This window comes from Ischnura elegans, chromosome X, assembly GCF_921293095.1.
Source record: "Ischnura elegans chromosome X, ioIscEleg1.1, whole genome shotgun sequence".
Taxonomy (NCBI): domain Eukaryota; kingdom Metazoa; phylum Arthropoda; class Insecta; order Odonata; family Coenagrionidae; genus Ischnura; species Ischnura elegans.
In genome coordinates, this window is record NC_060259.1 from 31,764,160 (window position 1) to 31,836,248 (window position 72,089).

Below are 72,089 nucleotides of genomic sequence, written 5' to 3' on the forward strand. Positions count from 1 at the left end.
TATTTAATACACTGTGCGGTGTAACGGCGTAAAACATTGTTGCTGACAGCATATCAGTCGGCTTTCTTCACGTACATTGTCCTCTTGCTGTTGATCATAGGGGTTTATGGCTGTCGATGGTCGATGTTCTTTCAATTGGAACGTGGTAAGGTTAATAATATTAGAATATAAAATTTACCATTAACATTCGTCTCAACTGGGATATCTAAAACCAAGTAGTTTGTATATTATAAATACATTAATGGTGGGTTACAAATCGCAATCAATGCCTTTCGTTTTCTTTGATATAGGAAACAACCCTATTTGCTTTCGATGAAAATCAATGCGTGCAAAACTACCATCGTCAAGAAATAATATTCGGAGAAAACCTAAAAGAAATTAAAAGATCAAATGATCAACATCACGGAAGGCTATTTGCCAATAATAAAGAGACAAGGCAAAGACTGTGTCTCATCACAGCATTCAAAACTTCTCGTCTAACGGATAAGTTTCAGCGTGAAAAACATTTTTGATCGCAACTCGAAGGGAAGTGAAAATTTTCTTCGCGATTATTCTCGTTCTTTTCGCCCAGCCTATTGCTCCAGTTCGGGTAACTTCGTTTTCTTGGCGAAAGATTGCGACGTAAGCAATGACGAATTATCCATAAGTCAATGGGCATAAGATTATTTCAGCAATCAACGCACCGAAACTATTGAGTAGCGCGAGGCATGTAGGTGAATTTAAATCATATTTCTGAAATATACTATTTCATGTTTTGTTTATCGCGAGACCGGTGGCGTAACTATGAGGGGGGGATGATGGGATGTATCCCCCCCCAAATCCTCAGAGATATGAAAAAATTATTTGAAAATCTTGTCTCGATTTGATATATAATAATTGCATCTGCTAAAAGTTAAATTTTAAGTGACAAAATGATGTGAAATGCATTTTCAGGCATATTTAATTTTAAAAATTTTTCCTGAAATTCCCGTTTCCTGGGGGGTAGCCCCCAATAACCCCCTTCGTTTCCCCCCAAAGCCCCCCCACCCCCCCCCCCCCCAAACCCCCTCATACCCCCCTCCAATGCATGTTCCTAGTTACGCCACTGCGCAGGACACTCTCACATTGTGAGTATTAATGAGCAATGTTGCTAATTCATTTGTCGTTTTCCGAAGTTGAACATGAAGCCATTCTCTTTTTCATCTTTTCCGTAGATTTACACGATGAGTTCAAAAGTGACACCGGTGAATCTTATGGGTTAATATTTTCAATTTTTACCTATTAGCACAAAATAAGAGATTTATCTGTTTCTTATAGTAATCTCACGGAAGAAAATGATAATCAGCTTATCGTGCGCTAAGGAACTTATGTCATGCAAGGGTAAGATTTTAGGGAAGAATAGGTAGGGAATGTAGTAAAATATTCTCATATTTACATAATTTGCTTCTGTTGGATGAACACCAAAGGCGGCAGAACAGCCTAACATATTTTCTATGCTGCCTAGAGCTCTGCTAGACATGAATTTAAAGCCTACCATTGAAATTCGGTGAGTCTTTATAAGAGCTGAACAACTGATAATAGATTTTCCTGTAAATCGAAAATACTTTGACAACTTCAAGTGACTTTGTGGTGAAGATGAAAAGCATAGTATGCGAACCTTTTTCTTGTGGTTGAGGAAAAAGTAACTTTGGGAGGTATCGACCTTATGACTTGCAGTTAGCCAATCCACTAAACCACTGCGTCAAGTAGCGAATGCTACGCTCTAATATGGCAAAACTGCCGTCAGTCTCTTTCTTATTGTTTCCGATGTAATGTTCACGAGCATAAGAACCGAAACAACAAGTTTTCTCAAGCAATCCGACTCATTAATATGCCCAGATTAACAGCACTCCCACGATACCACAATACGCTTATCAAACAAAACCTTCGCGGTTCATTCAAATACAGACTCACTTTTATTCCCATTTATTTAATTACATAGATAGACAAGACGAGTCAAACAGCACATGGGTTGTATGCTAAACATCTTATTAACAATTTAACTCATTGTGATAAAAAATACAACAAAATAATTATGTAAAGCGGTGGTAAAATCACAAGTTTATCTTTCTTCAATTGTTTCGCTAAGCCGATAGAGCGATTTTAGTGTCGTCGCTAGCGAAATTCGCTTTTGGCGAATGTGTACATTCACTATATGCTCGCCAGACAGAACAAGATTAATTTTTTCGTCGCCAGAGGCACGAATCGAAGCATTCCTGGAGAAATTACAAGCGAATGAAAATGAGAATACGAATGCATACAGAGTTTACCAATCTTTTCGACAAATCGCGTGGGCTACAGTCAGAAAGAACTAGAATCAGGCCCCAGGTGTCAGACAGCCCTAGCATGGGGATAGACAGGGATAGCATCAACCTTTCATCAAACGACATCTTAGTTTCGAATATTCAAATTATTCATCGGAACTCATGCCGTTTTGGTGAATAGGCGTGTGAGTATGATCAACCGCAGCATTCTGCGAGCGAAACCACTAGAGTCAAGGGGGCGACAGAACTGCGATATATCGTATAGAAAACATCTTTTGTTTTGATTTTTCCGGAGTCCGGTGGTCCAACGGCCTACCCAACATAGAGGCGCTGGTGTAGCCTGTTTTTCTGAGCAGTAACGAACTGGAGGCTGCCATATTGAATCTCGCTGTAAACAAACGTGATATTGAGGCTTATTGATAGTCATTAGTGTTAACTGCAGACTTTTTTTATTGCTTAAAGTGTCCCTTACGATTTTGGAATGTGCTCGATGAAGGATACGAGTCTCAATGATCTTGGTTATTGCTAAATTGCATGGGTATGAAATGTATTTGGTGATGAAAATGTGAGTAATTTGTTTCCTTCATTATTCCGTTTTGATTTCAACCTGTGATTAGCAAACCTTTTCTCATGTTTTCAACATTTCATGGTGTATTGTATTCCTTATATTTCTATATGTTTTTCATTGTATTTGCAGTTTTTCTAGTGTTCAAACTACTCACGAATCGCTACTGATATGCTTTGGTTTTGTTTAAAGCTAATCATTTTGTTGGTTATGTATTTAATTTGCTATTTCAACTTTGTCCTTTCAACTGTTTAATTGTCATCAATTGAGCATAATTCATTAAGTGTTCTACAATGTTTACATTTCTTAAAACTTTCTCTTTCGTTTTTAAGTGAGAACTTAATTTCTACTACATTGGTATTAAATATTCATCACTTTTCTCGATGTCTACTTTTGGAATACTTTCTTTTGCATAAGTGATGGATATTAACATCTAAGAACCTTTCATTTTAAGACTCCTCTGACAAGATATGTTACCTTAATGGGTACTCATCATGAACTACTTCCTACGAAATAATGTCCTTCTCCTTTCATAATTAAATAATTATCTTCCATGAAATGATATCCAAACTTGCATGCTTATTTCTAGTGAAGTGTTGTGATGGTCTATGGTTTCAGGATTAGCATTATTTTCCCTGTCCCTGAGCTGTTGCAAGATACATCTACCTCAAGGAAAATTGGGTCACCCTCTTTGTCTATAAGTGTGGAGTGTTTACTGAAGTTATGGAATCTGACTCCTATTACGCAAAGGCTACTCATCTATCATGTTGTCATTGATATTTGTTGCTTGTGCATCTCATGTGCCTCAGATTTCATCTCTAGTATGTCATATTGAAATTGTTATTGTTGTATTTATTTTACCAGTTATTGTATCAATAAATACCAATGTCCACTGAAGTAAGTTTCCGAGATCATTATTCTTACCAACCACCAGATCGCCAGATGACTTTGTACATTAATCTTGTATTATGGTTACTGCTTTAGTAACTGGGGAAGTTCTTCAGGAATATTTTCCTACATTCATTGCTTTTAAGTTTCTCGCAATTGCAGTAGCATTATTAAGCCTAAATAGCACGCCCTATCGTGACGCGTAAAAGAACACGCGCCGAGATGTGCATTCAAACTTCGCGGCAGCGTTGGACCACTGGCATAGATGGCACTGATGTATCAAAACCTATACGCATTATCCTTATGGGAATGTCGCCCCCTTGCTAGAGTGAGATTCCATGTTTCGCATCGGAATTTGGCTTATGAGCACGACCGCATCTGGTAGACGAGATTCGGTCAGTGACGCACATCCAAGCCGGCACTCTACACTCACAAGTCTACGTCAAACAGTAGATATGCGCGCAAGGTTATTCATCACGAAAATTCTTCGGGAACTTTCCAGAAAGGCGAGGTTTTTATGTAAGTCGCTCGGCGAGGTTTAACCTGCGGTGGGCATGGGTGCAATTTCAGGTAATAATGGAATTCAGCAGATGTTTACCGATAAATTTGGCGTCCAGTGAAAGTGTAATGGTACGGCCCGCCACCTCGAAGTTGCGGGTCGCACGCTTTGAATTGCCTGGGATCTTGCCCTTGGTGTCGGGAAGCGAATAATCACACACAAGTACTTATTTTAAGTTTTTAACCCCAAGTTTATTTCCCTTTAAAATTCCAGTTACCCAATCAATTCAATGAATATACATAAACTAATGATGAATTTGTGCGTCTAGAATACGGCCCGCGCTTCGACTCCAACTGACGGCTACATTGTGACTGACCACTGGCGAGTCTACTGGTAACTGAGTAATCGAGTCCAGTAAGTGAGTGTAATTTACTGAGTGCCAATAGCATCTCCACCGTGCCATTATCCCTTTCGCGCCAAATGCGTCACCTGTGCGGCGAGGATTCTCTTCCCTAAACAACGAATGGCACACCAGTGCGTCCTGAATGTTCTTACCCTAACCAACGAATGCCGCGCCTATGCGGCACAGGTTGAAAAAAGTGACCGTCGCGGACACAATAGACCCACGGACGCGGTCGCCCCTCACGATCCGCCTTAGCGCGAGCCCAGTCCCATCTTATTCCGACCCTTTCTTATCCTCTCCTCGCGTCAACTACTGTTATTTGAAGTGTGTTTTCCAAAAAAATATTTGTTGCTTACTTTTGAAATTCAATGCTAGAAATGAATTCATCTTTTTTTGCTGACCACATGGAAATTTCAAACAAAATTCTAACGTTAATCTCAACGGAGTTATAGAGCAACTAGTAAATACATTAAATCCGTCAAAATCAACGTTAAAACTTCGTTTAAAATTTCTGCACGCTCAGAAAAAAACACAAAATTAATTTTGAATGTAAAAAACTCGGTGCGAGCGACAAATATTTTCATATATTTTGCATTAACATTTTAGCCAGTTGACCGCGAACTCGTGCTAGGAAGGGGCTTTTAATCCTTCTAGGGTCTGGGACAGAGGCCGAGGAAAGGGTTCGGCGCCCTCTGAGTTGGGTCCAAAAATGGTTAGGGAGGGAACCACTGCCTTCAGTTGACGCGAAAACGCTTCGTACAAGGGAGTAAAGAAAACTTTCAAGAGACTCGTATTGAGGAAGTATTTCCCTCTACCAAGGTCCGGCGCGAAAGGGATAGGGAAGTGGACCCAGGATGTTTTCTTCAAAGGGGAAGGGGAAAATGAAGGTTTAGCGTTAGAAAGTGACAAGGTACAAATCCCGGGGCATAGTTTGTCATTGCTGGCTATTCTGAGGCGTCACACAACAACATGTTTATGCATAATTTGGAAATGGAAATCTTCCATTTCCGGATCACTACAAAAGTTTTTAGATGATTATGGGTTAAAGTTGCCAAAAAATCACATGCGCCATTGATGCAATCTGATCAGCTGGTGTGAAAACGCATTAGAAATGAATCTTCCTTCAAAAACCCTAAAATATGATCTCAGGAGATTTTTTCTGACTTGTTGTCTACGGCTTTCGGGAGCAGTTGCGTGTTGCGCTTTGCCATGCGAGCATTCGCGTCCATTACAGGTCGCATCATCTGGCGAAGAATAAAAATCGGAAAAGGTTGCCAATTAATGTAATCAACCCCGATGTAAAAGCCGAACAGAGTTGATTTAGGCGGTGTGTGAAAGAAATAAATAAATAGTGTTGGACAGTGACACATAACCTGGGCAATTACGTGTCCGTCGTAAAACGGCCTTAAGCGATACGCATCCCAGGGGTTCTTTAAAAATGGAAGCGTAAAAAACACGAAAGAAATGCGTCCGCCACTGACCTAACTGGAGGTATAATTGAATTCCCGTCCCTTAAAATATACTTACCTATTAATTTGGCGTCCTGTGATATTTTGTTAGTGATTATGGTTCCATGGGCATACCTAACGAGGGGCAGGGGGGGCAGCTGCCCCTCCCACTAGAAGCAAAAATTGCAAAAGTCTTAAAGCAAAACCAGCACTTAATTAAAACGAAAATATTCAACAAATTTTCTTCAAACCCACGTTAAATGATATGTATATAACTAAACGGTAGTAGACAGTGGCGCCGACTCCATGGGGCCTGAGGGGGCCCGAGCCCCCTCAAAGAGTCGTTAAGGGGGGCGGAGCCCCCTCGATAATTCAAGAAAATAATTAAGTTATATTATATTATAATATATATTATAATTATATATTAAGTTATAAAGCGCTGTTATAATTTTCTTAAAATATTGGTTTCATTCACCTTTTCCATGCTAAAATGTCATAACTTGGCTTGCCCCCCCAGACCATGGCTTGCCCCCCCAGACAATGGCTTGCCCCTTCCCCAGACCATGGCTTGCTCCCCCCCCCCCCACTAGTTATTATCCTGAGTACACCCTTGTGTGGATCAAATTTTGCAAAAAAATAAGCCAATGGTTGGTAAAGGTTGGAAATGTGTCCTTTTTTCTGCATGGTTCCAGGAACGATAGGGAAGAGAGGAGTTTCCCTTCCCGGACTTGGTGGTGCGTCTCTGACTGCATCTCGTCACGTCCAATGAGGCAGTCGGAGACCTTTGGTAATATTCGTGAAATACGGAAGGGAACATTGTGGTTCTGCTCTCTCTTAATCTCTCATACACTCTCTCTTAGGCAGCCACAGAGAGTCCGTTTTCGCGAACGCTAGCAGGTCTCTAGTTCCACAACCAGCGCACAGGTCGAGAGTAACCCTTCTTAATACTTCAATATCAAGAAATCTGTGCCTCGAAAGTAAATTCCTTGCCTCATTTTTTTCACTCGGGTAAAACATATACACGTGAGAATCGGATAAGTGTTGACGAGGATTAAAATTGCATAATCAACTACCATAGAATTTTCTGCGCGCAATTCTCAAGAAATTCCTGCATTACGAAAAACCACAAAACGCAATTGATCGTTTTTCGTGATGCAATACTTCTTAAAACTAATGCTATCATCTCGAAATTTTCTAGGTATATCGAATAGAACCATGCCTACGTCTGTCTGTTCTTCGAATTTGGAATTTTACCTCAATATTTTCTCAGATTTCTATACTTGGGATAAGGAGAATGTTGGTTGAGGTGGGCATGCCGTGATATTTCAAGGTGATTGCGAAATTTTTGTATGTCATCGAAAAAAAGAGAGCAGTTTGGGAGAGCGATGACTCCACTTAACCGTCCGTCGAATGGGACGTCAAAGCCTTGGTCTTCTTGGCGCCTTCACTTGAGAGCAGGCCAACACCAGTTTGCACTTCACCCAAATATCCCTGCCCATACCTCTTCGAACAAATGACCTTATCTGTCTGTCTCTAAATTCGTGTACATTTCTACATTAGCATGTGGAAAGGAGTTCAGTCTAGAGGATTTTTCAGTCTGCCCGATCACTGCTTGAGTGCTTTGTACTGCTTCAAGTACAGCATCCGTCCGTCGAACACCTTGACTCATGGAACTAATGGCGCTGAGTTCTCATCTGACGGCACAAAACTTCCATATCTTTGGCAAAAATTTTCTTTATTAACAAGTAAATCCATATATTTTGTCTTGACTGAAACAACATCGGTGTACCTCACATGAATGGCACCCTGATTATCACATTAAATTGAAATCGGCATCTTTAAGAAAATCCCTTCCAACTCATTGAAAACGTGTTCAACCAGAGCATGTCTTTTGAGCAATCAACCATTGAAACAAACAACACCTCCACTGTTGAGATTTCCACAATGCCTTGTTGGTTTAGGTGTTTAAAAAGTTATCTATTTGTATCCGGATAAAAATAGCGTGTTTTGGTATGTGGGAAAACAAAAAAATGGGTTAGTGTTACTTTGGTGGGGCCGAGAAATAGCCGGGTATACTGAACCGAAGGGCGACCCTTTCTCGAACCCTTTCTCGGGCTCTCATTGTCAGAGATTATCCGGGTCTTCGGAGAAGGGCGTCACAGCGTGAGGTAACCGCTGCCGATATGACCTGTCGTAGTACATTTTTTACTTAACTAATTTCAATACTTAGAGGTAAATAAAAACCCTATCGTACTCATTGCCGTTGAGCGATTAAATGCGTCTTTCGGTCGAGGTTCTACGATGAGAAATAATGATTTTACGAAAAGTGATCAAATTTACGCTGATTGCCTTCACTGAATTGGCAACGCCAGAATTTTGTGAGGGAAGAGGGAAACGCGAAATCTCCTTTTTCTCCCCCCACTCCACTTTTTAGCTTGTCCATATGTATGAGTGTATCCGGAATAGAGGTGTTAACCTTAAACGAAATTACCCAGTAGATGCTCACGGTGAGTTTTGGCTTATAATTCACATTGGTGAAAAAATTTCTGCGATAGGTGAATTACATTTTCTTTTGTGCTGCGTTGAAATTTGTACGCTTATGAAAATGCCAGTCTCGGCGGGAAGTCAGGCTCGAATGGCTCTGACGTCACACACAGCTACTTCGCTGACTGCATGCTTTCGGTGAACGTCGTTATCCGAGCCGTGCTTGAATTTTTGGATGTCGTGGTGAGAAATGCCTTCGAATTGTGGTTTTGTATGGGCTAATTCTAATACTGTGCATAATATGATCCTCTGATGCTCATTTTTCATCATTATTAACCCCTCAACGCCGTCATGCGTACCCAGTACGCGCCCTTTAAATTTCGTATGCCGCCGTCATGCGTACCCAGTACGCTTCCTGACCTACTGTTTATAATATTTTTTCTCCGCCAGATATTGTATGTTAAATTAAAACTAATTACTCTATCTTTTGAAGAAATGTTTTTCCTTTCCAATAAAATATTCATAGCGGTTTTATGCCTTCAAGATTTTTTGAAAAATGCTTCGATAAAATTCCGTTTTAAACCAGCGCCTTGACGACTTCGGTCCAAAAACTCAACGCCTTCTTTCAGCTGTTCTATCATGAAAACTTCCGCCTATTCTGCTTGAGAGACGTCTAGAAGGGTCAGCTACTTTAGGTTGAGATATGGTATCTTCTAAGCTCAATGCCATCTCTCGTCTTCTCCTTGTTTGTCGTCACCTCGAGCCCCAAGTGTGTTTGGTCCGCTTCGTTAGTCCTAAGCGTCCTAAGCGAAGGGGCCATGTGCTTCGCTCAGCATTTATTTTTTTATTTTTTTTTCTGGTCAGTAATCAACGAAGATAAGATTCCATCTAAACAGTCAGCGTTACCAGGGCCCCTTCGAGATATTTTCTCGTCTCTTGAGGGAGCTTCTAAACCACGAGCTTCAGTCCACCCAGTCCACCAGGGTCATTCATGCTGTGTGGTGTTCGTTCAGGCAGTGTGATATAAACGGCTGAAATTCTCATCGGGTATACTTCCTGTGTGTGGTATTTTTTTATAATTGGGGATCCTACGAAATGGGAATAGTATTGAAAGGCAAAAAAGAGACTCGGAAGTCTGTTTGTGTGTTAGGCTATAGTAAAATCATTGGTGGGGTGAATTTCAAGGACCTGTTATTGCATTCGTACGTAATGGAAAGAAAACGCCATTACAAGTGATGTATGAAGTTATTTAGGAGACTATTGAATGAGGCAGTCCTAAATTAATATGTTGTTCACAGGAAAAACACGTATAAAAATTTGACTTATCATTTCGCGTGCCATTGGGCGAGATAATATTTTTGAAATATCCAACGTCATACGAACTGTTTGGACTTGGCCGTCACTCATTACACAATTTAGTACCAAGACTCACAAAAATTGATTTCCTAAAGACAATTCCTGCAGCTGGGAAGAAATCAAAGTCTCAAAGGAGGTGTGCAGTTTGTGCGTAACATGGGAAATGAAGAGTTTGCGTGTACTGTTGTGAAAAATGTGCAGTGGGATTATGTTTGGATTGCTTCAAATCATGTCAGAGCAGATTTTCATTCAGAGGTAAATCATTTGAATATTAGCATATTGACGTTTGAAACATTGGCATGTGATTACCTATATGAAATGATACGGTAATAATGGAACAAAGTCAGAGAAGTAGGCGGAGTGGTAAATTTTCAAGTAGGCGAAACGGGTAATCCTATCGAAAGTATCCCATCTGTTATGAAATTTTCAACCCCAAATAACTAAATTACATCATGTAATTGTATTTTTTAAATGCATGGAATGTTAGAGATCTCGTAGCTGATTCGAAACCAAATAAAAATCTTTCAAAATTGAAAATTTATTCGTTAGTTCACAAAAAGAGATACATAAAACAATAAATATTTTTTCAAATCGCTCGAAAAATTATTATATAGTAGCCCATTATATTACGCAAGTTTACAACAATTTTCAACGATACTGATCGTATATTATGAAAGATATAAATTATTGAATGATAGTATACCAAAAAGGCGAAGATTTTTAAATCTCATCCGGCCGCTGAGATGGGATTTAATTAAATGCCTGCCGCGCTTGAGGGGTTAAATAGAGGTCAAGGCAAGAAAAAATCTAAATACAGTGAGTCCTCGTTTAACGTTGTTGATTCGTTCCTGAAAAAGTCGACGTTAAGCGAAACAACGTTAAGCGATGCAGTATTTCCCATAAGAAACAATGTAAAAAATTTAAATTGGTTCCTAGCCATGTTCCTAACAATCCATTTCTTCGTGAAGAATCCAGAATTTCCCGGGCGAGAATCCAAGGAGGCCAATTATCGGAGCCGTAACTTTAAGCAGACTTCTTGACCAATCGGGAGACACCTGAATCAGGCCAAAATGAAAAAAATCTGAATCTGACACTCGGAAGCACGAGGACGAAGGGCGAGTCAATTTTCGTGATGATATGAATTCTTTAACCCGGCGGAAATCGCGAGAAACATTCATTACCGATTATTCACTTCAGCATGATAACGATTCATTCGAAACGAATTTTCATAACGAAAAGGTTGGGAAGAAGGCATTATTAAATGAAATATAAAAACTAAAAAGAAAGTATTTTTAATGGCGAAACATCGATATTTTCAGTAACAGAAGAAATTTTAACTGTAAAAACTCGACCTGCAAACCTAAAACTCGACCGATCTCTCCAGCAGTTGCACCTTCTTCAATTCTTTTAATAATACCAAGTTTTTATTCTAATATCGCCGTTTTTTCTTCACGTCTGAAGAACCACCAGGATAGCCACTCTTCTTCGTGGACATTTTTTTCGGTTGGCATCAGAAAAATATACGGATAATGGGTAAATGAGGCGATAATTATTCGCTCAGATGCATAGTTAACATACGCTACCCACGCCAACCTTTTCTGTCGAACGAAAATTACCAATCGCATTAATATGGTAATATTTACGCATCAGATGCGCTTGCGTTCTATTCGCCATTCATTTTTTTTTCGCCGCGCATAATTTGAACAACGTTATCGCGAAGAAATAACGACGTTAAATGATCAAGGGTTCCAATTTTTGGACAACGTTATCGCGAAACAACGTTAAACGGGACGACGTTAAACGAGGACACACTGTACGCAGAAAATAAATCTAATAATGACATTTTTTGCGCTCCGGAAATTCAAGTAGTCAAGCGGGCAAGTAAGAGTTAATGCATATTAATTATGATAACACTGTAAAATATGTTAATCGTACTTATGAGTATATTTTGCATCAAATACTTAACTTTGTTACGATTTACCATAGAGTAAGTATATCATATTTACTATACTATATATATTATACTTACTCTATGGATTTACTCTGCCTTGGCTTCCATTTTTATTCGAATTATCCCCTGGTAAACGCTGAAATGGTTCTCGAGGGGTACATTTTATATTATATTAACAATCCCTGTCACAAAATGCCAGTTTTTTTTAAGTTTTAAAGGTTTTTCATAATTTCTAGCCTATAAAAACTATGGTGACTGAAGGGAGCTAATATCGTAAAATAATAACTTTTGTTCGTCTCAGCTTCGTCTGCATCATAACATAGAATTGCGAATTCTTGTCAATATTTATTCTTGTGAATATTACTGTAAGGCCCCTTGCACACGCACAGATTTTGGTTGGCCGGTAATATACCGACCGATATTTTACCGGTGAAGCGCTGCTTGCACACACGCCGGATTTTTACAGGTAAAAAGATAAGTTGCTTGGTTGTTGAGCCGGCGCCGGTGATCCGTAGTGGCAATGGCCAGTAGCTAACCGACTCTTTGCCGGTGCCGGTGCGCGGTCGGTCAGTGTGCAAGCTTCCATGCCCTTCCATTGTTCACCATTGGAATGTGGACGGCCGTCCAAAATCGGTATGTGTTACGGGTTTAAGGGTTGAAAACTATTTCAGTGCTGCTATAGAGAAGAATACGGCGATTCAGCAGTTAGTTGCATACAACTCATAAGGGAATAATATATACACTATGAAAGGAAAAGTTTGTCGTGAGCACAAAATAAGAAGGAACCACTGGAAATTTTTTTTCATTTATTCTTCCGCCATACCCCGAGGAAACAAAATTTACAAATTCATTTTGTTCAAAAGGTACTAAATATTTGATGGCATAACATTTTTTATACTCACTCCACGTCAAAGCTTGTTTTATTGGATCAGAGGGCTTTTGAATTTGAATTTCAAAACATTCAATTTTACACTTTATATTGCTGTAATTGGCTTGAAAAGACAAAGGTAGATCAAATTTGCTATGCATCGGAAAAATATTAAATTTTTAAAGCAATTTGAAATAAGAGATAAAGTTGTGTGGATAGTAAAAGAATCTCCTGTCTTATTGATTTGGAATTGGTCTCCTGATCTCTCCAAGCTGTAATTTGATTTTATTGTGATGATGGTGATGAAAGTGTCTCTGGTGGCAATTTTAAATATTCAAGAGAGCAAATCAATGACGTACATTTGATCATTAGGTAATCCAAAGTATCTCTTGTGGTAACTTCATTATTAAGTCAATTATATTATTGTTTTCACCAACTCCAAAACTGCCAGCTGAGAATGTGCTCGAGAATATTTCATCAATAAACATTATATTTGGCGACTGTACGGCAATCTCTGGTGCACTAAATCTAAGACTAAGTTGCCATAAATTAACTTCGGTGATCATTGAATAGTAGCATTAACATTATTCTTAAACTTTTGTAAATTATTTCCCTTCAAATGACTTCAATAAAAATATTTTTCGATCGAAATCCGTTCGCACATTTAGGAAGACCGCAAGTAAAACAGTATATCACGTTACCTGACGTTATAATTCTTGTTTTTAACAATCGCATTTAGTATGCATTTAACACTAACATTAAAATTATATTCACAGCAATAATACGATGTCTTTCCGCTGATTTTTGGTCATCTCGCCTTGCTGGAGTAAACCATTTCCTTCGCCAACAAGAATTAAGAGGCACAGCATTAAAAAGTTTTCCCGAATTTATTATTGTAGTCGATTAACAAAGCGGTAGAAAGCAATATATATGCGCCTTCTTCCTAATTTCCTCCATTTTCACCCTCGCTGTTTCTTCTCTGACGCAGGATCACAGATTTGGGAACGGTGTGGTGTGCATGTGGGAGTCCAATGCATGCTGCATGCTGGTGATTGATCACCCCCTGCCAAACACCCTGGAGGTGGCTCGCAGGGTATTATGTAGATGTAGATGTTTGTTGACTGGGTTTACGTGTTCCGCGAGAAGTTCGCTGTATGTGACGTCAGCATGCCTGGTCGTGCGCTTTCGGAGCGTTTGAGCTGGCCCTCGTATTCCACACTTATCGCTTAGCCTTTTTAGGATTAAATGTTTGAATAGGAAAGCGCTGAAACTGCCGCCGGTATCCCCTCGGTGTGTACTTTCATTTAAGACAGCAAAAAAAATTGGTGAACAACCCTATTCTGGTGACGAGGTTTCGCAAAGGTGTTTGGCAGGGTGTGAGTTTTCACTGACCTTCTCTACTTAATTTATTCTTCTACATCTACATAACTCCATGTGAGCCACGGGTGTCTGACAGGGGGTGACCAATCAACAGGATCACCACTAGCGCATGGAAAAATAAAAGAATGTAATCTACATCTACATAATACTCTACGAGCCACCTCAAGGGTATTTGGCACGGGGTGATCAATCGCCAACATGCAGCATGTAAGAAAACCGCAACATGTACACTACACGGTCATAAAATATTACATATAATAACAAAATATACGTGCACATTCATTCATAGTAAAAGAAGATTGATATAATTGACGCTATTATCGAGGCTCTTCTATGGCCTAGGGAGACAACAGAATGAAGCCAATATCTACTACTACATATTACTCTGCAGGCGTCCTACAGAGGTGTTTGGCAGGGGGTGATCAATCACCAGCATCCAGTATGCAAGAGAGGTATGACTGCCTTAGTCGGAAAATAAACTGCTCTTGGATTAAAATATTAGATTTAATCTAGTTTCCAGTCTACGGTCAGACAGAGATTCCTTTCGAGTTGTTCTAAGAGGTCAGTTACACTAAGAAGACTATCGTAATGAATTTTCATGTACCTGGCAGCTCTTCTCTCTACGCGTTCTAACTTCTATGTTTTAAGCCTATTTCATTTCATTTCATCACAACATTGGTAGTGATTGATCACTCCCTGCCAAACGGCCTAGTGGTGGCACGCAGTGTATCAAATAGATGAAGATGTATTCCGAAAGGGGTCTAACGAGGGAAAAATAGCTAATTTCTCTCACTTAGTCGTCACACTTTCCTAGTATACTTTTAAAAAACTTAATTTATACTTATCTTGACCTGTTATATCCCGAATATGTTTACTCCACTATAGATCACTATTGAGTCTAACTCCTTGATCTTTTGGAGTCTACAGTATAAAATTTGTTACCTTGAATGAAATACCTCCGCTACGGGTAGGTTATTTTCAAAAATTCACAACTGCGCATATTTTTTCAAATTGAACTCTCACTGCCACGCATCTCAACATGCTCGGACTGCAGTCAGTTTGTTCAATAATTCACCCCTATCTTCACTGCTACGGATTTCCATGGCTTTTACTCGACAGATTGATTTTACACTTTGCAATTATATGAAAAACTAAATTAAAATTCATACGAAGTAAACGTTTTAAAACTGTTGCCATCTACTCTCCGCGAAAAAATAAAATTGGCGGAAACTTCCTGTTTTTTCCAGACAGACCTTAATATTTACTCCACTCCTCCTAAATTATGGATGTCAAATGGGTCATTTCTCTTACCTATGATAGGTATTTATTGCAAACAGTTATTTATGGCATTTTTGAGGTGGGTTTTTACTTATTACGTCACGAAAAACCCGTCCGAATAAAAATAGATTTTACGGAAAACATTTCATACTGCTCTCGACGTAGTTTCGTGAGATGGACAACGAAAATTATTATTATATATGCTCAAACGGCCTCGTAATCCATATAGGTAAGTTTGTTTTCGTCTCCCTTGTGTTTTCAGGAAAAAATTAAACAATTCTAAGAATCAATACCATTTCCAAGAGATTTAAAAAAATGCCAGTCACTAATTTCTGACTCCTTGTTAAAACTGTCAAAATTTATTAGTCATATCATGTCCCGATCGAATATCTTCTTCACTTTTTAAGTTTCCTCTTGTTAGCTGCACTGATTCCCTATTCCACAGCAGAACCTTCAACCACTTTTAGTAACATCAATCATTATTTAGCAGATTACATTAGCATTCGAAAGGGTCCAATAAGCCTGAAAAAAATAATTTAAAAAATCTTATATTGTCAATACCCTATTTTCCTTTGCTGAGGAGGAAACTCTATGCCTATGATATTTTATGTCATATTTCAACATTTATACAATGATGAAAACGATGGTAAAATCGCATCATATTTTCCAATTCACTGTACATTATTTTAATGCACGTAATGAACTGTTTTACACATTTTGTACCGCATACTCGTAAACCGAACGATTTTGATCTGATTATGTACTGTTATTTCCTGTAATAACTTTGTACATTGGGTATTATGCAGATAATGATGTAGATATTGACTTGCGAAAGCGACGTAAAAAGGCTTTCGGGATTGTTTCACAAGCTCTAGGAAAGAAAGGAGTGCATTCTCAGTGCAAAAAATTTATAACTGCAAGTAGATTTTTAAGTATTCAACTCAGAAATAACAATTTATTAGTGAGTCTCGTTTCCTTCATAAAATGTATGGCGTTAAAAAAGTTAGTATTGATAAATTTTCCCGAGTTTTTACGGAAAAACTTTGACCGACTGTATTTTATGATAGAAAAATTAAAAATAGAGGTTTCCAAAAGTTATTTTCATCATAAACACACTGTTTTTTTTTAGTTATTCTGATATCTTTAAAAGTAGCTTCGAAATTAAACTTTATGCGAACCGCGTTTTTCATTAGAATTGGTCCAGCCTCCCTTTTAAAAATGTATGCCAAAAAAAGGTATGGTTTGTAAATTTTTTTCAAATGGCGTTTTGTAATTATCTACTTGTAGGGTACCAATGATAAAAAAATCAGGACAATTAAAAATGTTGAGCAACATGGCCTGGGTGATTTGAAATGAATTGACCCATGCTGCATGCTGATGATTGATCACCCCCTGCCAAATACCCTAGAGGTTGCTCGCAGGATGTTTTGTATATGTAGATGTATATTTTGTTATTATACATAATATTTTATGACCGTGTGGTGTACATTTTGCGGTTCTTTTACATGCTGCATGTTGGCGATTGATCACCCCGTGCCAAGCAACCTTGAGGTAGCTCGTAGGGTATTATGTAGATGTAGATTACATGCTTTTATTTTTCCATGCGCTAGTGGTGATCCTGGTGATTGGTCACCCCCTGTCAGACATCTACATCTACATAATACCCTGCGAGCCACCTCAAGGGTGTTTGGCAGGGGGTGATCAATCACCAGCATGCAGCATGCAATTGGACTCCCACATGCACACCACACGGTCGAAAAAAAAGGTCACGCACACTAACAAATTATACTACCATATGCTGTTAGAAATAACAATAATATTAATAAACATGCATTAAGTTTTACATAGGTTAGTAGGCTACACTACAAGTCAACTAATATATTTATGAGTTCTAAAGCTGCCGTTATAATCTCTTATTGATCGTGGAAAATCAGACATTCTGAATCTGTCTGTTCTACAGTCTATCTCTCATATTTTATTTATATCATCTGATCTTCCGTAGTATGTTGGCGTCCGTAAGATATGGCTTACTTCTGGCTATGGCTTAGAAAAGACACTGCTCTTGAATTTATCTAATAGGTTTAGTCTATTTTTCAATCTACGGTCTGACAGAAATTCCCATCCGAGTTTATCTAAGAGGTCAGTTACATAACAAGACTATCGTAACGACCTTTCACGTACCTGGCAGCTCTTCTTTGCACGCGTTCTAACGCTATTAAGCATTTTCATGAGGGCCCTGGCTATTTCTTGGCCCCACCAAAGTACCACTAACCAAAAAATGTATTTTATTTGCAGAATTATTTTCTTTTATTTAAATGACAAAAAATCATCTATTATCTCCGGACTTGGACTATAACGAGGAAAAATGAGTAAACTTTCATTTAATGTAAGCCATTTCCTTCCTCTCGCTTTTAATTCCTCTTTTCCATTTCAAACTGATTTTTCTTCATTTTCGGAATAGTTGCTATCAACACGACCGCCAGCATTGTTATCGGCGAAAAAGCTTCCACAGCAGGGGTTTCGCCATGTCGGCTGGTCGGCCATCGCCGAGGTCCCCCAGAGTACTCTGGATTGTCGACAATACACTTCATAACCCTATGGGAGGGTACATCTACATCTACATAATACCCGCAAGCCGCCTAAAAGGCGTGTGGCAGGGGGTGTTAGGACACCAGCCGTTTACAAATAAAAAGGAAGTGCTCTAAGGAAATTACGACTACCATTTTTGAAATTCTTAATGGTTCAGGGGAAAAACGAATTCCCATATCTATCTGTTCGGCAAAACATCTCTCTTAATTTATCGTTTCTGTCGGACTTGGAAATATAGTGCGGCTCTAATATTATGTTCTTCGTGTCGCTCTTAAAGATATCCATTCTCAATTGTTCAAGCAATCTAAGCCTAGCGCGAAGCCTCCGAGTCTCCAGCGGCTCCCAGCCTAATTCGCTCAACATCTGGGTAACGCTGTCTGTACGCCCCAATGCGGTTTTTGACGAACCGCGCAGCCTTCCTTTGTACTTTGTTCAGTTCGTGGAAGTCCTTCTACACCGGATTCCATACGCTCGCTGCATATTCAAGGTGCGGTCGGACGAGTGTGAAATAGCACTTTTCTTTTACTTTCTCATCCGAAAATCTTCCCACAATGCGCTTGACGAATCCTAATTTCTTCAGGGCTATGCCGCAAATGTTTCTTATACGTGTTCCCCATGATAGGTTCGAGGTTATCATAACTCCTAGGTACTTCACTTCGTCAGTTGCCTTAATGTTAATACCATACACAGCATAAACGTAGTTTAAATCGGACGCACTCTGTAAAAAATGTACCGACATGCATTTGCTCAAATTAAGTCCGAATCCCCACTCTTGGCTCCACAAATAAACGTTGTTTAAATCCGATGATAGAATTTCATAGTCAGAGTGATCACTAATTTCGCGATAGATGGCAGCGTCGCGACGCGTCTTCAGTAAACAAACGTATTTTATTGCTAATTCGGGAGCAGAGATCATCAATGTATTTAATGAACAAAAGTGGGCCGATTACGCTTCCTTGTGTAACACCTGATGTCACTTTAACTACATCAGAGCTGATTCCGTCATGAACTTCTTTTTGTTTACGATCATCCAGTTTACCACTGTTTCGTTTCCGCATGACTGTAATTTGTATAGAAGTTTATTGTGAGGTACTACGTCGAAAGCTTTCTTTAAATCTAGAAATAATGCGTCAACTTGTCTTTTCGATTCCCCGGATTTGGGAACGTTGTGAAGAAGGAGCGCGAGCTGTGTTTCGCATGATCTACCTTTGCGGAATCCGTGCTGACAGCCATGGAAGAAGTTACGATTGTCCAAGAAAGTCATGATATTGCTAACGACGATATGCTCAAGTATCTTGCTCATAGTAGTAGTGTACAGAACTGCCGTCCTGAGGACTCCGTTGTGGTTGACCCCGATCTTAGGGGGTCCCTACAACGCTCGCGTATATCAGGAAGCGGCCGACATACCCTGGGGCGCTTCTCTCTCTCTCTCCCGTCCCACGCTTGGGCCAAAGACGACGAGTTCGTGTGATTCTCCCTCGTGAGATGAGACCACGGTGGCAACCACAAGCGCGACCGTGTGTATATCAGTATATTTTGGAAACTACTACGAATCATTTGACATGCCATTTTTTCCCTCGTCCACTCTTCCCGAAGTCTCCAGTTCCCTAGCGAAACCCGATATCCCCGCAGGTGTTTCTGAGTAGTTGATTCCCGAATTAATTCATCGAGAAAAATATCAGATTACAATGCTTGGGTATAGTTACGCGTCTCACTTGTCTGATTTTTTGACTAACAATAAGTGGTATCTATTACCGGACGACGGGAAGTAGGAAAGGAAGGGGGAAGCTGCGCGCGCACAGAGCAACTATTCTCTATTTTTCCTCTGATGGATGCGAAACCATAAGTAGATCAGTGAATGCTTGCTTGCTTAGTGGGAGAGTTTCCTCTTTAAAGTGATAATATGAAACGTGTTCACAAAATCAGTGCGCAGAAAGAAATTAAAAGAAGAAAAAACTCTTTTATGTTAATAATATCTCAAAAAACTAAAGTGCTGGGTTGAACAAGAACAGTGGTTCCTGTACCGATATACTACGCAATGAGAGTTTGAATGCAAATTCAGTTATGTTGGAATATTCGTATTTTCGCTTTAATAGTTTAGAAAATACCGTCTTTTGACGCTATTGAGTTTACTCGCCGTGAAGTGTTTTCATCTCTCCATAACACGTTTATTTTTTAGTTCGTTTTGTACATATATTTTAATTTTTTGTGCGCTTAGTTTCTATTTTCAATGTATTGCGCCAAACGCAAACAAAGAAAAGAAAGGATCTACGATTGCAAAACCTGCAGTGAATAGGCTGATAGCAGAGGCGGATCTAACATCCCAAAGGGGGGAAACCGGGGGTCTGGGGTATTCCTCCCTACCGGAGGGGGTTCGGGGATATAGGATATTTGGGATTTTCAAGACACCAAAACGGCGGTAATAGGCTTATTCTTAGATAAAGAAACAAACTTATGTGCACAAGAAGTATACCGTTTTGTTAGCAAAAGTTTATGTTGGTCATCTACGTCTACGTACTGCCATGCAAGCTGCCTCGATAGGCGTGTGGCGGGGGTCAGGACACTCGTCGTATTCATATAAAAAGGAAATGTTGCAACGTAATTACGCCTAGAATTTATTATAGTCCTTTTTCGTGCGGTGGAAATAACGAATTCCCGCACCTATCCGTTCGCCTAAATATCAATCTTATTTTATCGTTTTTGTCGTACCTGAATATGTGGTGGGGTTCTAATATGATGATCTCCGTGTCGCTCTTACAGATATCCATTCTCAATTACTCATGCAATCTAAGCCTATCGCGCAGCCTTCGAATCTCTAGCGGCATCTGCGTATCGCTTTCTCTACACCCTTAGCAGTTTTTGACGAATCGTGAATCTTGATAGGTTGGAGGGAATGAGGCCTTTTAGAGGAAGAACTCATCGGAAACCTTTGCTGTCTAACTTAAATCTACCTCTGAAATTAAATGATCCATAAAAAGGTAGGCTGAAATATTCTTCAGGATTCTCTATGGGCGCGTTGCTTCTGTTTTTTGACGTATACATGTTTTCTGTACTGATATTTCAAATCCCAGCTCATCTGCCACTTGAAGGGAGTTTTCGGTTAGACTGTTGAATTGAAGTTCGGCTTCGTGTCAAGTATCAGCAGTATTTAAAGAACTTCAATATGTTAGAGTTAAACTTAATTGCTTATTATGTATTTGTTGACTGAAGTTGGTAGTATTAATAAGTTTGTAATTATTTATATATTATGAGTATTTTTATTAGTCCCTGGACACGTAAGAACTTTAAGGAAAGTACAAAAATAATTTAATTATTGATTGTGTCCATTAATATTTGACAGTTACTGATAAAAATACTTTTTAACGACAGCTAAAGATCTAATATAAAGATCAAATTCAAAATAAATAAAAATATTAAAAATTTGTCCTAATATTTTACCTCTTATTTTCTTCTCAACCCAACAGTTTTAATTGTCCAGCTTATTTATATGGACGAAACAAATTGTTAAAAATTATCCTTAAAAAAAATGTTTGAGATATATTAACAAACACTATGTCTGTTAATTCAGGCTTAATTTTTTCCACAAAATTAGTACCTAAATTTTTGCACAAGTTTTTATCAACATTTCAAAAAAGATAACTAACGAGTATGGATATAAAAGCTACATACTTGTGACAATATCTATAGATGCAATGTAAAAATTAATTAGATAATTCATAACAATCAAAAATCTTTATATGACCCAAAAATGTGCTTCGTAATATTTTAAATTTTTACTTTTGCATTTTGAAAGGGTTATTCTAAAGGATTATTTCAGAGGTTTATTAATTTCAGGGAATTTTCAAGGAACAATTCACTAAATATAGCTAATAGAACCATGCTTAAAACATAATTAAATTTAATAAGCTGTGAAGCGCTCACTTTTCATAGTATTTTTTTACAAACTTTTATTTTTTAAATTTTATATCGTTTTTAAGAGTCAGAATAGTGTCAAAATCCATTTTCAGGCTTGCTAATTCCTAAAATTTTCCGGAGGGGGGGGGGCGCAAATCCTCCACTGAGGGGAGCACCATCATGAGCTCCAGCCGAGGGTCCCCAATCACCCCAGACTGACCCTGGTCTTCAGTGAATATTTCTTATAAACAAACGACAAATTTAGAGACTTTTGGCACCTTGAACCACTTAGACTCACAATACACAAAATCACGTAACCTAATCTGTTTCTTTTTGTGCTCTTCATTACGAATGGAACTTGATTTTTACCTCTCATCTGGAGCTCAAGCACACAATTTTGCATCATAAATCCCGGCATATTTGAATTTTTCAACTCAAAATGTTGCTGATGTCATGTGGTAGGCCTGGTAATAGCATGTTTCCATTAAAACTCAAAAAGTATAAGTTTTTTTATCTATTACATCCCACAAATCCCTCCTGGAGGTGGTGTCATGGTGCCAGAACACACCAGAATGGTGTTCTGGCTATGGTTAACAAAAGACACAATAGTCAAATAACCATTTATTACTTTTGTTGCTTCAAAATTTTTAATTTATGCACTCAATGCCAAAGCAAAAAATAGCAATAAAATGTAAATAATGATTTGTGATAAAAAACACATAGTGATATTACACTTCTAAAGAAAGTTAAGAAAAGTGCATTCCGGCACTGCTAATTTTGCCGAGATGTCACTGCCTCCTGGGTATGCCAATGGAAGAGATCATCATGTCTTGCCTTGCTTTTCTCCCCAGTAATCGTTAGTAGATGCACATAATGCATCTACTAACTGGTTTTCTGCATCAATTTGCAGATATTTAATGAGAGGCATTGTAATCAGAAGAGATCAAGGTAATTCGAGACATTTAGCACATATGCTAAAAGTACAGTGATTTTGAAAATCCTATATTTTAAACACTGTAGTAATTCCAGACCATTTTTCTGAGTGATTATTCATTCACTCAATCTGTGCTCTGTACCCTTAATTACAATTACCTTCCTGAAGATAATTACCCCTCTTATTTTCTTGAAGGGTTCGAAAGTAAATCAACTAAGGGAGAAGATAATTGGCATGCGTTGTCCCAAGCATGTATTCAGATGTCAGGGGGAGGGGGTTATCTAGGAGTTTCGGAAGGTGTGTCACTAGAAACAGGGGATTGGAATATCCCCTGCTCGAACTAGAATGTCCAGGAGAGCTAAGAAAAATACTCATTTTTAAATGAGATTTTGAAGGTTTTCTAAGCCATGAATAATTCTTGGTAACTGCACATATTTTATCACATTTTTTTAAAACTTTTCTTTATGAATCACAACCCACGACATCCACCCTGGAAACATCTATGGAGGCAGGCACATGGCCATGAGGGAGAGATAATTTGTATGTGTTGCATGAGGTGCACTTCACCCCTCCCACCACCTGAAATTTTCCTCTTGTTTTCACCCACTACCCACCATGCATCTATTGATGGGACCACCAGGGGGCGTTTCTTTTCTAGCACTCCATTTTCCAATATAATTACTAAGACCTGCATGCAACAAGTGACTTTTTATGCCTTCACTCGCATGAGTGCAAAGTTAAATACACCAAGGATGAAGTTTGCGGTGAAAAAATCCTGAAGTTCACTTTAACAATAAGAGAATGGCTTGGTGGTGTAACTGGCTTACATGCCTGGCCAGCAATTGAGAGATCAGGACTCGAATTCCTGCAAATTCAAATATATTTTCATGGGGAACTGCATCCAAGGTGTATTTGATATAATTACTTCTCACTAGTGGCACAGCAAGGTTTGGGGGATAAACCCCCACCCCAAAACTCTGAGAAATTTTTAAGTTCAATCCATTTTACTTATTTGGATTGATATTACTAATAGAACAGTGTAAGGATTAATAAAATATCCCTCAGAAAGCCGTAAAACTCACCATTTTGATCCATTTATCTTAAAATTCCGCAATTTATTAATCTCGCACCTACCTCTCATCCTGGTGGGTATTCCGTACCCCCACACACCCCAGTATTAGTTTCACCTAAACCCCCCCCACCACCCCAGCCTTAATTCCTAGCTGCTCCTCTGCTGCTCACTGGTTGGCTTCCTTTGTAAGTGCACCTGCACCTCTCTAATTCCAAGAATGTGGTAATTATTTTCAGTGATGCCACCAGATCTTCTTTACGGGATAAACAAGAGTGAACATGCATGGCAGCTCATTCTTAACTTAACCTTAGATTGGTGATGTCCTTTCTCTCAGAATGCTAATTCAATCTTTCTTATAAGGCAGATGAAGTATCGCGTACTGCAATCAATACTACATACTTCCAGCTTACTATTATCATCTTTTTCTATGCTGTATGAGCGTAAATTTTATGTAGCATAAATATTTCACTCACTCAGTAGTCTTCAATAGTCTCCCTATTTATTTCAATGGTGACAACAGAGTAGTTGTATTAGAATAGAATGGAATAGTCATGTAATAGGGTAGTTTCCTTCATCAAAGAAAACGAAAGGCATTGATTGCGATTCGTTACCCACCATTAGTGTATTCATAATATAAAAATTATTTGGTTTTAGAAATACTGGTTTAGACGAATGGCAAGGGTCAATTTTATCCTCATTTGAAAAAAGCCAGATTGGCACCCATGCGATGCCACTCCACGTGACGTCACAGAGACCTAGTTTCTACACGAGAGGATAGGAGTTTTACATCGTCTGAGGTTACCAATGCATGCATGAGGCACAGAGCTCAGGGAAACATGTCTTAATAATCACCTATTACAACTGGCTAAGGTCGGAAAGTTTTCTTCGTTTGATAAGGTATTAATAATCCTTATTTAAGCCAACCACTACCAGCCAGCATGGTACTCTGCTACCTGCTAGCATCCTGCGTCGTATCATCGCTCAGAGCCTTGCCCCAAGGTCACCTCACTTGCGGCAGCGGGAACCAGAACGATGTAACAAGGAGTTTTCCCGGCATTCATACTTACCCGTCGCGTTTTCGCGGGCTTGAAAATTTTCACTTTTCATTTAATTGTGAAAAATAGATATCCTTATTTAAAAATCTAAAAGCGAGAAATAGGTACTCCAGGAGTAATAATCTTTCGATTTAGGCATTAAAAAAATAATAGGAAACCGCCCTTTTGAAGTATTTTTCTGGTCTTTTCAAATTGGTAAACAAGGTTTTCTTACACCCCAATGGTTCTTTTTGCTTCAGCAAATAAGTAAAATTTAATTATCCGCACAAGGGCATACCCAGGATCAAAACTAGGGGGGTGGCAAGCTGTGGTCGTTCAAACTGCAACACAGAAATGGTTAATGAAACTAAAATTTCAAGAAAATTATAACAGCGCTGCATTAGTTTTTAAAATTATTTCTTTGAAAAAAAAATATTTTTATTATCTTTTTGAAGAATTTAGGTGTTTTATAGTGATATCACTTTTCATGAATTTAAAGAAAATTTATTTGAAACTAAAATTGCTTAAAGTTATTCATTAATTATTTATTAAAGTTATTGAACTAAAATTACTTTTGCTTCTAGGGGGGCAGTTGCTCCCTACTGCCCCCCGCTGGGTACGCCCAAGTATCTGCATGCAGATAATGATGCTAAGCAAATTTAGTTTGAATCCTTGCAGGTTAATCCTAAACAAAATGGATTTCCTATGCATTAATATTTTATGGGAGTGGCACCCATTATAGGGGGCCATTGGTTCTTCAATGAAAAAATGCACCAAACTGAAAAAAAATATTATCTTTTAATTTGCCAAAAAATAGTCCAACCTTTGCAAACATTTCTATCTCGTTGAGTTATAGGTTGTCAGACAGATGTCAATATTTTTTTATTTCCTCTGACCTGTTTTCTGACATGCTTTTTCGGAAAATTTTGATCTCTTTTTCTGGGTCTTCACTTCATTTTTGGTGAACCATGATAATCAAAATTGGTGTGCCTATAAAATTTCTTGACTCATTCCGGGTTATTTGGAAATTCTGATTATTTTTTTCCATAGGCATGCTTTACAGAACATGAAGCGATTGTTTCCAAACGTCAGAGTCAAAGAGGAAAAGGAAAATTTTCCTCGGTACCACACCTATATATTTTTGAGAATGTGCACAAAAATTTTTCATTTGGGCTCTCAGATATTCATTATTTTTTTCCAAATGATTTCTTTTAAGCTGGTGAAATAAAAACTTTCATTGTAGACTCACCTGAAAGATCTTTTCAGTTTTCCAGAAATTATAGTGGCAGCCACCCCCTCAAGCCCCACCTTAATCTGCCCTTGTAGGAATCAAAGAACCAACCCAGTCCAACCTAGAATACTACAGAGATTTACCTAGTGATAGAGGGAGCCTATTAAGATCCTTATTTTCTGTGTTTACCCGTGTCACAAATTAAAATTCCAACAGTTTCGTCCCCGCTACAGGAGACTTCATCAGGGCGATGACACTTTTTCTTCGTGCGCGTGAATATATATTCTCAGGAATCGTGCGAAACATCCACAGAGAAAAAATCATTCGCCTTGACCGGGATTTTTTCTCTGTGGATCTTTCGCACGATTGTGCATTGCGGGTGACTCCCATAAAAGTTATCACCGCGGCTAGTCCCGGTATATTTTGAACTAGTCTAGAGCGAACACCTCTTTGTGTTCTATGTCCGGGCCTGCTCTCCGGCTGTGGTGCTGTGCGCACGATTTGGACTGCTTGTGGCATCATATGCTCTGCAGTCCAGCAACATCTTGTCCGGTAGTGTCCGAAAATATCCACAGGGAAGAATGACGCCTCGGTAGCTTAACTGGCTAAAGCACTCGACCAGAAATCGGGGGATCCGGGTTCGAATCCCGGTCAAGGCGAATGATTTTTTCTCAGTGGATCTTTCGCACGATTGTGCATTGTGGGTGACTCCCGTAAAAGTTATCACCGTGGCTAGTCCCGGTATACTTTGAACTATTCTCAGGAAGGTTGGGGTGGGGGAAGGGTGGGGGGTAGGTTTGGGGCTTTCGAGAATGATTTGGTGATTATTGGAAGCCAGGATGTTGATGTGTTGTCCTTGGTCTCTGTTGAAATTATCCTGGTGTTTTCTTATCTGAAGGACCTCCCTTATTATTCTGGTTTTGAAGAGATAGCCTAAATTATGTGGTTGAATTTCCAGTCTAGAGATAATTTTCATTGTTGATTAATGTAAATTTGACTACAATAAATATAACAGAATTAAAATATACCACCTTCTTGTCCGTTTTCATGCAAAACTATTGCATATTAACCAAATAGTATTGTATGGATCCAATTCTATGGAACACATTTTCATTCTATTTCTGCCACAAGCTATGCTTGAAATTCCACTCATTGGCCAAAGTATATTAATTGACACTAAATGTGGATGTAGATAAATGGATTTTCTTGGAAGGGTGAAGACTTGGTGATTCATGTATTCCTCCAGACTTAGCCTGGGAAAGGGTGTGCAGCGAAATGTAACGTTAGAAGGCACATGGGGTATTATTGACATTTTCTTCTCTTTACTTGGAATGATACAGTTATGTTGTGTTCTTTATTAAATAGGTCCACCAAATTAGATGGATAATAAATATTTACTTTTACACTATTACTATAAAATTGAAAATGGGAGAAAAGTATTCAACTGAAGTTTTTTATGTATGCTATTTGACATTCGGTGGCATATTTGATGTTAGCTTTACAACTTTGGGTTTCAAGTGGTGAAATGTCTTATTAAACATGCTGAATGTAATTTTCTATGGGCTAAAAGAGGAAAAAATAAATTGCTCTCATGAAAGAAAAAAGTTCAGGGGAAGTCCAATGGCTCGGAAGAGGAAGGTGGAAGGGCGTGTGGGGTGTAGGTGAGACCCCAGGACACTTACACTCGTTCCGATCCCAAAGCTGAATGAAGTTTTTATGGGATACTGGCAGTATTTTGTATAAGACTTGAAGGTATAAGAGCTAACAACACTGTAGATAACACAATGTATGCAGGGGCAGATCCAGGATTTCTTTCTCGGGGGGGCACAAGCAAGGCGGTATCCAGGATTTTGTTCTGGGGGGCACGAGGATGCCTCATAACACCAAACGAACGCAATGATAGCGGGACCCTATTAATAATCTTGCATATTTTTTAAGGGTCTGGGGGGGGGGGGGGCACGTGCTCCGGTGCCCCTCCCCCCTAGATCTGCCTATGGATGTATGTACAAAGGGCCAAAGAAGAACCATGGGGTGTCATTATCACCCCGCATGCCCTTTCCCAGGTTAACTTATAAATCTAACCTGTTGAGCATGTGGGGAATTATAATGGTGAACTAAAGGCATACACAATTGGAAATGAAAAACAGCCCATGCATATTCAAGATCAAAACTTTTATTTTAAATCCACATATGTTTTCGAGGCATTCATAAAAATGGATTTTAAATGTCACATCTCTTTATCAGGAATGAACATGTAAAACTTCTAGTTCATCAAATGTCCCATTGAATTGAGGAACATGAAATTTACTAGGGGTTTTGTTAAAAATTGCAAGTATATCTGTTACAGAAGCTGAAAATTATATCATGATGTGATGATCCAAATTCACAAATCTTTTAGTTTCATTGTCAAATAAAATCTAGTAACACCATTCTACATTACTACAGTAAAAGCACATCTTATGAGGAAGTAACTAGATGTAAAGATTTTACTTCCAAATAGTTGATATTTGATTGAGGCACTGTTTTACTGTGAACTAATACAGAAGGAACAAGTGGAACTGATAAACAGTATTTTTTCTAGTATCTAATATTTGATAGCTATAATGGGTAGCATCAATACATAAATTGCTGAAAAGTTGATTTAAAAGCCTCAGATACAAAGCAAACAGAAGTAATAATGGAGCTAAAACATAACATATTTCAGTAATCTGCATAATCTCAGTTATGATTTTGTAACGTATCCCACCTTAGTAAACATATTTTATTAGTCATCTTTTCATCTTTCTTTTCACCCAGCCATTCTGTTGAAATGAGGGACCAACAGTGACGCCAATTCCTTTGGGGACTTTGCTTAAGTCCCCAGAGGTCCCCCTTCTAGGCCCCTTCATTCTAATGATTGTAAGTATTGTACAAATGAATGCCAAGAAGGAAGGAGGTGAATGATATCATCCCAATAATCAGTATGATGCTACCAGTGCATTCATTCTGAAAAATAATAATACAATATGGTTACTTAATATACCTGTGCATAGTTCATAGTCATTTTTATTTTTTACTGTTGGTGTGGGAGGAGTAATGTTGGTGTGTTTTTTGGAGAACGTCAATTAGCCAAATGATCAAGATGGCTCAATTTGCTGATAACCAAGCATTGCATATTAATGCCATAAATGGTCTGGAGGAATAATCAGATTGACTATTTGAGTGGGGGCATGAATGGACCAACCTCTCTTGGGGGGGGTGGTGTTTGACATTGATTGGATTGATTCAGGGCAGATGCAGCAAATTTGCCATTGGGTGAGTTTGAGAAATTTTTCATTCTCATGACAAGATGAGCCCTTACTTAGGGCCCTTGAAATGATAATTTTCAAACACCCATGCATGGAAAGTGTTGCCAATCTTTCAGAATGAACATCTCTTATTGATGGCAAATAAAATAATTTGCTTATTGATCAGTTTACTTACGCAGTAGATTGTGATTGACTTGAAAAGTTTTGTAGGACTAGTTATTTTTCCATTTCCTGACCCAATGCTTTACTTCTTGAGATATTTGCGAGGAAAAATTAACTGGGTCTCGATCTATATGCACAGCTTCAATAAAGTCATTTAAACTTCTATTAACCTTTTCCTTACTGTACACGTATATATACGTGTGGACGTTTCCTGACCCGGGAGACGACGGGCGTATATATACGTGTGAGATTTTCCCGGCCAGGAGATCGAAAGCCGTATATATACGTTTTCTAGCTCCCCCCCCCTTTTAGGACGGTCGTGAGTTTACGACGTCTTTGTCTCGGGACCCAACGCTTTGGGGTTTAGGATTAACCCTCGGAATCCGGTAGCAGGTACCCAGACCCTTCGTCTTTTATAACCCCTCTCAGCGGCACCGACAGCGGTCATTCAATTGTTTATACAGTCAATTTTCGAAATAAATATTTGTTCATTTCTCAAGAAATATACACTAACAAGAAGAATTGAATTATTTGTCTTTTGAGCAGCGTATACAATTTTTAAACGAAATTCTGCAACAAATATTAACTTACATCTCGAATTATGTATAAACATCAACATGGAAATTGTTGCTGCGTTAAATGCGTTAATAATGGCCTTAGAACTTCGTTTAAAATTTGACAATGCTCAGATAAAAATGAGGAATTCAATTCAAAGTCTGTATTTTACGTGCAAGCAACAATTATCCATTTGCTAAATACATATAAGCAATACATAAGTTGACCGCGAACCAATGCCGCAGGTATGGTCGTAAACCCAGAAAGGAGGGTGCACAACTACTCTCGGATTCCGAGATAATGCGGAGTCCCACCGTGGAGGGGTCGAAAAAGGTTCAGCGAGACCCTTCTTAACGAATGCCCTCCAAAAAGCTCCGTACTACGAGAAAGAAGAGTTTCTTGGGGCTCAGTGCAGCAGTCATACTAAGACGAAAACTCCTCCGTCTCAAAAGGGTTAAGACCCAGTTTAGTATGTATCACAATCTCATGCTTAGTGTTCACCACACCACCACTACTCCTTGCTCTTATGCATAGGCTTTGCTTGATTCATCCTTCTTTAGACTTTTTAAGCATTTCATTCCCTCAGTGTAATGATCTTCCCGAGAGAGTAACTGAGCCAGATCTTTAATGATGTAGCTAATGCAAAATTAATGAATGATCAACTAATCAAAAGTGAGTGGCAACTTTCACATTTTTTTCATTTTAAATTCTTGTGAATTCAGGTGAATGATTCAGGTGATTTTTACTAATGCATAACTAGCCAAGCACTAGAAGGATATTACTCAGAGAAGAGGAATTTTAGAACTTGAAATTTATGGTCATATTGACCTCTCAATGGGAAAATATGAAAGAATGTAAGAAGATACAGGCTTTGTCAGAATGCACAGTTGAAAAGACAGCAAGGTAATTGGCTATAAAATATATCAGTGAATGGTAAAGTTGGGAGAAAAGGCGGTATTGGATCTGGAAGTCACAAAATTGCCCTTCACTTCGCACACAGCACATGCAAAGGTATACTAACATGGTAGAGTGAATGGGGACATTATAAGAAGGTGAAATGGGTGATATATGGTGCTGAGCGCACATGCAGGGTTCGGTAATGAGAAAACGATGCAAAGTAAGCATAAGGCACAAGCAAAAGTAGCACTACAGGCTTTGAAAGAATCTACATATACCTACTGTAAATATATGATGAGCTCACTCCACAAAACTCTAAGTTTCAAATTGCAATTGCTACTTACATTATTCATAATAATTTGAATGTTTAATTTCTACCTCTTTCTTGTACAACAATATGTGAAATAATACCAAACCTTGGTAAAATTTAGGTATATACTTTAGGGGAAATAGAGAAGAGTTTTTATTAAAAAAACAAAAAGGATAATATGTACCTATGGCAAAGAGGTAATCAAGGATCTACTGTGGTTCATTAAATCCATGAGCCTTATTTGTAAAACTTCTTCCTGCCCATGGGTGACCACACTAAAACACTTAAATTGACTCGTTCAATTGTATTAGGCTCAATTATATGGAAGTTTATACTTGAAAATGAAAAGGAGACTTCGATTATTGAAAATGAAAAGGAGAAGTACTTGATAATGACCTCCATGGTTCGAAATGCATCGTATGGACGAAATAAATCAGTGGAAATCAGCGAAGTCTCCTTTTCATTTTTGGGACTTAAATTGACAGTAGAAAATAAATATAAAAGCTACGGAGGAGAATTTACTCTAATTTACGATGGGACATAGCCAATCTTTCTCAAGTGAGGAGAGGCAGAGTGCTCCATCTTTTTATTTTATCTTTTTATTGACCAACCTTCAGGTTGTGTCACTGATTGTGAGCAAAAGGAAAATTGCATGGAAATGTTCATAAAATAATAAATAACCTTCTGAGTGGTGGTTGGGACTCCCTTATTCTTGTTAGGATGTGCACTGTTTGGGACATCCTTGGAATGTTTTTCCTTGTAAATTCCCATGTTGTTTGTAACTGGAGTCACAACTCCCACCTCTTGGGTGGGGGTGGTGGGTGCATCTTCATCTTTCCAGTCATCAACAGTTTTACCAAGATCATCTGCAGGTTCCTTATTCTCGCTAGCATGGTTGTCCTTGAAAATTAAACAGCAATACATAGGGTCACTAGTGCTGGATTTGCTGTGAACATTTGGATGCATAGAAAGCTGTTGACATAATAATTAGGTATTAGTGACAGTTCAGTCATTATTATTGAAAGAAATTTTTATTTTTTGACCTGAGTGACTACCTATCTTCTACTGATTAACATTGTCATTTACCATGAAATATGACAAGAAATGTATTCTAGGGCTAAAACAAATATATTTTATAATGAAACCCAAAACATAGGTCAAATTTAACCTGATGAGGAAATAGGCGTGTATATTTGTTAAAAAACCTACAGGATACTTATGGAATACCTACAGGTTATCAGGAGGAATATATAAATAAGAGGATGTCTGTTTGTTTGTCCACCATGCATTTCCATAAAGCAGCACGGATTGCAAGCTAAGTTGGTTGGTGAATATCCCAAAGCTTGTGGTCCTACTTTTGGTTGTGTCCAACGTGTCCTATGCATCATTCTATCAATACTGTTTGCATAGGCATACCCAGTGGGGTGCAGGCGGGAGCAGCTGCCCTCCCCCCCCCCCCAGAAGCAAATTAAATTTAGTTCAAAGAAAGTTTTGAAAATTTTTCTTTAAATCCAAGAAAAGTGATATCAGTATAAAACGTAATTGAAATAAAAATATTTTTCTGCTAAAATAATTACAAAATCTAACAAAGCTCTGTTATAATTTTTTTGAAATTTTGGTTTCCATAACCTTTTCTGTGTTACAACCTGAACGACCTCGGCTTCCCCCCTCTAGTTTTGATCCTGGGTAAGCCCTTGACTGTTTGTTACACTGCGTAATGCAAGTCCTGCGATCAAACATCCTGCCAGGTAGGCACTCCTATTGGCACGCCCAAAGAGTAAACAAAACTCAAAGGGTGCTGCAATTACCCATTAATCCTCTTAGTGTAAACTTTTTTTTTGGGGTTTGCATTCACGTGACGCTTTTGGTCAACGCACATATGGACACATAACGATCAATGTTTTTGAGCGGGGATAAGCTGATCCGGTGCACAGCATATGGAAATCATTTTTCCATTGTCTGCCGTTCAACATCTTCCTTCAATTTCGTTTCAACCTCTGGGTAATATCCATCCCTTGGGATGCCAGGTGGCCTGCTAGTAATTTATAAAACTTCTTCTTGCCCTAAGGTGGGCTCACAAAAACACTTTATTAGACAGTAAAAAATAAAAATAAAAGATGGAGCTTGCAGAAGAAAGTTCGCTCTAATTTTTGATGGGATGCAGCCCATCTTTCTCAAGAGAGAAGAGGTGCAGTGCTCCATCTTTTTATTTTTGGTTTTTTATGTATAATTGTTTTTGCATGCCCATCATATGGTAAAAAAATTTATTCTTAATGCTCATGTGAGTTAATGGTGAATTTGTGATTATTTATGGTAGATAATGAAAAAAGTTTTCATTTCTATGCAATATTTCAAAATCCTAGGCCAAAAATGAGTCTGACTAGTTGTGATAGTCAAGGCATGCGCTTTCTGGGCAGACAATTACAAATTTAGTCAGAAAAATAAGATTGAAATTAGTGGTCTGAGGTATCTTAGGGAAAAACAGTCCTCAAAAATAACCCTAGAATAGCAAGAACTAGGAATGCAACGCTAAACTATTAGTCCACTCATTGCTTAATTTTTAATGTTATGGGCATGCATTGTTCAGGCCGTTATACACAGGGCACGGAATTGCGCAGGTTAGAACTACATTAATTTCTAAAATGGCGTGGAATTGCGCGAATGCATGAACGAAATTAGAACAGGGGCAATTTTTCCATCCCACATCTACGTATTCTTACATGTGTTCTAGCAATTCACCGCTTTACACGATGCAATTTTGACTGTGCCTTCGTACACACATCAGATTGTGCAACTACATGCTCCGTGTAAATCGGCCTTTAAGCTGTACCTTGTAGAGTGTTTTCTTCACAGTTCCCAGAAGTTCCATTTCAATGTCTTCCGGATTTTCCCCTTGATTTTCCATTCTGGGAGTGTATACACCCTGCAAATCTCTCAGATTGACAGCCAGTATCTGTTTCAACCATTTGTTTTGTGTGGGAGCGATTTTACTGCGGCTATCTGTTGGCCCCTTAGGCTTGCTGGTAGATGCCTTTAAATTTCAAGAACAAAATGAACATCATAATGCTCAAGGACATTTAGAATGAAGAGCTGTTACAATTGGCAGGGAATACATTAACATCCTTTAAATTTTTCATCCTTTAAATCCCCACACTCTTAGCACCCATCTACACACACAAGTTTTTCGGGTCTCTTTAAAAATAATCCCTTTAATTTAGATGTAAAAAAGTCATATCCATAAGTTAAATCCACAAGGATAGTGCTAATAGAGGGCACTATTAGCAGGGATTTATCATGTAAATTGTTTTCCATGCAATTGATGAAGTAAAGTTGTTTCTCATTACCTGAGCAAAATTTACAAAATTTTAGAAAATATTAACTTTAAAGAAATTTATACAGACTCTTAGAAAAAAAAATTTATTAACTTTCTGGGTAGAAAATGGTCACTTCTGAGATATCGAAGGGTTAAAAGTTCTTAATTAATTTAAACACAGTCCAATCATAGCCTCAATGGATATAACTAAATGACATTAACCTTTCGTTGTGACATAATGGCATTAACCAACCTGTATTTTGCAATGCATTCAAGTGTTCCGGTCATAAATTCTGGCCCAAAATAACAAATTTTTATGAAAGATGTTATATTCTTTATTGAATTTCTCCCATTACTTAACTTTATCTGTTATTCATTTAAAATTTTTCATTTGAAAAGTTTGCCTGGGAAACTGGTTTCTGGCTATTTTTAAATCTTAGTTATGATAACAGTAAAAATGATGAAATGATCTACATTCAATGTATTCCTATTCTAAGTACAATGGTAAAAATTCCAATTATTTAACTTAAAAATTTTAGAGCATTGGAAGCCTTAATGTACTGGCAAAAAATTGAATCAAAAAGATTTTGTATTTTAAATATTCAGTCGTAAATTCAAAAGCTTGAGTACAGGATGCAACAGAAAAGTTCAGCTTTACCCCTCCATCATTATTCGCAGCCCAATGAGTGAGGATTTTATACACACGTGGGCCTCTTACTGAAATGAAACTAACTTAAACATAATTATAAAGAAATATAGTGAACATTACAGATTTTAATCTTTTCTAATTAATTTTTCTGTTGCCATAGAATTTGAACAATTTTGTCATTGAAGGTAATCTATTCTATATTTTGAGTGACTTGTACCTGGTCAGAGGTTTGACAGACACTCAAGGTAATTTCCATGGCAATTCAAGTGTATCTCATTCCGGTTAATGTGTCTGGCTTGTGTACATACCTGACCTTCACATTCAGACTTGCTGTGTAAATTATTTCTGAAACGCCCCATGAAACTACCGGAGGCAGGTGTGTTCCCTTTTGGTGAAGGGTCTACGGATAAGATGTTGCTACCAGAGGCATTGTCCTCCTCTATCATATCATCAGTCTCAGTGGTTGGGTCTCGATTAAGAAAAATGACCTTGGATGGTGGCTTCCTGTCATTTTGCTTCTTATCTGCCAAATTCTTATTTTCTTGTGATGTTGCTTCCTCCATCTTCTTCTGCTTCTTCAAATCCTTAGCCTCTTCATTAGACATGATAACTATTGTTGGTATATTTTGGTCGTCCAACTGGGAATTGCAGGTTTATGTTATCCCAAAAGGAGCCCCAGAGACCAGTAAGGGCACTTGGTGACACACAAAGGTCAAACCACCAACTCTATGACTTGCGAATGTTACCTGAAATAAATCAAATGATAAACAATTTCAATTATGTAGAGGAACATGCTTTTCAGGCAAAAAATGTTTGTGAGCATAGTAAGTAATGAGCTAGCATGCATGTTATGAAAGAGATGCTTGGAGCCATGCCTTATCAGCCTATCTGACAGACCAATTGCTGTATTTAGTATTTGGATGAAGACCAATTTGGATTCAGAAAAAGCAAAGGCACATGGGAAGCAATATTAACCCTTAGGCTGGTCATTGAGAAGAGAATGGAAGAAAACAAGCCAACGATCGTTGCGTTCGTGGACTTAGAGAAGGCATTTGACAACGTTGATTGGAGCAAAATGCTTGAAGTCCTAAAAAAAATTGGGGTTGTTTACAATGGCAGAAGAATCATCTACAGTTTATACAAAAATCAAGTAGCGGTGATAAAATCAGGGTCTAGCTGTGAAGATGCAAGAATTAGGAAAGGAGTGAGACAGTGGCGTAGCCAAGGGGAGGTCCGGGGGGTGCAGATGCCCCCCCCCTGAAATATAGAAGCAACCATTCACCTTCATAAAAGAAAACAAAATATTGAAAAATCATAATTTTAAAAAAATATTCTTTGACAAATGAATTTTTTCGATTTTGAAAAGTGTTAAAATTAGTTTAAAACCCATTACTTAGTACCCTGTTTTTAAAAAATTTCCCCCCTGGTTTTGCGCCCCCCCGAACGGAATTCCTGGCTACACCACTGGAGTGAGACAAGACTGTGCTTTGTCATCCATAATTTTTAAGGTTTACATTGAGAAAGCCATTAATGAAATCAAAGGAAAGGCCTTGGGAGTGAATATCCATGAAGGAAAAATTAGCATGCTGAGAATTTCCGATGACATAGCTGTCTTAGCAGAGACAGAGAAGAATTTGAGAAATAGTCCGGTTCATATGGGTTGGGTCAGCTGAAAATAAGCACAAAAATCAGGTTAGAACTTTGACAAGAATGTTGGAATACAACTAAAGGTCTAAAGTTAAAATATTGGAATTGGAAGACAATTTTTCAATAGAAGTTAATTGTTATCGTAGCTGCTGTACAAAGGGAATCTCAAACAAAAAAGTTCATCTATTGGATGAGATGTTGAGTTGTTGTTCTTTTTCCTCCTTTAGGTATTTGCAAGCTAATGATTGCCAAGTTTCTCTCCAGCCTTCCTTCTTCACTCCTTCCATGAAGCCATGTATCACCTCATCTCTTGGTCAACTCCATGAGACACAAATGTTACCAAATTTTAAGTTCACTTTTCTCATTCCGTGAAAAGAAGAATGAGTGGAGAGAAACTAAATTTTTTGGGTTAGCATGCACTGAAAGGCATCAAGTGGGCCAAAGCTATGTATATGTCCTGTTCGACAGGTAGAGTGCTGCATTTGAAGTTCTCTCATCACAATGACCTGGGTTAGGGATTAATCCTCCACAACCCCAAGGCTTTTGAATAAGGTCCCAAGGATTGCAATAATGATAACCAACCCATCAGACCTATCCTCTGCCTTAAATTTACCAACTGAGCATAGCTCCAGAGAAGTGTTTTTGGATAAAATGGTTTTTTAATTCGCCTAAATGCAGCTGATCATTTCACAGATAAGACGGAAGTAATGCTCACCCAAAGTGATTACACTAAATTTAGTACCCCTTAAGGAGCCTGATTTACTGGCTAATGAACCTTAAAGGCTAAAGGAGTTTTAAATTTAGACGGAAAGTAAAGATTTAGGAATTGACACAGGTAGCCCCCCAAGGTTGAGATTAGATGTCTGCATCTGGGCATAAAAGTTCGGGTGCACTAATCCTGAATAATTTTGAGAATATGTATATAAGAAAGGGAAAACCAAATACTAATTACTGTATTTCAAAAATATATATGAAGTACTCTGGCCATCACAACCACCTCTTACTTATGAGTGAACCACCATGAGCTGCGTGACTGGTGGGCATCCACCAAGCCATCCACAGAATTTGTTCATATTCACTGTTATTTTTTAAAATAAATAATTACACTGATCAATTGCATCTTTAGGTTCAGCAATGAATGGAGCCCTTGGCTTCAAATCAAAGGGTTCTGGGTTTGAATTCTGATGACACCTATGGATGACTTGCATAAAAATTGTGAAAATGTTGCAGAGCTGTGAAGGAAGTGACCTCCTTACAAGCAATGAAAGGAATGTGCATTATGGAGGTCTTTATTTTTGAAGTTTTTGAATTTCTTTTGGGATGACCCCCAGGTTTTTTCCCTTTGGTAAAAAAATGGTGAAAATTATTTTTGCAATCAGTTAAGGGGAAAAATTCATGATCAATACTTCAAGTTTTGAAATTTTGGTATTTTTTTGGAGTTTTCCAGACATAACTGAAGATGATGTCACTCTCAGACTATTCTATCACTTTTCCATTTTTTTTACCACGACTCATTAAATATTTTTAGTGTATCACCTCGAATATCTTTAATTTCTGCTCTTTGGTTCCAGGGATATTGCACCAAGAGTGAGCTTTTGCCACCCCAGGCAGACATTTTGGGAGGCACATGGGGTGCATATGATCAATACCTATTTGTTGATCATTCTCGCTCATTGTAAAACCAAAAAAATTCTTTAGATAAACTTTAAACTTAGTCTTTATAATCTTGAATGATATATTTATAACTATTTATCGCCAGAATGGGCTAGTAGATGGGCTTATTGATTTATTCTCCATAGGTGCTTCTATCAAAATTCAGGCTTCTATGTTCACAAAATCTTTAACTTAGGGGCCTGGGTGGCAGTGATTAATAGTATCCAATTTTGAGAAATTTTGGATCCGAGCCCCTGATGTAAGTTGGCACCTTTCCCGCACAGGGCATATTTCATCCTGAATAAAGTAATTTTTGGCTCACCTTGGCTCAAATTCATCATGGGGGGAAGGAAAAGATTTGTCAGGCTTATCTATTTTTCCGGAATACCGTGTTATCGAGAGTTGAGTTTTCAGGTCATATGACTCTTATAATATGCTTAAAAAAACTTCAAAACTCATTATTTATAAAATTTCCTGTGGCATGACCCCCCAGTATGGTCCCCCCAATATTTTTTATAAGTCGGCAACCCTACGAAGGGCGGATACTATTTTGCCTATGGACAGACTGCTTGGCAGTCACATGGTTGGCCGAATTAGTTCACAGGCATTTGGTCAATGAGGCACGGATTAAGGGCTCAAAGGGAGCCCTTCAGGGATACAACACACCAGGGCCCGGAACCAAGTCAGAGACTTATGCACCCGATCACCCGGGGAGGGGCTGGAGAGTAAGGAAAAAGGAATAGAGGCGCCACCACGATAGGAGCCCGTCGACGCCTCTGGGGTAGGATAGGTTCGGAAGGGATGGGACAGGGAAAAACACCTCAACGCTATAGAAGTGAAGAGGGCCCAACTAAATAACAAAACCAGGCAAAGCCATTAATGTGCCAGCGATTTTAGAGGATTATCTGATGAGGAAGAAAAATCCATCCATCAAATTGCTAGATAACAAAGGTCAATGAGGTAGTCGGAAATCTTCGGAAATATTTGTGATATACAGTAGGGAACATTTGGGATATGTTCTATCTTTAGATAGATAAAAAGGTGAGCTCTACGGCCTCAAAGTCAACTGGGGAAAGAAACACTCCAATGGCCGTAACAAGGGGGTTAGGAATCCTTGTTACGGCCATTGGAGTGTTTCTTTATGTTCTATCTCTCGCACCGTCTCACAGAAGTGGCCACAGTGAGTTCGTTTTCGTGCCGGTTGCAAGTTTCTAGTAGTAGACATCAGGTCAGTATACTTGAGTAGTTAAATCTGAGTGGCGGGCACCTCTAGTGCAATACTCCACCCATCGCATGTGATGCTAAGCTGTTAACCCCTTTTTGCCCTTAATTCATTTGGTGTGAATGATAGTTAGCTAGAGTGGCACGGTCTACCATGTTTTCCAACAGTAGTGGATCCAGGATAGTGACAAGGCGGATAGGTGTGGAGACCTGGGGGGTAACCTCCCAGTAGAAGTGGGGATAAAAAAAATCACCATTTTATCTAGTGTAAATTGGATACCCAAGGGTGGGGCTATTACCCCCTAGTCCCTTTGTGGATCTGCCATTGTCTTCCCTAATATGGAGAGTTATACTATACAGGGGCACAGTTGGGGGGGCTGAGGTGCAACTAATACCAGGGTGTGTGGGGGTATGGAATACTCACCAGGATAAGCGGTAGGTGCGAGATTAAAAAATTGCGGAATTTTTAGGTTAATGGTTCGAAATGGTGAGTTTTACGGCTTCATGAGGAATATTTTACTAAACCTTACGCTATTCTATTAGTAATATCAATCCAATTAAGTAAAATGGATTAAACTTTAAAATTTCTCAGGGCTATGGGGGGGGGTTTATCCCCTGAAACCCCCCCCCCCCTAGCTGTGCCACTGGTACTATAAACAGCGAGATCCCGAAATTGAGGTACCAAAAAATGGGTACCATCGCTCAGTGGTCTCAAATAAAAAAAATAGTCGAAATTAATAATGCTATTATTATTATGTATAAATTTGATCTATGGATTATTTCCATAGTTATTGATCCACCGATTTGGAATTTAAAGTTATTTTTCATGAATTTGGAATAATTTTAATTATTTTAATGCTATATCAGCATTTGACTAAAGAATCAACTTAAAATTCCAAATGGAATTAAAGGCTACTTTCACAAAATAATATGCACACCACATGCAAGAGATGCAACTCATTTAGATAATTCAAACATATATCTAATGAATACTATTAGATATGTATTTATTTTACTTTTATACTGCATCCTTGCTTGCATAGCCTTGAATACAGTCATTATTAAGTTTTAGAAGCACTAAAATGTTGTATGTATAGCAATATTTTAATAACTCCTACATCTTTCTTACTTAAGTTAATGCTAAATTTATTTTTCCAATCATAGTAAGCTCCATAAGCTAAGAAAATGGGCATGTTATCATTTTTTCAGTAACAGCTCAAGTTGCATTACATGCTACCACTCAAGCCACCACAATAAGCATGTAATGATTCCTAAGTAATGCCTCATTTGCATCAGGAATTGATAATTAAATCATGAATTACCCTGACCCCGTATGAATTCCTACTTGCTTTTACAGTATCAATACTCAAATAAACTATTATTTCCTGTAAAGAGCCTCTGTATAGGGACAAATATAACTGAGTTTTGAGCATTATCTCAACTGCCAATTGCATAAAACTTAGCTCCAGCTCAAAATACCCTATGCTATGAAATCAATGAAAAATATCCAGCAAATACACTTATTTTATTTTTATAGATTGACAAATAACAGTGACTATTCTCTCAAACTAAAGGTTTCAAAAGGGTGCGAAGACTGCCAAAGCACTTGCATGAAAACATAAGAATACATGCATTATTGGTTAATGTGATGGTGATGAGGTTATTGCTACAGGGCATAGATAAAATAACACAAAAATGATGACAGTTTCTCAGTTTGAACAAAAATCATGACAGGAAAGTTATAAAAGGTGTCACAACTTGGACAATCAGTGAATGATGGCCCTTAAAATAAAAAAAATAAAAAAGCTTTAAAACTTATAACTCACACGAATTGCTTTGTCATTGTTCTCGTAATGGGATTTTGGAAGGGACAGAATCACTAATAACCAGTAGGGTGGTTTCCTATTATTTTTTATTGCCTAAATTGAAAGATTATTACTCCTGGAGAACGTATTTCACGCTTTTAGATTCTTAAATGACGATATCTATTTTTCGCGATTAAATGAAAAAAGAAAATTTTCAAGCGCACGAAAATGCGACGGCTAAGTATGAATGATGGGAAAAGCCCGTGTGAGGTCAGTCTGCTTGCCACCGCCGCATTGTGAGGTGACCTTGGGGCGAGGCTTTGAGCGCTGATACGACACAGAATACTATCAGGTAGCAGAGTACCCTGCTAGCAGGTAGTGCTTGGCTTAAATAAGGATTATTAATACCTTATCAAACGAAGGAAACTTTCGGACCATAGGCAGTTTTAATAGGCGATTATTCAGAGATGTCTCCCTGAGCTCTGTGCCTCATGCATGCATTGGTAACCTCAGACGATGTAAAACTTCCTATCTAATCGTATAGAAACTAGGTCCCTGTGACGTCACATGGAATGGAATCGCAAGGGCGCCAATCTGGCCTTTTTCAAATGCGGTTAAAATTGACCATTGCCATTCGTCTGAATTGGAATTTCTAAAACCAAATAATTTGTTTTTTATGAATACACTAATGGTGGGTATCAAATCGCAATCAGTGCCTTTCGTTTTCTTTGATGAAGGAAACTACCCTATTATAATCACTGCCATTGCTCTGTAATATTCAAAACATGTATTATGATTCACAGTTGCAAAACTTTAGCATTTCATGTATTTAATTTTTTGGGATGGTCGGCCTTGTTACCTGATGACTATGACATGTACACATCCCTCGTTGAATTTCAAATCATTTCCTCATGGTATGCCACTCACAGCACGAAATGCTGTCAAAAACTCATTTATACACAAAATAATTAATTTTCTGGGACATAAGACATACTGAATTCACTACTATTTTGTGAACTTTTTGACTTTCTGAATTGTTCAATGGCTTTATGGGTAAAATATGTTCAGTAGCAAACAGAGCACGTAGCCTCTAACCATTCCAGGTTTAAATAGAGATGACACTTCTGGACTACTCCTTCTATCCAGTATGCGCAGACTGGATCTAGAGTGAGTAATAATGACAAGCTGGGGACAGTATGATTCATTTGTAAATCTAATTTTATAAAAAGTACACTTGGAGCGATAATAAGGAAAAAAACTAGAATTTTCACTAGGTTAGCCATCATTAATCACTCTAGATCCAGGCTGCAAGCATGTAAGGGTAAAAAGTCGAGGAAGATCCGCGGAACTGAGGAGTGTCGCGCAAATCAAGAAACACTTGCTTGCTTGTGGAAGGGAGGCAGGGTTTCCTATTATTTTTTTATTGCTAAAATCGAAAGATCATTACTCCTGGAGTACAAATTTCATGCTTTTAGATTTTTAAATGACAATATCTATTTTTCGCGATTAAATGAAAAGTGAAAATTTTCAAGCCCTACTATTTTGTGAACTTTTTGACTTGCTGACTACGTGGCCGTGAACTACAAGTGGTCGTGGGCAAGCTACACCTCTGCCACTATGTTTCTTATTCCTTAATTTATCATTGTTCTACAACATAATTATTTAAAATATTCTGTATTTTGTCATATGTTGTAAATAGTTACTGGGGGGACGATGGTTTGAGATTCAGGAGGAGTGGTAAATGAACATGACCACACGTGTTGAATAACATGGCGAAACTGCGATTTATTAAAAGAACCAACTTCCGGTGAAGAACAAAAAACAAATGAATACAGTAATACGATAGTTGGGAGATTACCAGCCATATTCAAACAAAAACAATCACAACACTCTCCCTTAATCTACCAACTTTACATTGCATTTTTACAATTAACCATACCCAGAGGAATAATGCACTTGCGGTGTGCAGTCACATTAAGTGCCTTAGTAAACACATCGGCAATCATTTTTTCAGATTCCATGTAATTGAGGACAACCTTCTTATGCTTAACAAGTTCCCTGATGTGATGAAACTTCACTTCTATATGCTGAGTGCGAGCATGCAATCCATTGTCAGAGGCTAATTTTAGTGCACTCTGGTTATCATTCCATAAAAGAATTGGCCCCTTCCTACCACATAACTCAGAGAGTAACCCCTTCAAGTAAGTGGCCTTCCTACCTGCAGAGTCAATGGCAATATACTCTGCCTCGGTTGAAGACAAGGCAGTTACACTTTGTTTTTTTTACTCTCCCAGCAGATTGGTCCACCAGCAGACACAAAAACATACCCAGTCACTGATTTTCTGTTGACGTCATTAGCAAATGACGCATCAACAAAACCACAAATATCCGGATTATTCTCAGTCCTTCGGAATTCTATTCCTGCATCAATTGTTCCTTTTAAATACCTTAACACTCTTTTCACACACTGCCAGTGTTCATTTCCATAGCAGTTGTTGAACTGGCTGAGGTAATTGGTAGCATAGGATATATCAGGCCTGGTACACACTGATAAATACAGTAAACTTCCAATCACTTGTTGGTAAGGTACACTATCACACGTTATCGATTCACCCTTGGTCAGTCGAGTGCCAGGAACCATAGGGGTTGACACAGATTTACATTCTGCCATCCCCACCTTACTCAGCAAGTTCAAAATTACCTGTTTTTGGTTCAACTTTACTTTACCATTACCCATTTCTACCCTCATTCCCAGGCAATCCACGACTGATCCTAAGTCTTTTACCTTAAAACAAGAGTGGAGCTTTTGTTTCAGTTTCTCAGCTTGAACTTCATCATTAAAGAATACAAAAAAGTCATCAACATAAACACATATTATAACTATGGATGCACCATCTCTCCAAAAATAAACACAAGGCTCATGTTGAGATTTCTTAAAACCAACACTTAATACGACTTCATCCATTCTCTCATACCAGGAACGCGAAGCCTGTTTCAGGCCATAAATGGCCTTCTTTAACTTATACACTTTACTTGCATCTGAAACAAAACCTTCCGGTTGGTACATGAAAATGTCTTCACTTAGTGAACCATTCAAAAAGGCTGTGGAAACATCCAAGTGATGTACATGCAAACCATGAGCAACAGCAATTGAAAAACACAATCGTAAGGTATCATGTCTCACCACAGGAGCAAAAGTGTCAAGATAATCAATACCATAACGCTGAGAGAAACCCTTAGCTACCAGGCGAGCCTTATACTTGTCCACTTCTCCCTCCCCATTCCGCTTCAATTTAAAAACCCATTTGCATTGCACTATATTTCCACCCTTAGGTCTGTCTACAAGATCCCACACATCGTTTTCCTGAAAAGAACTGATCTCTCTTTCCATAGCTTCTTTCCAATGAATTTTATCAGTACCATTTAAAGCCTCGGTAACTGATGTAGGTTCTACCTTTTCATCACATGCTAAATATAACTCAAAACCAGGAAATTCCTTCCTTTGCCTTTCCCTCATAGGATACCTCCTTTCACCTTCATCGACATTATTTCCAGGATTTATTTGCACCTCATTTGCATCCGCAAAAGACAGATTTTCAATATCATTCTCTGCTCCATGAATGCGATTGACATCGGCATTTGTTTCACTCTGACAATGAACATCATCACTGACATTACACACTGAAGTAAATGGCAAATCATCATCTAAGTTTACAGGCACAGGCATACTGAAAGAACCCTTCTTCCCTTTACCAATAGCCTTAATTGCAGTGAAACTATTTTCAATGAATTTAACATCACGAGCAACAAGAATTTCTCTCGGGTTTTCAGGATTAAGCAAACGATACCCCTTGGAAGCTGAAGAGTAACCCACAAAGACCATTTTCTTACTCCTAGGATTTAGTTTATCCCCCCTTATTTCCTCAGGGATTAGAGCATATGCATCAGAACCAAACACCTTGAGCTGATCATAGCTGACTTTCTTACCTGACCACAGGACCTCAGGGACATTGTCAGGGACACTCCTGTGGGGGCTTCTGTTTAATAAGTACACAGCAGTGTTAGCTGCTTCTGCCCACATCTGCTTAGGACTTCCTGCGTGAAAGAGCATGCATCGCACTTTCTCCAGAATGGTGCGATTCAGTCTCTCTGCTACACCATTTTGCTGTGGAGTATACCTTACAGTTCTCTGATGTGTGATTCCTCTACTTTTAAAGAAATTCTGTAACTCATCACTCAAGAACTCAGTTCCATTATCAGACCTGAAAATTTTCAACCTTTTACCAGTTACATTTTCAGCCATATTGACAAAATCAATCACTCTCTGCTTGGTTTCAGACTTGCTCTTTAAGAAATAAACAGTCGTTCTGCGGGAGAAATCATCTATCAAAGTAAGAATGTACCTTGACCCACTCCATGACTTTACATTAGAACCAAAATCACACAGATCAGAGTGAACAAGACCTAGTACCTCATCTGCCCTAGTACCTCCTTCCTTGGGAAAAGGATTTCTGTGCTGTTTTCCAAGAACACAAGCATTACAATCATCAGCAGGTTCATACTTGAAATCAATGCAATCACTTAATTTGTCCCGCAACAATATCATATTTTGCATACCCAAATGACCCATTCTTTGATGCCACAATTCATAATCATTAATATTGCACACAAATGCCTGCTTTGATTTAACATCCAAACGGTATAACCCATTACTCGTTCTACTTGCAGTAGCTAGTTCTGTACCATTACAGACAAAGTCATCATCATACATTTTACAACCCTTTTTATCATAAACAACAGTGATCCCTTTGTCGGCAACTTGACTTACAGAAATCAAATTTTCTTTCAATCCAGGAACATGCACAACATGTTTAAGTTCACAAATGTGATCACTTACATTTAGGTTCACAGATCCAACACCTCTGCTTTTAAGCTTACCGTTATTTCCGACAGTAATCTCAATATGACCGTCAACGTCACGACAATAATCATGCATACGGTCTTCATGGGGTGACATATGCACGGATGCTCCGGAATCTACAAACCAATCTGAGTCACACGATGCAGCCGACAGGGCACACAGAAGACTTCTCAGCGGTTTCCTATTTTCTCCTTTCTTCTCTCCCTTAACCTCGGCTCTGTTCTCGTTCGGATCCCTCTTCTTCTGCGACTGCGGGCATTGTGTTTTAAGATGCCCCTTTTCACCACAGTTCCAGCACTTCCACGCCTTCACAACTGATGAACTCCCAGCCATGGTCGAAGAGTTGTACTTCTTGCCCTTGGAATACAGGGCAGTGGTTTCGGGAACACTCGCATTTTGACCGGCACTCACGCTCTTCCGGTAGCTTTCGTCTAACAAAATCGTCTTCACACGATCCAAATTTAAGACATTCTCCCCACTCGTGATGGCCATGACAAGATTGTCATACGAATTTGGCAGCCCCTGAAGCAACATTGCTGCAACAAAGTTTTCCGCCATCGGCTCACCGATACCCTCGAGCTTGTGTGCCAACATTATCACCTCGCTGATATAAGTGTCCATGGTTTCGAACTTTTCTAGCCTCATTTGGCACATAGAACGAAGCAGGGATACATACCGCCACTTGCCTTTATCCTCATATGCCTTGGATAAAGCATTCCAGGCATCCTTTGCCGTTTTAGCTGGCCTTACATGGGGATATACCACAGGCTGCACCATAAGGCAAATGTCTGCTAAAGCTTTCTCGTCCCTACGTTCTTTACCTTCGCCATTATCACTTCCCTGGACACAACTCCACAATCCATTACGACGTAAATAGTTCGTCATCGCGAACGACCAGTCATAATAGTTTTCCCGCCCAACGAGTTTTTCGAAACCATACGCCTGCGAAGTGACCTGAGATTCTTGCATCTTTGCTACCACACGGTTTACCACAAAAATAAAGAAATCTGAATTCAGCAGCGCAGTGGAAAGTGCGCTGGGCCCATAACCTGTTGTAAATAGTTACTGGGGGGACGATGGTTTGAGATTCAGGAGGAGTGGTAAATGAACATGACCACACGTGTTGAATAACATGGCGAAACTGCGATTTATTAAAAGAACCAACTTCCGGTGAAGAACAAAAAACAAATGAATACAGTAATACGATAGTTGGGAGATTACCAGCCATATTCAAACAAAAACAATCACAACATCATATAACTGTGTTTCACTCTATTTTTTCGTCATCTAGTGGCGGGCACCTTTGAGGCAGCATTTCGGCATGAAGGCATCGCGATTCAACAAAACGGTTGAAATTGTTGTCCTTAAGGGCTATAAAATTTCATGTTTACCCTAGAAAACATTCTTCCTGGGTCGAAAAATTCAACATTCAAAATGACTGCATTTAGGTCCTTCAGGTGCATTCAAACACCTCAGGGACGGCTATCCGATGCCAAACGAACCTGGAACATTTTTTTTCATAATTTAATCCTCACTAATTTGCAGATTTTGAGACCACGAATCCTCCAATCCAATATTTAAGGCTGTTTTACACTGGGCATGGAATTGCGCAGGTTAGAGCTGCATTTATTTCTAAAATGGCATGGAATTGTGTGGATGCATGAACGAAATTAGAACAGGGGCTATTCATCGCTTTACACGATGCAATTTTGACTGCGCCTTCGTACACATGTCAGATTGTGCAAGTACGTATCTCGTGATAACGGCCTTAAGATGCAACAACAATGCGGAATATTTTTGTCTGCCAGATACATTTAATTTTCAAGGCAATTGAAATTAATATTGAATGCAGTATAGGTAACTTGGTTACAGGGATGCCAACCGACAAAAAATATTGGGGGGCCCTAACCGGGGATCTTGCCTCAGGAAGTTTTATAAGAAGTGAGTTTTAAGTTTTTTAAGCATTTTAGAAGAGTCATATGATCAACATTAGAATCCTCATTACTCTAATATTGATATCTGGAAACTTTGGGGGAACTCCAATAACTTTTTTAAAATAATTGGTGGCCTACTGCCACATGGATTCATCACATTTCTGGCTTTGAAATAACATTACGGACTGAGGTAACAAAATTTCCTTAGTAGCTAAAGGCTTGCATAGTACAGTGGCGCAGTGAGGGGGGCTTTGGGGGATAAACCCCCCCCCCAGAGGTCACAGAAATATTTAACTGTAATCCATTATACTTAATGGGATTAGTATCAATTATAGAATACTGTTAGGATTAATAAAATATCCCTCAGAAAGCCGAAAAACTCGCCATTGAATCGTTAATCTTAAAAATTTTATAATGAGGAGGGCCCAAACAACTTCCGCTTACCCTGGCGGGTATGCAATACCCCGCACACTCCTAAATATTAGTTGAGCTTGAAACCCCCCCTAGCCTTAATACTTAGCTGAGCTCCTGGCATAGTAAATCATTAAAGTTTCATGTTAATACGGTAGTATTTTAGTGGAAATATAATATCTCGTTATCTACCTATTATTAAAGATGCGTGAAAATCGCAAATGCGATATAGATGCGATGTGCGCAAATAAATGCGAAATAGATGCGATGACGGGACTTTTAAGACATTTTTAAGCAAATTTGCCTTTTCGACGGCTAAATTCGTACATTTTGTGCCGAGTGCAGTTTAAATGCTCCGCCGACACTCACCGCTTAAAGCATGTGAGCGACTGGCCGGCTGCTAGTTGGCTGAAACTCTACGTGGCCGCGAACTACAAGTGGGCGCGCGCAAGCTACACCTCCGCGACTATATGTCTCATTCCTTAATTTATTGTTGTTCTACAACATAATTATTTAAAATATTCTGTAATTTGTCATATAAATGTGTTTCACTATATTTTACCATCATCTACCTCATTATGAAAATAAAAAAATAGACGCAACAAAATGCGATAAACTGTTATTGAAAGTGCGATAAAATAAAAATGAATGTTCCATTTTCACATATCTCTACCTATTATCAATAAAAATGCTTCAAGTAGACGGTTCTTCGCAGTGGCGTAACGAGGGGGGGGATTTTGGGGGATAAAACCCCCCCCCAGAGCTCAAAGAAACTTTTAACTGCAATCACTTTTACTTCATTTGATTAATATACTTATAAAAGAGTGTAAGGATTAATAAAATGTCTCTCAGAAAGCCATTAAACTCATCATTTTGAACCATTTATCTTAAAAAAAATTCTCGGGGAGGGCCCCCGTACCTCCCGCTTATCCTGGCGGGTATACCACACACCCCAGGTCTAGTTGCGCCTAACCCCCCCCCTAGCCTTAATTCTTAGCTGCGCCCCTGGTTCCTTGAACGTCTCTCGGCCGAACCTCTGACTTGGCATCCGAGCAATCCCCACTCTCTATCATTCCGGCCTGCTTCCGGCGGTTCAGCGCACACGCAGCTCTAAAGAATCCTTACACTATATACACTAATTTCGGCGAAGATATCGTTCATAACTTCATAAAAATGAATTCCAATGCAAGGTGATGGTCAAAGCAGCGATATCGTCTACCACACGGGTCGTCAAATAATAAGATTTTTCATTTATACCAATAGCTAAAATACTGATGTGGGTAATAACTACAACAAAGAATACAGTTTTCAACACTGAGTCATGAAACGTCAAAATGTTATTTTAAAAGCCTTAATCTACGACACAGAGAAAGGTAATTTTTTATATCTAAATCCGAGTTGTTGTCATTACGCCCTGAATGAGATAAATCCCTCCGTGACCATACAAATGCGATGAAATTCCGTTTCTGAGACACTTTGAAATTATTGTCAAAATTGACATAATATGCAATACATAATATGTCTGTAAATGCAGAAGGAAAGAAGCTTTAGTTTGATGCTCATGAAAAAATGGAATTCGCGGTCTTCAAACTCGCGTGAAAGGATTTTGCAACCGGAAGGTGTCAGTATTTGCGTCTATATCAAATTTAAAATGTGTGCTATAAAATTTACAAATTTAAGATAAATTCAAATATTGACAAATAACGGAATTATATCCTATGCACCCTTAAAATGCGAAGAGGTTTACTTAAGTTTTGAACGAGTGTCTCGTCACTAAAAATATCAAATAAAAGATCAAAATTTGATTGCATTGTATTGCACTTCAATATGCCAGCACCTGAACTTTCAATCTATAGACTGGCAGTAGCGAAAGAAGTACGTAATTGCAACTCAGGCACTCAAAAGATCAATTTGAAAGGGTAAAATATTTGCCCCATTATGATGGTATTATGACACAACAGGCGAAGCTTCGTGGAACTAAGTGCACAAAAAAATTTCCAAAAAATATATATTTTCACAAAGTACTCACTTCAGGCTGTTTTCACGTCGATGTGTTGGATTGGAAAAACGGGTTGGCCCAGCGTCACTGCACTGCACAAGCACAAGCCCAGCAAAGCACAAGTATCGCCGGTACTGGACAAGCTGATCACACGGGTGCTGAAGCAGACGGTTCAATATCAAATATTAAATCAAAATATCAAATATAAGGTCAACATTTGATTGCATTGTATTGCACTTCAATATGCCAGCACCTGAACTTTCAATCTATTGGCTGGCAGTAGCGAAAGAAGTACGCAATTGCAACTCAATCACTCAAAAGATCAATTTGAAATGGTAAAAAAATTGTCCCCATATGATGGTATTATGACACAACAGGAGAAGTACTAAGTGCACGAAACAATTTCCAAAAAAATATATATTTTCACAAAGTACTCACTTCAGGCTGTCTTCACGTCGATGTGTTGGGTTGGAAAAACGGGTTGGCCCAGCGTCACTGCACTGCACAAGTACAAGCCAAGCAAAGCACACAAGTATCGCCGGTACTGAACAAGCTGATCACACGGGTGCTGAAGCAGACTGTTCACTTGCCACCTTTCCTCGAGCTCTTCACGATCTCCTCTGGTGCTTCTACTGGACACCGTCAAGAGTGACATCTGCGCGCACTGGCACCCCCTCTTTTTCTGCGCATTACAACCTACGGAAATGACGTTTCTGCTCACACGCGTTTCCATTGCCACATTTTCCAAACAAGCTTCGACTCACCTCATTCAATTATTGTTTTGATTTATTTTTCCGGTATGCGTCGTTAAAATGTCGATTAGCCGTCGGAGTTGCATCATCACTAATTCTCCGTAAAAGAAGCGAGGAAGAGCAGATAAGGGGAACATTATTGCCAAAACATATAGGGTCGTTATATTTATTTCTAGCTCGCTACCAGGTACTGGATCGCAGGGTGGCGTCGGAATGTTTTCTTCTGTTTTCTCGGAAAGGATAACAGAATCGTCATACTTGTGTTGCAATTGAGTACTTCTGTGGCTAAGTTGTCAACCTAGATTGAAACTTCCGGTGCTGGGATATTGGAGTGAACCAAATAAAATCGAATCTTGTATTTGATCGCAATAATCTACATGCTTATATCTCAAATTTAGTTTAAATAATAGTGATCACAAGTCTTCTGTATTTTTCTCAGATGTAAAATTTACAAACTCTACATTTTCTTAGATGTAAATTTTACATTTGGTAAAATTTATAAGACATATTTAAATAATTAATAAAATAATAATAATGAAAAAATATATTTTAATTATCACGTACCCTCGCGTAAGGTGTGCGCCTTTTTGGTTAATTAATTTAGGAAAATAACATTGTCGATAAAATTTACTCAAGATAACTTGTGTTTTCGAGTGGTAAAACGAAAGCGTTCACCGTAATATGTTGGAACAGTATTGAGCCTTCTATTCTCTAAAAACAAGGTGCATACTTCATGATTGGTTGCTACCATCCTAAGCCTGCTTCCAACAACAAAATGAGGTTTAGTGCGAAGTTTTCTCTCTCCTAACTACGCGCAGTGGGGCCAAACCCTACAGGACAAAAGTCTAAAAGTTTTACCATCGACTCAAAAATATGCTTACTTACACATGTTTTAGAGACCTCTTAAATCAAATCCGGCATCAAGTTTTCAATATTTTTGATTTTTCTTGCCTTACTTTTTTGATTTAATTATTTTCACAATTTTGGAAAAAAAATTATTTTTCAATTCAAAATTTGATCGAATCAAATTTAAAAAAATTAGATCAATGCTTTTCGTCATTGGAAATAAATATGATATACATTTTACTAATTCAGCAAACACTTAGGGAAAAACTTTCACGTTTCATGCAAAAGATAAGTTTTGCACTGAAGTTTGTGTTCATAATTTTTCAACTCGGTTAAAGTGTTCAAGTGAAGAGATACGAAAGAATTGAATATTTAAAACTTGACTTCATCTACATTTACACAGTAAAAGGCGTGTGGCAGGGGGTGTTAGGATACCAGCCGTTTACAGCTAAAAAAATGAAGTGCACTAGCGAATTTGGGACTAGCGTTTATTAAAGTCCTTTATGGTTCGGAGGAAAAACGATTTCCCATATCTATCCGTTAGGCAAAACATCTCTCTTAATTTATCGCTTCTATCGGATCTGGAAATATAGTGTGGCTACAATATTATGTTCTCTGTGTCGCTCTTAAAGATATCCATTCTCAATTGTTCAAGCAATCTAAGCCTAGCGCGTAGCCTCCGAGTCGCCAGCGGCTCCCAGCCTTATTCGCTTAACATCTGGGTAACGCTGTCTGTACGCCCGTAGCAGTTTTGACGAACCGCGTAGCCTACCTTTGTATTTTATTCAGTTCGCGGATTAAATCTTTCTGCACTGGATCCCATACGCTCGCTGCATATTCAAGGTGCGATCGGACCAGAGCAAAATATCACCTTTCTTTTACTTTCTCATCCAAAAATCTTTCCACAATGCGCTTGACGAATCCAAATTTCTTCAGGGCTATGCCGCAAATATTATTTATACGTGTTCCCCACGTGAGGTTCAAATAGTAACTGCCAGGTACTTCACTTCGTCTGGTGCCTTTATGTTAATACCATCCACTGTATAAACATGGTTAGAGTTGGACTAATTCCGCAAGAAATGTACCGTCATGCATTTACTCAGATTAAGTTCGAGTCCCCACTCTTGGCTCCACAAATGAACGTTGTCGAAGTCCGGTGATAGAATTTCATAGAGTGATCACTAATTTCGCGATAGATGACTGCGTCGTCAGCAAATTAACATATTTTACTGCTAATGCGGGAGCAGAGATCATTAATGTATATAATGAACAACAGGGGGCCGATTACCCTTCCTTGTGGAACACTTGATGTAACTTTTACAACATTAGAGCTAATTCCGTCAAGAACAACTTTTTTTACGATCTCTGAGAAAGTCGCTTATCCAGTTTACAACTGTTTCGTTCAATCCGCATGACTGTAATTTACATAAAAGTTTGTTGTGAGGTACAGTGTCGAAAGCTTTCTTAAAATCTAGAAATAGTGCGTCAACTTGTCTTTTCGATTCACCAGATTTTATAACGTCGTGAAGAAAGAGCGCGAGCTGTGTTTCGCATGATCTACCTTTTGGGAATCCGTGCCGACAGTCATGGAGGAAGTTACGTCTGTCCAAGAAAGCCATGATATTGCTAACGACGATATGCTCAATATCTTGCCTATAATCGATGCTAATGAAATCGGACGGTAGTTGCCTGGGTCTTGTCTGTTTCCCTTTTTGAATATGGGTGTAACGCTTGCAATTTTCCAGTCTAGCGGCAACAATGTTGTATAAAACTTGTGTAGAAAACTTCACCACTTGAACCTAAGATTGGAAAAAATACTTATATCATGCAAATTTTATTTATTACAAAATCATAATATCTTAATAACTTCATAAATAGACACGGTAGTTGAGTAATTACGCTTGATTGTCATGATTGAGATTGTTTATACTATAGTTTACCCGTTACAATGCGGCCATAGCGGCTGGATGAATTACCTTTCCGCCTGCCATGCATAATAATTCTACTATTATAACAATCCTTTTGCAACTCAATATCAGTTGATTTCTTTTACAATCTTTAGCTCATACTTTAATGAATAACACATGTACAAATCACGATACGATGTAATGTACGATGTAATACCATTAAAAATCGCCTTCTCTTCAATAACGCGCATACTGTTTTTGGCAAAAAAGGAAGAAATTAGATCGCGCGTTGCATAAGATATGCACGGTATGTAATAATTTCCCGGATAGAATCTCGAATACCCAGAATTCCCAATTTCTAATTTAATCTAATCTAATCTTCAAACTTCCAAAATTTACCTGAGAGCCATAAAATTTTCCCCAGCCTTATTGTGTCCCTCGAACTTCTATCACCAGAAATCGTAAATGTATATCCGTGTACTTAGAAAGCAGGTGTACTATACCCCAACAATGATGACGCATTTCTTCCAAATGTAAAACATCTGCCCTGGCCAGCACTGATGTATTGAGTTTCATTTATGGTGGTTTCATTATGAGGAATATTGGAAAAGATCTCTCTGGTATCCTACCAGGTTTGGAAATCTCTCGGGAATAAAATACTTCGGAGGATTTAAAAAACATCCTATGCATGCTTAAAATGCATTCCATACAATAATTGCCGACCTCAGTGGTAGCGCGGTAACGTGCTCGATTCATGCCTAGGTGAATTTCCTTACCTTGGGCATGGATGTGTTTGATCGTACAACTTGTCAAATTTAAGAGGGGCGAGAAAGAAGGAATAGATTATAATGCACGTATAAAAATAAAGGGATTAGTATAGCCAAAACACGTAAGGTAGTCCTATTTATTTCTAGCTTGCTACCAGGTACTGAATGGCAGGGTGGCGTCGGAATTTTTTCTACTGTTTCTCAGAAGTGATCCCAGAATCGTCATGCTAGTGTTTCAACGTCTAGACTGAAAGTTAGGGGCTGGGATGTTGGAGTGAACCAAATACAGGGTGCGGCATAATAATTTCCTTTTTTCAAAGCTTATTAAATCCCATTGTATCGATATGAAATTATTTACTTGTTTTATATAATGTAGGCACACATCTAAAGTTCTGATTCATACAATTTTGAAGACCAAGCCATGTAGGTGACGTCCCCTATTCTCCAGACACCAGTGCTGTAGTTGAGCCGGTACGGCGTACCCCCTAAAATCCAAACTCGTTACCAGCGTACCGGTTAAAATACCTTTGCGGCCGGATGTATAATACATGTTCAGCTGTTTGAATTTTTGGTGAGTACCGCCTAATTTTTTTTTCCAACTAAAGCACTGTCAGACACTGAGTAAACCGTTTTCTGCCATTTGTCATGACTGTTACCAGCATATCAGGAGTTATACTGGCAAAATTCATCCCGAATGTTGATATTCAAAGCTTGCAGGGTCCTTGGACTGCGCACATAAACGTGAGATATCAAAAAATTCCATATAAAAAATCACAAGGGGCCAAATAAGGAGAGAGGGGCGGCCCACTTCAAATCGGGGCGAGATGAAGCGCTCAGACAAGTGTTCCTTCAAAACAGCCATCTATGGTTTTCTGGTATGCGTCAAATGAACTACGCATGATAGCGATTGTACTTTGCAGAAACAAAACTTTCTAGTCACGCCTCACGAACAATATCACTGGCGCCCCGCTGCGACATCAACCGACTGTATGGGGCCCATTTTAAAAGGATGTTACGTTGCCGCACCCTGTACACTTGAATTTTGTATTTGACCGCAGTCATATCGTGTATTCTCATGCGCTACTTTCATAAGTCGGTCCACAAACCAGGCGCACCGTCTCCGTTATTTTCCGAAGTCGACTTTCGCGTAGTGCTTACGAGTTCCTTGACCATAGGGTGGTTTCCTATTGTTTTTTTATTGCCTGAATCGAAAGGTTATTACTCCTGGAGTATGTATTTCACGCTTTTAGATTTTTAAATGACGATATCTATTTTTCGCGATTAAATGAAAAGTGAAAAATTTCAAGCGCGCGAAAACGCGACGGCTAAGTATGAATGATGGGAAAAGCCCGTGTGACGTCATTCTGGTTCTCGCTTCCGCCGTGTGAGGTGACCTTGGGGCGATGATGTGTGCACCGCTGCAGTGCAGGCCGCTAGCAGGTAGCGCTTGGCTTAAATAAGGCTTATTCCCCTATCAAACGAGGAAACTTTCCGAACTTAGGTATTTTTAATGAGTGGTTATAAAGAGATGTTTCCCTGAGCTCTGTGCCTCATGCATGCATTGTTAATCTCAGACGATGCAAAACTCCTATCTACTCGTATTTTTAGCATCTGGGTTCCTGTGACGTCACGTGGAGTGGCATCGCATGGGCGCCAATCTGGCCTTTTTCAAATGCGGTTAAAATTGACCATTGCCATTCTTCTAAACTGGGATTTGTAAAACCAAATAATTTGTAAATTATGAATACACTTATGATGGGTAACGAATCACCATCAATGCCTTTCGTTTTCTTTAATAAAGGAAACTACCCTATTGAATAATGTATTTGACCACAATCATACCGTGTATTCTCATGCGTCACTTTCATAAGTCGGTCCAAAAACCCGGCGCAACCATCTCCGTTATTCTCCCAAGTCGACTTTCGCGTAGTGATTGCGAGTTCCTCGACCATTGGGGATATATATTTTACTATTTCAGATTGTGTTAGCGGTGCAGCTTGACTATTTTACGCTCTGCCAAGAGACCCAAACATGATTTCAGAGGTAGGAAAGCCCTGAGAACCACCATCCATTTGGCCCCATAGCTAAACAATTCCACCATCGAAGAAGGCGGAGAGGAATTTAAGGTTTTCCTACGAATTGAGCGAGGAAGAAAGATAAACATATGATTCGTCTTGTAAGCCTAGTATAGAAAAAATAATGCAAGTATAGTTTTCAGAGCATTTCAAAGATAATATCCAATTTATTGTTCTCCCCATCGTTTTATGAAAAGTACGTAACTGTATTAAACAATTTAAATGTTATTATTGTTGGACTCACGGTTACCATTCGTGGGTGCGTTCACTTATGTCAATGGCAAAGGATTTTCAGACATTTTGCAATGTTAACAAGTGCAATATTGAAAAGAGAAAAAAGAAGAAGCATTATCATTTTTTTTGGCAAAATCTACCAATAAAGCAGTTGTTTGATGGCAGGAAAAATTATTGCATTGTATTTTTAAGATGGAATTGCTTTCAAATATACTTCTCACTGAAAGAATTAGCATGATTTTTTTGAGTATTGAGGAAAAATGGCATATTTTAACACCTAAATGCGTCTTAGGTAGTGGTGTCCTTTTTCTGGGAGATTACTCGTTCGTTGGTGTTTTTCAGTGCTTCTTTTTGTGAAACATATTTCGAGCAATAACTGCGTGGCATTATGATAGTGAATTAACCATTTTCGGTGGTCATGGAAAAACTTAATTTACCTGCCCTTCTGACATAAAAAAGGGAGTATATTTGATTATTAGTAAAGATATCCCGATTATTCCGGTTTACCTGGAGCATTTCGGTAATCACCCCGCCTACTCCTAACTTCAACTTCCCACTTCAATTCACAGCAATGCTCTTTTGCATTAGGCCCTTTCATTCCACCTATATCCCTTCTCTCGTCCTCCCTCTTACCTCAAATCTCTCCACCTTCGCGTTTCGCGAATAGCACTTCGTCGTTCCTTCTCTTTTACGTCGGTCTCACTCTCTTCATTTTTTTTACTCAGATCTCGAATTCATTCATTCTTTTGTGGTCCCTATTTGATAGCTAATATATATGATTTTTATTACTTGCGTAGAATTGGTCATCAGATATCCCACACGGTATATTTTTATCGGATGAATACCATGCATGAGTAGCGTTGAGGTGTTTTTCGCTATATAGTCGATATTTGTTCACCCATGAGTCAGGGTATAGATTACGTGACAATAAATTCTAGTATTACTTGTCCACACCACTTATATATAATCATTTGGGGGACATTGATACGAATGCGCAGTTTTAGACTGATTCTCGCAGAAAAATAAAGGGAAAGTCTTAGTTGGAGCTCTCAAATAAAGGGGCAACAATTATAATACCCAAGGGCGTACCCAGGATCATAACTAGGGGAAGGGGGGGTAAGCCATGGTCTAGGGGGGGCAAACCAAGTTGTGACATTAGTTTATGAGATTATTTCCTTGAAAATATAGTTTTATTTTAGTTACATATCTTGTACTAAGGCATATCATTTTTCGTGGGTTTAAAGAAAATATGTTGAATACTTTCGTTTCAATTCAGTACTGATTTTGCTAAGAGACTTTTGCGATTTTTGCTTCTAGGGGGAGCAGCTGCCCCTGGGTACGCCCCGGATAATATCCCTTATATAGTTATACATAATTGCAATAAATCATTAAAATAAATTATTATATACAGTCAGGTAGCATTTTTACCTTCTGATTTCTGGCTTTTTCCATCTACCACGCCATCTATAATCTCATTGTTTGATTAATTCTGATCATTGGACTGAGCGCTTAGGCGCCTTCTTTTTCTTGGCACCCCACCCGGCTACGTACTTTGCTTACTGCTTAAACCGGCCCTTGTCGTAGGTGAGATATTTACCCTCGTGATCTCGGGTTTTGCAAGCGAGCGCGTTACTACGCCTCCACCAAGCCTGAAAGTGTGAAATGGCACACGCAGTATATATATTTTAAATTCTCCTGGATTTTTTATTTTTCCTAATTTTTCTTTTTGTGGAACAACATGCATCTAACCAAATCGATTGAAGGCCATCCTGTTCGTGAGAAAAATAAAATTTATCAGACGACGTCATTGCATTTCCATGATTTTTATGTTTAACCAGAAAAATATGTCTTAATTGTGCAACTAGAAACTCCTAAATCAAATTACTAACTTCTTATTTAATCTTTCAAATCTCGAAATTTTTTTCTAAAGCCATTGAATTTTCCGAACCACTATTGTTCCCTGCCACCTTTAATTCTACTAACCTGAGATTGAAAAGTGAGTAAGAAATTCTCTGAAGAAATTCGTAATCCCTATCAAACCATCGAAAATAACTTGGTCAGAATAATTAAATATATTGTACACCGTAATTAACTGTTTTCAAGTTTTCAAGGTTTTTATTATGCTGGTATGATAATGTTATTTCTTAGAATGCGTAATAGTTCATATGAAAAATTCCAAACCTCTTATTGCATCTTCAAACCTCGGAAATTTAATGCATTTAACAGGAAAAAAACAGAACTAATCGTTGGTGATTTATAATCTGCTGACCAGAGAAATGTGAATTTTTATGGCATCATTTTTTAAATTCATAAAGATAATTCCAAATTATCTTCAAATCTCCTAAAACTAATGCATCAAAAATGCTTATATATCCTCTCATCGTTTTTTTCTCATGAACTTTTATTATTACAACCTAAAAACTGCGAACATGTATATTTTCTGGTAACTCAAAAAAGAAAAACAAATAAAAACCTCTAACCACTATATTAAATACATCTGAAGGATAAAATGCACCCTAAAATGTTATTCATTACCACTTCTTCTATTTCGGCTTCTCCCAATAATGCAATTTAATCGTGCACTAATAATTCATAGTGCAAATTCCAAATTGTATTGACAACTACGAAATGAAACATAACAGAATGGTAAAAAAATAGCGGTTATAGCGATATCCTACACTTTTATTGCGCTTTCCCGAAAAACGTGAATTCGAAATTAGAAATTGAGATGCAAGTGAGATACGCTAAGAATAGAATTAATAAGAATCATTACGAAATGGTAAGTATTGGTATTCTCTTACTTAGGTGTGGATTTTTGAGATTTATTGAAAAAGTGAGTTCAGAGAAATATTCTATTTTGAGACTATACTAAGGACCCTATAAGCTAAGGGGACGTGTAATGTTATTTTTATAATTTCGGATGTAAGTGCAGATGAATGCAACACAGTATTAAAGTGAAAAAGGGATACAAGTGAATCACTGACAAGTCTGCATATCTGCATCATCATCATCATCATTAGTCAACAATCCTGAGATTGGTTTGACGCAGCTCTCCATTTCTCTCTCCTATCCGCTAATCTCTTCATAGCTACATATTTATTCTCTTTTACATCCTTTATAACCTTTCCTATATAACTCATTCGGGGCCGTCCCTTGCCCTTTTTCCCTCCCACTTGTCCTTCAACGATTGTCTTCATCAGACCATCGTGCCTCAAAATGTGGCCAACTAAGTTGTCCCTTCTTCTGCTTAATGTTTTTAGGAGGCTTCTCTTTTCTCCTACTCTCCTTAGCACTTCCTGGTTACTCACACGGTCAATCCATTATATCTTCATCATTCTTCGGTAACACCACATTTCGAATGCTTCCACTCTTGACTTCTCTGCTGCTGCCAACGTCCAAGCCTCGCTTCCATAGAGAAACATACTCCATATGTAGCATCTGATGAACTGTTTCCTTACTTCTATGCTGGTATTTTCAGCTGTAAGAAGATTCTTCTTTTTGTAGAAAGCCCTCTTCGCCTGCGCTATTCTACTGTGTATTTCTTTCTTGCCCCGTCCATCGCTGGTAATTCGGCTTCCCAGGTAAGAGAACTCGTTGACCTCTTCAAGCTTATGCTGTCCTAGGTTGATGTTTGTTTTAGCCTCCTATCTTTTGCTGCAAACTAATATCTTAGTCTTCTTTTTGTTGATTTTCAGGTGATATCTGGCCATTGTCCTTTCCATTTTTGTCAACGTCTTCTTCAAATCCTTTTTGTCTCGGCTATGACTGCTATGTCGTCAGCAAATCGCAGCATACTAATTTATTCTCCGTGGATATTGACACCCGAAGCTTTCTGCTTGATTTCGTTGATGGCTTTCTCTATGTAAACATTAAAAATTAAGGGGGAAAGCGCACAACCTTGTCTCACCCCTTTTCTTATTCTCGCTTCTGCACCATTTGGTCCACATTTGATCACAGCTACTTGGTTTTTATACAAACTATGAATAATTCTACGATCATTGTAGAGTACGCCGATTTCTTTCAAAATTATAAGCATTGAATTCCATTCCACGTTATCAAAGGCCTTCTCTAAATCGACAAATGCTATGAAGGTTGGTTTTTGTTTTTCTCCATTCTCTTCTCTATGATCATCCTAAGAGCCAAAATTGCTTCCCTTGTGCCCCTGCTTTTCCTACTACTACAGGCGCAGCTACTCCAGGCGCATATCTGCATATGTCAGACAATGTCTGCATACAGGGGCGGTCTAGCCAGGTCGGCTGGTAGGCAATCGCCGAGAGCCCCGAGGGTCCCCACAACGCTCGCGACTATCGTGGAGCGTATGTGAAAGGTGAAATAAAAAATATTTGATAACTTGAGAGGAATCTTTTGCTTTAAAAAATTCTACGTTTTCATCAGTTGCTATAATTACAAAATAGCCAGTGTAACTTAGATTATATAAGAAAATAAATTAAATAAAGGTGTCAGAAGTCAAAATAAAACCCTGATGCCTTTTTGAAATTGTTATCCATAAAGGTTATTTAAGAGTTTTTTTTTTAATATTTCCGTGAGGTTACAAGGAATAAATTCATTAAATAGATAATAGAACCATAGTGATCTCATTCCATAAGTTGCGAAATTCTCACTCTTCGCAATAATTTATATTATGAAATTGTTTTTTCCATTAACTTTCATATAGTTTTAACTGCCATATTATTGCCAAAATCCATTTCCAGGCATGTAATTTCCTAAAATTTTCCGGGGGAGTACCCCTGAATCCACCATCATAAGCCACAGCTGAGGGCCCCCAATCACCCCAGACCGCCCCTGTCTGCATAGATTAAGCGATTCGATACTATCCCTTTGCCACAACAATGCTGGGTACTCCACTGTCTAACTTGTACCCCTGGGTTCTAGGGTCCTCTATTCTGGTTTTTCCACCAGAAGAGAATGTGAATAGGTATTGTAACCTGCCGTCCAAAGGGCCCTCTCCTCCCCCACCAACTTCGCCTCAAGGAGGTGGATCTTATTTAAAAAAAGGGAAATATTAACCAAATGACAGATCTCCGGTAGGTGTTGGGGCTCGCCCACGAAGGATACACGCATATGACTGCGATTAATAAGAGACGGATAGCCACCTAACATTATAACAAAACAATTTATTGAATCCACAAGATCAGCCAATTGGGCTGGACAAAACAAAAAAAACTTGACGCGAAAAGAAAAATTAAATGAATAAACCGCCCCCTTCCGTCTAGGGCAGAGAAAAGTATAAAAACCACACCCAATAGCACACACGCGCCTATAGCACATTCACCGGGATGGGGAATATCACTTCTGGGGGAACAGTCGGGGACAGTACTTAACACAGTCGTGCGACCACAGCTCCGTGGTGCCGATTCCTCCTCCTCTGGTCTCCTTCCCTCTCCTCTGCTTCCACTTTTTCCCCACTGCGTTGTCCCTTTTGTACACTTGTCACCTTTTCTACTCCGTCTCCCCCTTTCACTCACAAGTCTGTCCCTTTTATAAACTCTCGGCGTTCGGCGGCGTGCGGAACTCGATATTCGATGCGAATTCCGGCTCATCGGAATTCGCCAGTGCCCGCGAATTAAAAGAAAAACATAATAAACATGTGCTCTAAGCGGGTAGTGGTTATCCGTTACAGTATATAGTTCTCATCTAAAACATTTAGTGAGAAATTTTAATCCGACGAGTACAATTTTTGGTGTGCATTAGGTGAGCATCGGTGGAACGGCGTCAAGTTAAATATTTCAGTGGGAGATTATTGAAACACTGTATTGAGTAAATGCAAGTATTTCTAAAGTACTGTGCACTCATCATTAGCATTTAGCATACAAGTAAAAATTGATGAATTCTCACTTTGTTTTAAATTTGCTGTGAAGCCGCGGAAAATTATGAAGTATTATGATGATGTTGGCTCTGTGTCAAGTGTGACATTTTTGAAATTCAAGTTTTCGCCTGTTGATAGTTTTTATTACTTTTAGAGATATATAACGGGAATATTGTATAAAAATTAGTAATATAATTTCAAAAGCAATGTGTGCTCATTTCTGAAATTACGTCTAAAATAGTTTTGCTGTGATTTCTAACATCGGTGAAATTTTTATAAGAGTCAGCCGAATATTACGTTGCCGAGTGAAAATTTGTGCATCATTTGCATTGCGACATTGTTAAAATATCACGAGAAGAACGTGTGAAGCATTGTGTGCTCATCGATGGAATTTAATGCATGAAAATATTTATTGTTAATTATAGTTCAATTTCTAATTTGGTCAGAAATTGCAAGAATCCATGGGAAAGGAGGAAGTCATGTGAAATTTGATAAATAAAAGATTATATTAATAGTGGTTTCCTATTATTTTTTATTGCCTGAATCGAAAGATTATTACTGCTAGAGTACGCATTTCACGCTTTTAGATTTTTAAATGATCTATTTTTCGCGATTAAATGAAAAGTGAAAAATTTCAAGCGCGCGAAAACGCGACGGCTATGTATGAATGCTGGGAAAACCCCGGGTGACGTCATTCTGGTTCCCGCTGTCGCCGTGTGAGGTGACCTTGGGGTGAGGGTATGTGAGCCGTCGCGATCCAGGCTGCTAGCAGGTAGCTCTTTGCTTAAATAAGGATTATTAATATCTTATCAAACGAAGGAAACTTTCCGACCATAGGCAGTTTTAACAAGTGATTATTAAGAGATGTTTCCCTGAGCTCTGTGCCTCATGCATGTATTGGTAATCTCAGACGATATAAAACTCATATCTACTCGTATAGAAACTAGGTCCCTGTGGCGTCACGTGGAGTGGCATCGCATGGGCACCAATCTGGCCTTTTTCAAGTGCGGTTAAAATTGACCATTGCCATTCGTTTAAACTGGGATTTGTAAAACCAAATAATTTGTATATTATGAATACACTGTGGGTAACGAATCGCAATCAATGCCTTTCGTTTTCTTTGATAAAGGAAACTTCCCTTTTCTGATGTTTTTTAACGGAGGTGAATGTGAATAAGTTAAAAAATGCGTCAGACGATGGTAGAGAATGTAACACTGGGGTACAATTTTTAACTTGTTTTCTGTTGATTTATTTTTTGTTGTTTTTGAGCTGAATTTAAGTAAATTAGGTATGCTGATTTCAAAGCCGTAGTTAGTTTTTCCACTATTCCTTGTGTAATTGTGACCACACACTACTTGATTGAGCGTTGAATACAGAAGGCGTTAATGTTCTCCAATTGGCTGACATAAACCTTATTTGACTGGCACCAGGTGACTGACGCCGTAGGAAACCATCGACAGTTGCATAGCACTCTAGTTATTTAGGAGTTACACAGTTTCACGGGCACGCACCTCTAAATAGGTTTCGTCAAGGAACTTAGGTGTAGCACGGGTTATGCTCATCTCAATGGGAGTTATATAAGTGGAAGTTATAACTGAGGAGTAATATCAGAAAAACTTGTCATAATGACATTTTCACTGCCCAGAAACATAAAAGCGAAAAGATTATACCGAAAGTAAATACTCTTCATATATACCAATTTTTACTACGCCTGACTGAAATGCGAGCTGATGACAGGGATTTAAAAATTCATTATTGGTATTTTCTTTTTAAATAGCACTATGAGAAATAAGAAGTGGCAAGACGGGAAAATTCACGAGAAAAAGATTTTCATTCCATGTTAATGAAAAATTAAAACGGAGATGCCGAAGATAAAATCTCTTCTCATGAAAAAATTTTCACAATGCAGTAATAAAATGTGGAGTGATAGCATGCGTTTCAATTTTTTTATTATAGGTTATTATTATATAAAATCATATCAGAGAAGTTAAATTGCCTGTCAACATAGCATTTTCACAGCTCTGTAGCATAATAGCTAAAAGAACATGTTTTTTGCCTCGTGTTAGTATATAACATATTAGTGAAATGATTATACATATAGTATGTAACATATTAGTGAAATGATTATACAAAAGTAAACATTTTTCACGTCACAGAATTTTAACTATATACGAGTATAGTTGAGATAATGGCATAAAATATGAAATTTGTTATAACCATTATGTAATAAATTGCAGTATGAAAAGTAAAAAGTTACGCGCAAAGGGTAAATTCATGTAACCAAAATATTTTCAAGTCACGGTAATGAGAAATGGATGTACCAAAGAAATAATTCTTCTCATCAACACTTGCATGAGTTGATATGAATAAATTTCGGAATAATGAAATAGATTTCAAAACTTCTTATATGCTTTGTTTTTTGAAAACGCCGTTGTAAAAATACGGTATGAATATAGGGAAGAAATATTTCCTGTCAAATTAGCAATTTCACTGCCCGTAAAGAAATTTTCATAATTATAATTGTAAATGCTAATGCATTTCAAATTGAAATTTGAAATGACTACACAGATTCAATAACATATTTTTGGAATGAGGTTATAAAATGGCAGCATCAGAAATACGAGCTGCAAAAAACTACATTGAGACAAGAAAAAAAATCTTTTGAATAAATTTTCATATTGCTGTAGGAAATACAACATCATAGAAATATGAAAGAAAATATACACATGAACGCATTTTCCAAATGTAGGGATACATTTCGGCATAAAGTTCAAAAGTTCTAATAAGCAACATATATTGAAATCGCGGAATAAAAAATACGAAATGAAAACTGAGATGTAAAATTTTTGGTATCTTTGCTTTTCATTGCCCTGGAAGAAGGTTGAAAAATGATATGATGCAGGTGCAAATTTATTCCTCATTAATACATTTTCACTGTGCAAGAATGAAACTCAAAATTATTACACAGAATTGAAATATTCATGTGTGTCATTTTTAGTTTGGTGGAAAAAAATACTAAATGATGACATAGATTTCAGAACTCCTTATTATAGATATGCTTCGCATTCTCATTTTTATCTATTTTAGTAATAACAGAGAAGTAAAAATACTTATCAGCATAGCACTTTTATTGCTCTTTAACATAAATGCAAAATAAAGATACAAATGCTAATTCCCTTCCTACGATCTTAAAATTACTACTTTTAAGTTCAAGGCGAATCGATGACACAGACATCCGTAAGCTATTTTCTCATATACGGTAGTTGAAATTACGCATCTTATGTTTGATATTAAGAATTTTTATTAAGATTATTGCTTAATAAATTAGAAATGAATAATTATTGTTACATGAGTTAATTAGAAAAATAAATTAACTTATTAATATTAAATTTTGCCGCCCCCTTAAATCTGCCACCTGGGGCACGAGCCGCCTCTGCCCCGCCCTAGTTCCGGTCCTCTCTCCGCACATGAAGGAAATATTAATATCGCGGCGCGATCTTTCTTTGAAAGAGCGTGGACTACCTCGAATCAGACTTAAGACGGTGCATCACTTGTGTTCAACTGGTCGTCTTTTGTATTTCTTGCGTGACGCATTTCTCCTTTAAAACTTACGCTATAAAAATTTTCAGGGCATATAGGTATAAAATATAATTTACAGGAAAAGTTTACCAATGTTAGCTCCTGGAAGTCTTCAGTCTTTCTTACGTGACGCATTTCTCCTTTAAAACTTACGCTATAAAAATTTTCAAGGCATATAGTTATAAAATTTAATTTACAGGAAACGTTTACCAATGTTAGCTCCTGGAAGTCTGATAGAAAGTATTAAATTAGAAAGGTATTTTGCTGAATTCTTTTCTCCTCCAGACATTAAAGTACTTTATTGAATGCTATGTCGATCTCACGCGGTGAAGAAGAAGCGGAATGTAAGGGGGAGAAATAATGCGATGTCCGTAGGGCTATGCATATGCCCATGAATAGGAAAATGTGTGATAATTTTGGAGAACAAAGGCGTTCATGGGGAATCAGTAAGTGACGGCAGCTCAAAATAATTTGTAAATGCATTGCTTTACCATACATGATCGAATTAACTTAATCTTGAAAAGTATCATTATCCAGAGATTTATTAGTTTGCTAGCAGCAATTTACTGACTTGATGTAATCCAAAGCCAGACATTTTACCTTGTAAAGCTAATTTATTTTCAAAACTACAATCCTTCTATCCAAACACTTATTTTTAGTGATTTCGTTACCTTGTTTTTGAGCCTAATATTTTCATATTTGGTTTTTGTCAAGTTGTTATATATTTTGTTTATATGCTATGCCATTTTTGTTTCAATATTACCGTTTCTTTGTGGTATATATATTTACATTTTGCTGTATAGGAAGTTTTGGTCACTAAAGGATTGTTTACAGTAAGAATAGTGTGGATTGTTGAATGAAAAAGGAAACAAGAAGCTGATCTATAACATATGGGTAGATGAATAAATTTAAAAACGAAAGAAAATATGCGATGTTTCAGAAGTTCAAGAATTTTGACATTACAGTAGCCACATCTTATTTTTAATGAAAATTTCAGTTTTAAATACTTGTGCATGGAAAGAATGGTTCAGACTGAGAGGTTAAGAGGAGCAATGAGGTGCGGATTGGTATTGAATTCGTTCCGTGGCCGCATTGCACCTTCACTCACTTGTACTTTGGCCATGGGCAGTGGCCTATTATAGTGGTATTGTCTACGCTGGGTCTCCAAAATCTCCCAATTTTTCGATCGAAACTCAACTTCTCGTGCAGATTTCTAGGGAGCACATCTGCATGATATTGTGCCAGTGCAGAATGGAACCTCTTCGCCTCCGTCCTCTGCCCATGCTACAGATGAGCCAAGAGTAGTCTCTGCCTCCCGTCTTATCCAATTTTTTATCAGAATGAAGCAAAATGCACCATAGAGCTTGAAAAAAAACATGTACACAAATATATGCAGATTGGCTTGAATAGGACGGGGAATGTCAGGGACGCGGATAAATAAATATTTATCTTCTATAAATCTAAAACGACAAAAAAACTACAAAGAATGGAATACGCGCGTTTCTAAGCGATATTACTTCTACAAGAGTGCTTTCAAATACGGTAAAAGTTATGATAAAGTTGATAAAAATTATTGAGGATTAAGTTGGACATAAAATATTCCGTAACCCAAATCAATTCGGCTTCGAATTTCTTTTAAATTGCGGCATATTAAGTAATTCCAATGTAATCTTCGGGGAAACTATAATTGGACATGAAATTTCGAGCAAAACATTGCATAACTGTATTGAAAATAGACAAGGAGGTTTCAAGGAGGCTCAAAAACATTCTTCCGTTCTGTTTTGAGGAACTGTAGGAGTTTTTTCTTGAACGGGGAAGAAGCGTAGGCCGTGACACATTGCACATACAGCTAATGTTAGGGGCCTCGAAGCGGGGCTGGACGACGCGGAAAAGGTAATCAAAATTCACTCCACAGTCGACTGCCCAAATGATTATGCAATATAGGAGTTTAATTTCAACAAATAAATAAGCACGTAAGAATTCAATATTGCATTCTTTTCTATTAGTAAGCAAGGGTGGAACCAGGATTTTTCTAGGAGGTCGACCCTACGGTAAAAGTGCTTTCCTTGCAACAACGGTTAATGGTAAGGCTATCTATCGTCTCCGTAATATTCCTACGATTTCTGGGCTGCACAACGGTCTAACAGGCGAACGGTCTTCTCATATTTGAGGTTAAATACAGTATACAACTCTCTTTTATCAAAAATATTCTCTTCATTTTAATATGAAAGTTAAATATCAAGTTAAATATAAAATTCATATCAAATTAAATAATTGAGGCTCAGTAATACACAAGATAAAACGAATTTAATGATAACCGTATTAAAAATCTTGTCTATTATTTAAGCGCCTGGGGGGCAAATGCCTTGGTGTCTCCCCCTAAATCCGCCTATATTGGTAAGCGCCTACAAAGGTGGAATTTTTGACACACGTGTTTCGAAGCGATATAACTTTTGCAAGAGTGCTTTCAAATACGTATCAATATTAAGGGGAAATAGTGTTCTTAATAATTGAGATCGATTGATTGATGTTTTGGTGATTAAGTGCTTCCTTCTAGAATGATATGTACGCAACCGACTTTGGATGGATATAATTTTTCGGCGTTTAAACGTTGTTTAATTCCAAATCTGAGCCTTATTTTCCTATTTACTTATCCCCGAAGAAACGAGAACGGTCGGCATTGCTACGGAACGAAATCGCAGAGCTGCTGAAAGAAATCGTAGGAATATAACGAATGCGGCAGATAGGGTTTTTGTCTTACCGTCTAGCGTTGCAGCTAGGAAAGCATATTTGGCGTAGGGGCTACCTATTTTTACCAGAATGATTCGAGCGTAGATACAGGGGAATATTTATGAGTCTATATCAGTCGGAATTTAATTCAGTTTTTCATTTAAATTTAATATTAATTTATTCAAGGCCTCAAGCATATGTAAAAAATGTTATTCAGAAACATGAGAAAAATTTTAAAAATTATTCATGTGAATGCAAATATCTGGATTTTTAAAAGCGCCTTAGTTTTTATAAACCATTCACGGCTCTGGATGAAATAAATGAGAAGAATTCTGTGTATTTGCCTTTTTTCCTACACGGTCTTCAGTTAGTATGAAAGCAAGGGGAACTGAGTGAGTACCCAATTGGGTCTTATTTACATAGGATAAAATGGGTTTCCAAGGAAGCCTACAGTTTTTGTTGGGAGTATCCAGTACTCCCTAGTAGCTAGCCTCCTCTTGGCACACTTATAATTACCTCCCCTATGTGAAAGTTATGTCATTTTCTGATAAAATGCATGGAATCTATATGATAATTTTTTAGCTTTATGATGTTTTCATTGATGTAGTAGCAACTTAATGTGCAAGCAGCAGCTTACTCACTCTCGTCTTTGATTGCAAATTGGAAGCATTACTATTCTGTTTAGAGAAAATGTATCTTTCCACCTCAGATTTCTCAAGGGACCTATTTTGGAAACCATAAATCCCAGTTTTGGCAATTTTTTCCCTCCCTGCCTGCATGCGTGCTCTTTCTATTATATTATACATTATTTCTTCATGTGCATTCCTTTATTTGACACTCTAGCGAATACATTATATGTTATGAGGCTAATAATCCCTCATCCAGGTGGTTTTTAATACATTATTTATACATTTTTAAGCATATTATTATCAGGTGCCCCATAAGCTCTTATGTGTAAGTAAAATAATTTATTTTAATACTACTTTCTTCGTGCCTTCAAACATTTCAAATACATTAACTTTCTTCGTGCATTCAGAACATTTTAAATCGTAATTGCTGCTTAACATTGTCTCTGGCGGAAATTATTGCGTGCTTATGATTTTATTTTTTAGTGGCTGTTTTATAAATTAAATTTAGTATTCTTTCATTTCAGATCATCATTCCCAACCTGACTATGGACACGATGTATAAAATCAACGTTCGAGGGGCATCCTTGAGTAGTGAAAATGGTTTTAGGAGAAGATTCAGAGGCTAAAAAGTTTTTGTGACATAGGAGTTTGACAAAATTCATTATTTTCCTGTTAGAAAAAAATGAGTCAAGTGCCGGCATGATAGCTAGTGTTGTCTGTCCTGCGTTGGCATTGCTGCTTGCTGCATACATTCTATGGAGATATGTTGAATTTTCCCTTCAGTTATTGCTCTTGAAAGTATGGCCTATTAATGTATCTTCTTTAATTGTGATTATAAGCTTTTAATATTTCACAGCTATGTTCCAAAATGAGGTCTCACATTACATTTTTTGATCTATCACTATACTCAGAAGAATATTAACATTTTTATCTTACTTTCGCCCTCATGCCTCTAAGCAGTGAAAACTGTTGACGAGTATTTTTGCTACTTCGTTACAATTTCCTCATGTATTTCAAAATCGAATTATGTTGCTCATAAGAAGTTCTGAAGTCTAAGTCATTATTTCACATTTATTGCTTGCATACTAAAAATAGCATACAAAGTTTACAAATTTTTTAAAGATATTTTGAGTTTCATTTTTGCATTGTGAAAATGTGTGGATGAATTGAATTTATATATCTTTGTTCTCATGTTGGAATCTTTTAAAAGAATGTGAAATTCCTAAGTTGAGGGGAAATATCACTGCTCTGTTGACATTTAGTATTTTTGAAACTGAGATTCCAAAATTAATAGCTTGCATAAATTTTTGAAATCCGTAGAGCATATTTTTCCCAAATCGTTAACATATATGTAAAGAAATTTTTCTACGGTATCTCCATTTCTCGTTTGTGTTACAAGAAATTTCCATTTTTGTAGCTTCATATTTTTGATACTGCTATTTAAAATAGGACACATATAAAACGTTTTGAATTCCGAGCCATAATTTCACGGATTTCAGGGCAATGTAAAGAAAAAATTCAAAATGACAATCCAGAATTGAATTTTATTGCTATAAACACGATTTCACTGCGATGCATGAAAAATGCATAATGGCACTCGGGAAATAAAATTTATTACTATAAACACGATTTCAGTGCAATGTAAGTAAAATGCGAAATTACACTCCAGAATTGAATTTTATTGCTCATCATCATCATTAGTCAACAATCCTAAGATTGGTTTGACGCAACTCTACATTTCTCTCTCCTATCCGCTAATTTTTTCATAGCTACATATTTCTTCTCTTTTACATCCTTCATAGCCTGTCCCACATAACTCATTC

The 72,089-nt window shown here is 38.1% G+C and overlaps 1 protein-coding gene and 1 non-coding gene across 3 annotated transcripts; one reads left to right on the plus strand and one right to left on the minus strand.

Moving 5' to 3' along the window:
* Window positions 1–26,742: 26,742 nt before the first annotated feature.
* Trnas-aga lies at window positions 26,743–26,815 on the plus strand. Its single transcript has one exon. It is a non-coding gene; the product is annotated as a tRNA-Ser (tRNA).
* A 1,504-nt stretch (window positions 26,816–28,319) lies between these two features.
* On the minus strand, window positions 28,320–51,523 carry LOC124171695. Of its 2 annotated transcripts, XM_046550952.1 has the most exons (6): window positions 51,359–51,523; window positions 50,951–51,078; window positions 35,638–36,075; window positions 34,198–34,398; window positions 32,049–32,267; window positions 28,320–29,141 (listed from the first exon to the last, which is right to left on the minus strand). In XM_046550952.1, exons 3-6 carry the CDS (start codon window positions 35,932–35,934, stop codon window positions 29,046–29,048), a joined length of 813 nt encoding a protein of 270 aa, XP_046406908.1. In that variant the 5' UTR covers window positions 35,935–36,075; window positions 50,951–51,078; window positions 51,359–51,523; the 3' UTR covers window positions 28,320–29,045. The 2 variants fall into 2 exon arrangements, with proteins under 2 accessions (XP_046406908.1, XP_046406910.1); XM_046550954.1 differs by lacking the exon at window positions 50,951–51,078.
* Between the last annotated feature and the right edge of the window lie 20,566 nt (window positions 51,524–72,089).

Coding starts and splice junctions, on each gene's coding strand:
- LOC124171695 (XM_046550954.1), bottom strand. CDS start 35,934: ATGTCTAATGAAGAGGCTAAGGATTTGAAGAAGCAGAAGAAGATGGAG. Junction 34,399..35,637: donor AGTCTGAATGTGAAGGTCAG/GTATGTACACAA, acceptor TGAAATTTAAAG/GCATCTACCAGCAAGCCTAA. Junction 32,268..34,197: donor TGAAGAAAACACTCTACAAG/GTACAGCTTAAA, acceptor TTAATTTTCAAG/GACAACCATGCTAGCGAGAA.